Below are 72,089 nucleotides of genomic sequence, written 5' to 3' on the forward strand. Positions count from 1 at the left end.
ATTGATATCTAAAATTTTAATAATTGTATTTTTCATTTAATGTTGATTTACAAAAAATAATTATTGTTAATTTAATATAAATTAATATTTTTAATAAATTTAGTTTTATTAGTAATTTGTAATAATTTTAATAATTGCTATTATTTTTATTATTTTTAAATGAAAATTTGATAAACTTTAAATAAATAAAAATAATTACAAAATCTAACATTTTTATTAATTTCACTAATAATTAATAATTATATAGGAATGACAACGGGGTGGGTTCAGCGTGGGGCACCCCATCCCTGTCCTTGCCCCATAGTCAAGACACTCAACTCCAATCCCGACTTGTCCCTAGTGTCAGGCGGGTTCGGGGCAAGACAACCACTCATCAATGTCAGGCGAGTTTTAGGGGCAAAGCACCCCACTCCTCATCAAGGATGTGGAATCCTCGAATTTCCTTGCCCCGTCCCCAGTATTGGGTAGGTTCAAGTAGAGGTGTAAATTGGGTCGTGCTGGGTCAACACGACACAACCTCATGCGGCCCACACTTTGTGCGGGTTGTACCGTGTTGGCCCATGAGGCGTCCCGAGTTGTGTCTTCCTCCCTTAGGATAATTTGGGGAGTCGATTCGGCACAGCCCACGGCATGAGCCGACACGGGCATAGCCCATGCCGTGGGTCAGGCTAGTTCAAGGGCCAAGCCTTGGGCCAAGCTAGGTTGTGAACCGAGCCAAGCTATGAGAGGTCTACTTTTAAAAAAATTGAAAAAGATGTTTAAATTTTTATTTCATATGATTTTTGATGTATACAATTAGACCTATTCATGGATTAGGTAGCCCGACGACTCGACCCGACCTGACCCGTTATTTTTCAGGCTTGGACAAAATTTCAAGCCCGTGGGCTCGAGCTTGGGCTTTCTAAAATAATCCTGAGCCTGGCCTAATACTATTAAATATATAAAAAGTACTTATGCTACATATAGTAAATATAATAATATATATATATATATGCTTCTTAAATTATTAATAAATATCAATTTACTATTAGGAAATATAAATTAGTTTATTAATTTATTAAATTAATATAATATTAGTTTAAAAAAGTATACTAAAAATAAGACATTCTGTGTATAGATCGGCCTTCGGGATTTATATAAGGGTTGGGCCCAAGCTCAAGATTTAGGCTCGATTGTCGAGCCAACCTTGGGTTTGGGCTTGCACATTTTCTATTGATAAAGAGGCCCATGTTAATTATAAAATTATGATTTTTTTTTACAAATTAAATTTTTTATTTAATTATAGTCTAGTATAAAAAATATATAACATTTATATATATATATATATTAATATAAATTTTGTTATTTAAATATTATATAATAATATTTACCATATATGCATATAACTTCCAACTTGAGCTTATTAGGGGTAGTTTAGCTTGGGCCCTGATGGAGGGTGATTTGGCCCGACCTCGTAGCACAGGTACACGTGGGCATGACCTTGCTCAAGCGATGACTCAGCGTGACAGCACAACAAGCGCAACCGCAACTCGGTGGGAAGGGCTCACCGAGTTTACTCTGGCAACTCGGTGGGTTAGGCTACTCGCCGAGAGCCGCCTGGCTTGCACTTCCTTCCCAAGGCTGAGGCGCTCCGAGCTACCTCCGAGCTCGGGGCCCCCTGACCTTTCCTAATGCCCGAGCTCCTCTCAGTGGATTTTAGGCCACTCCCAAACAGGAACACCCTGATCCACCTCTAGATACCCTGAGGTAGAGACACCTCGAGCCAGACAGCTCGGTGTAGCTTGCCACAGGCAGCTCGCCACTTGCAAGGTAGCTCGCAGAAGAGCAGTTCGGCACATCACAGGAAGGCCTCCTGCCCGACCACTGTACCTGACAAACCTGGAGACTGCAACCACGTCTCTCGTCAGACAGTGTTGTGCCCGCCACTTTTAGAAGGTGTCTTACACCATACAGGTACGTAACCTGCAACGACGGCCCTGCGCGTGCCACCTCAGCCCTGGCTGTAACAGCTGTGGCAGGACGACAGTGGTAGTTATACCTGCCTGTCAGAGGCAGGTGGGCATGATTCGATAGAGTTCTATTATAAGTAGCCCAATCCCAAAGGACAGAGGTAATTTTTTGATACTCGCGTTATTTGCACTCTTAGCTTTCTTCCTCTCTTCGCATCTTTCACAGAACTCTAACTTAAGCGTTGGAGTGTTCCTGCTGGGCAAGCCCCCGGGGATCCCTCATCTTCTCCATCTCAAGTACCTTTCAGGAGCCATGCAAGTGCCAGCTAGGAGTGACCGGATTGCGCACCATCATTTGGCACCGTTTGTGGGAACACTTCTAAAAGCCTTCCTCTAAGCTTTCACAGTTCCTTCTTTTCTGAAAACTCGACATTCATGGCTTCTTCAAGCAATGTCGAACGTAGCATGGAGATGGACATCACCAGGGAACAACTCCAGGTCCCTGTGGTCTGCATTGGGCAGTTCACCATTCCTCTTTTGGTGGACGGAGTCCCTAGCCTGAACGTGCCACGAGTTGTGGCGCCTGTGAGCGTTCCCCTTCCCCCCTCTGTTGAAACAACCTTTGTTGAACCAACTATTGTCCCTCCGACGACAAGCCAGAGCCAACTCGATAACCTAGTGCAGTCCATGCGAGCCATGCAAGCCCAGATGCAACAGTTTTAGCAGTTCCAGCTCTACCAGCAGCAGGTGTTGCACCATGTCTCTCAATATCATTATCAGCAGTAGTTCCATCAGCTGCCTCAGCCTCAGCCTCAGCTCCCTCCTCGGCACCCAGCCTCACAGCAAGCTAGGTCTCGCCGCCAGGATGGACGCCCTTCTCGCCAAGGAGAGGCTTCCCAGAACCCCCCTAAGAGCCAAGCCTCCTCCCACAGCAGAAAGGAAAGACCAGCCACTCCGGTCTCGCCGCAGGCAGTCAGGTCGGGAGGACCCCAACTCGCCAGGTCTACATCACCCCAGCAACCAAAGTTTGAAGCCCCACTTCTAGAGAACCGGTTTGAGATCCTGGCTGCAAACTCTAAGTAGAACCCCTCTGTCTGTACCCATCACCAGCAGCCCGAGCTGCTTCCTGCGCAAACTATTCCTGACAGTACGGAGGTGAGCAGCACCAATGCGGGGCCCGCCAAGAAGCAAAGATGTCGTCGTCGATCTCACCGAACTACCACCCACAACCTGCCCGAGCTCAGAGGCAGGGAAGAGGTAAGCTCGGGTGAAGTTAAAGCTCCCCTCCTTTCTGTTCCATCCCCCTTGTCTCCCAAGCTCCTGGTTGTTCCAATGCCCAAGAACTTCAAGCTCCCCCCTCTCGATAAATATGATGGGTCATTCGACCCGAATGATCATGTAGACGCTTTCCAGTCACAGATGCACCTGGCGAGGGCCAGTGAGTCTTGCATGTGCATGGCTTTCTCCACCACTTTCAGAGGAGTGGCCCGCACCTGATATCGAAACCTTGCACCTGGATCGATAAGAAGTTGGGCGCAGTTCGCGCAAGCCTTCACATCCCACTTCGTCACCAGCAAGCGGTGCCCGCAAACTGAGGAAAGTCTTCTCAACATAGTCCAGAGAGAGGGAGAGTCCATCCAAGGCTATATCAAGCGGTTCAATGATGCTTGCATGCAGATACCTCGCCTGGACCCCGTAGTGCGCCTTGCAGCAGCCAAGAAGGGCGTGACACACAAGGAATTCAAGTGGCACATGGTTGTCAACCAGCCGGCGACCATAACTGAATTCCTCAATCTCGCAGATAGGTTCATAGCCACGGAAGAAGAGATCAATCAGAAGGGCGAGAGCGCGCCCGAGAAGAGAAAGAGAGAAGGAGAACTTTCCAGCCAACAAGACAGCCGAAAGAAGAAGGACGTAGCTCGGGGAGCAAAGTCGGGTCAGCCGTTCCGACCCCCTATAGCGGATCAAACTGACTATACCCCACTAAACGCTAAGCGGGCCGAAATCCTGATGGCAATCAAGGATGCCCCATACGTTAAGTGGCCACCCCACCTAAGGGGGAATCCAAATGAAAGGAATAAAAATTTGTATTGTAGTTTTCATAGAGACCACGGTCATAGTACCGAGAACTATAAGAATCTCCACGACGAGATAGAGGAACTCATTCGTCGCGGATATCTAAGGAATTTCGTACAAAATAATAATAATAATAATAATAATAAAGCAGGTCGGCAAGGGGGGCAAGGGGAGCACGGTAAGGATGTTCCCGAGTCCAGCAATAGGCCGACAGAGCAGTCACAGAGGCAGCCCCCGGAAGAGAGGCCAATTCGGGGCACCATCCACATGATAGTCGGAGGCTCGATCGTTGCAGGCTATACCTCGGTGGCAGCTCGGACATCAGTTCGCGAGGCTTCCAGAGCGGCCGAAGACAGAGGAACCGATCTTCTTTATGGAGGACGATGCATGCGGTGTCCACTACCCCCATGATGATGCGCTCGTCATAAAAGTAAGGATCAATGATTTCGAGGTCAGGTGTGTCCTCGTTGACTCAGGTAGCTCGACAGATATCCTCTTCAAAGCCGCGTTCGACTAGCTTCAGTTGCAGGGAAGTGACTTGAGGCTCACTAATACTCCCTTGGTGGGCTTTAGCGGAGAAGAAATCAGGCCCCTCGGGAAAATAACAGTACCTATGGAAGTCGGCACATGGCCCAGTGTAGTCAGACTCAACCATGACTTCTTGGTGGTCGCGACCCCCTCCCCGTACAACGCCATAATAGGCCGGCCAATCACCCATGTCCTACGGGCGGTGGTCTCCACTTATCATTTGGCAATGAAGTTCCCTACAGACTTCGGAGTAGGGGTAGCGCGGGGCGACCAGCTTGAGTCTCCCAAGTGCTATGTCGCCGCCCTCAAGGGAAAGACCAAGGTGGCTGACAACCTCGAACTGGAGCGACCTACGGAGCAAGGCGAAGAATGAGCTGCACCCACGGAAGAAACAGTTGCCATTCCGACTTCAGCAGAAGATCCAGCTCGGACAGTTCAGATCGGTGCTTCAGTCTAGGAACCCCTACGATCCGAACTAGTAAGTTTCCTACTTCAAAACTTAGATGTTTTTGCATGGTCTGCGGCAGAGATGCCCGGTATAGACTCTAGTCTTATAACTCACAAGCTCAATACTGATCCTGTAGTTAGGCCCGTTAGACAGAAGAAACGCAACCTAGCCCCGAAGCGATGGAAAGCAGTCAACGAGGAGGTCGCAAAGCTCATCGCAGCCGACTTCATAAGAGAAGTCCATTACCCGAACTGGGTAGCCAACCCCGTTCTGGTAAAGAAGGCTAACGGCAAGTGGTGCATGTGCGTTGAGTACACCGACTTAAACCGAGCCTGCCCGAAAGACTGTTTCCCACTTCCTAGAATCCACCGCCTGGTGGACGCGACCTTAGGGCACGAGTTGCTGAGTTTCTTAGACGCCTATTCAGGCTATAGCCAAATCAGGATGGACCCGACGGACAAAGAAAAAACTGCCTTCATCACAGAGTTCGATCTATATTATTACAAGGTTATGCCCTTCGGGTTGAAAAATGTTGGGGCAACCTTTCAAAGACTTGTAAATAAATTATTTGAGCCATTAATTGGCAGAAAAATAGAGTGTTATGTAGACGACATGGTCGTCAAAACTCAATTCTCACATGAATTAATACAAGACTTGCATTATGTCTTTCAAATTCCGCGACAATTTAACATGAAGTTGAATCCAAACAAGTGTGTCTTTGGTGTCACCTCGGGCAAATTCCTAGGATACATCGTTAACCGGCGCGGCATTGAGGCCAACCCGGGTAAGATTAAGGCCATCTTAGATATGAGACCACCCCGGAAGTTGAAGGAGGTTCAGAGGTTGAATGGCCACGTAGCCGCCCTGAGCCGCTTTATGTCCAAGTCAGCAGACCGCTGTCTGCTTTTCTTTAAGGCAATTAAAAGCAAAGGGTTCGAATGGACCCAAGACTGTCAACTCGCGTTTGACTAGCTCAAGAAGTACCTCGCTAGTGTGCCAATCTTAACCCGGCCCGAAGAGGGCAATGTTTTAGAGTTGTACCTCTCGTCAAGTGACGAAGTGGTCAGTTCGGTACTGATAAAGGAAGTAAATCGGGTCCAATGACCCATCTTTTATGTTAGTAAAGTATTGCAGGGAGTAGAAACGAGATATCCAGAGATAGAGAAGCTAGCCTACGCACTGGTCATTGCAGCTCGGAAGCTCCGTTCGTACTTCCATGCTCATACTGTTATCGTCCTCACCGATAAACCTCTGAGGCAAGTCTTACTTAAGCCCGAGGTCTTTGGTCGATTGACGAAGTGGGTCATTGAGCTCAGCGAGTACAACCTCCGATACAAGCCGCAAACTACTATTAAGGCCCAAGCCTTAGCAGATTTCATTGTTGAGTGCACTTTCAGCTCCGAAGTCCCCGGGTCGGTTGAGCACGAGGCCCCAGTCCGGGTGAGCTCAGAGCTCCCAGGCCAGTTGAGTCCGGGCCCCGTGAGGTAGCAGCCAGTGTGGCATCTCTCCTAGTTAGGCCAAGCGCGAACTGGGATGAGAAGCCCTGCATCCTTCACGTAGATGACTCCTCGAACCAGCAGGACAGCGGAGCCGGAATAGTTCTGCACGGCCCAAGTGGCACGAAATTGGAGTATGCACTACGCTTCAAGTTCGTGGCATCCAACAATGAAGCGGAATACGAAGCGTTGATAGCTGGACTAGCTTTAGCCAAGGAAGTAAAAGCCAAGCACATCGTCATCTGCAGCGATTCCCAGCTCGTAGTCAACCAAGTCACAGGAGATTACGAAGCTCGCGAACCAACCATGGTTGCTTACTTAGCCAAAGTAAGAGAGGCTCTGCTCAACTTCCAGTCACACTTTATCAGGCAAATCCCGAGGTCGGAGAACGCTGAGGCCGATGCCCTGTCCCGGTTAGCCAGCACCAGCGATATCACCATGAGAACCATGTGCATAGAGGACCTGCCTCAGCCTAGCATTCTCGGGGGGGCAGAGGAGGTCGCTCCCATCGTTCAAGCAGAGCCGAGCGGGATTGACCCGCTCGCGAGCTTCTTGCTACACAGGACCTTCCCTACAGATCACAATGCGGCCAAAAGGGTAGAGCGCCAAGCAGCTAAATACGTCATAATAGACGAACAGTTGTACCGGAGATCCTACACGCTCCCCTACCTGCGTTGCTTGCGACCTACCGAAGCCGAGCTCGTACTCCGCGACACTCATGAGGGTCTGTGCGGCAGACACTTGGGGGGCAGGGCCCTCGCCCAAAAAGCACTACAACAGGGGTATTATTGGCCAACAATGAAGGCAGATGCCATCGAGCTCGTTAGAAAATGTGACAAATGCCAGAAGCATGCCAATATTCACCATCAGCCTGCTGTCGACCTCAAGTATCTCACCAGCCCATGACCTTTCGCACAATGGGGCATCGACATACTTGGACCGTTTCCGCCAGCGGCAAGCCAGAGGAAGTTCTTAGTAGTAGCAGTGGATTACTTCACCAAGTGGGTAAAAGCTAAACCTCTTGTAACGATCACAGCTCGGAACGTCCAAAACTTCTTTTGGAAGAACATTGTGTGCCGCTTCGGGCTACCCCGGGTACTAATTTCTGACAACGGCAAGCAGTTCGAGGATATCAAATTTCAGAACTGGTGCCAAGACATGGGGATCCGGCAGAAATTCACTTCAGTTGCACACCCTCAAGCAAACGGTCAAGCAGAAGTCACAAACAGAGCCATCCTCCGCAGACTGAAGGCACGTTTGGACCGAGCTAAAAGATTGTGGGCAAACGAACTACCCAGTGTTCTTTGGGTTTACCGAAGCACGGAGAAAACCGCCACCGGAGAGACTCCCTTCAACCTCACCTACGGCACGAAGCAGTTATCACGGCAGAAATTGAAATACCTACGCTGCGACTGAAAGCATACAATGATAAGACGAATGAGGATGAGCTACGTACTAACCTCGATCTACTTGAGGAAGTAAGGGACCTCGCGTACATCAGGGCTGCAGCTTACCAGCAAAGAGTAGCTCGGTACTATAACGCCAAGGTCAAGAAGCGGAACCTCCGCGTCGGTGACCGAGTCCTTCGTAAAGTTATGGTACCTGAGCCCGGCGCTGGCAAGCTCGGGTCCAACTGGGAAGGACCTTACCGAGTGAAACGAGTGCTCGGGGAAGGAACATACGAGCTCGAAACCCTTGAAGGGAGACAAGTACCTCGAGCATGGAATATTGTCAACTTAAGATAGTATTACCTGTAACAACTGAGTAGACTATGAGCCACTCCCAGAGCCTAAGGGCCAGAATGCCGAGCTAACATAAACTCGGCACTATAAGACTCTGTCGCCTCTTCGACACGGGTGAACTCTAGGAGAGCGGACTATAAGCCACTCCCCCAGCCTAAGGGCCAAAACGCCGAGCTAATGAAAGACCTCAACACCATATAAGACCTAGTCGCTTCATCGGCATAGGCTGAGTGCTTGTAATGCCTAAGGCGCAGGCATCTCGGGTACGAACCTTGTAATGCATAGCCCTTCCCGGCATACAACTGGTTGAACCCGTTAGGGACAACCGATGTCAACTTAACCCGGGTGTAGACAGGTCGGGCATATACCCTACTATGTCGCTCACCTCGGTGTACATAAAGTTACCCCTGCTAAGTACTGGGAGACAATTCCGGGTGACGACAGTCGAGAAACTCCCACTTCGGGTACTTAGCTTGATAGCTTAACAGTTCGGGGTAAAATAATCACTTCAGCAAATAAAGTAAATTGCACAGCACTTAGCAAAGTGTATTTTCATTACAAATATTCCATTACAAAAAGTTTGTTACAAAAAAAAAGAAGAAAGATCAAGCTCACAGGTGCAGGGACTGAACTACTTCGGAGGCTCCTCGCCTTTGCTAGGGACCTCCTCAGGGGCATTAACCGGATCGGTGGCCTCTACATCGTCATCGGCGCCTTCATCCTCAGAATCCGGATCATCCGCTGACTGACGCACTATGTCATCAGTGATCTGCGAAGTGGTGATGGCGCTCGTATCAAGACCGGGGTAAACGTGCCTAATTAACCATCGGATGAGCTTGAAACCCTTGCTGTAGGCCTCGGTCATCACGTCGTCGAACCTCGAAGACTTAACATAGTCAATGACAGACTGGACCTTGGTCTCCTTGAGGGCATCTTCGAAGATCTTGGTCTTCTCTTTGAGGTCACCTCTGAGGTACTCCACCTCGTGCTCCAGCTTTCCTTTCGCTTCCTTGAGGCCCTGCACCTCAAGCTTCAAAGCATCTCGGTCTGCCTTGAGGCTGTCCATCTCGAGACTCAAAGCCTCTTGGCCAACCTTGAACCCATTCACCTCGGTCCTCAATCTGTTCTTGTCTCGGGCCAGCTCGCTCTTCTCCACCAACAGCACCTCGATGAAGTTCTTTTGAGCTGAGGCATCATTCTACAAGCGGTGGATCTGACCGCGAGCTGCCCTCAGTTTGGTATGGGCTGTGCGGGATGACTTCTCAGCTTCCAAAGCCCGTCTCAGATGCCAATCAGATTGAAGGGTCAAGGCACACACGGCTGAGTTCACCTACAAAAAGGAGACCAGTAAAAAAAAAAGAAAAGAGAAGAGGGTCCTCGCAAGGAACTCACCACCATGGTATGAGAAGCAGCTCGGGCACCGAGCTGACCAGGAGTGAGATCAGCCCATTTTGTGACCTGCTCCGGGTACACAGCCTCCTTACTCTTCTGAAGGCTGCACTGGGGGTTCAGAATGCTTTGACCCTCCTGACTCCCCGAACTGGATAACGACATCTTTGTCGCATGGGTGGACTCCTTGGAAGCTTCAGCGGCGACACCAGCAGGACAAGCCCCGGTTGTAGCCTCTATAGGGCGAGTCTCAGCAGCAGCTTCAGTGGCATCCCCGACCGTTGTCTCGGCAGGCTTAGTGGTGGGCTCTGCCGCCATCTTGAGCCCCTGAGGTGCCATGTCTCCCTCCAAGTCGATGACAGGTTGAGCACCGGGGAGCTTGGGCTCTAGAGCCGGGGCCTGTGGAGGCTGAGCCTCGACAGAGGCCTGCGGGGACTCGACGCGCGCCTTCTTGGCTACGCGCTTCTTCCTCTTCATCTGGCGGAAGAGCCTCTGACTGTCTATCTTTTCCGCCTCCATGGGACTTGCAGTGAAGCTCAGCATTAGTAACCCTGAAGTAAGTATGCGAGCAAAAAAGTCAAAGTAAAGACAACCCTACCCGGGCTCAAGCCGGCCTGGATGAGCTTCTCCTCGGCTGTGAAGTCCTTGTAATTCAACCCGAGCTGAGCCCACGCCTGAAGTGACTTCTTAGTCTTCCCATCAAGGATAACACCGGGGTCTTGAACGGCCACCCTCCAGTCAGTGGGGAAAGGCCACCTCACGCTGCTCCAAACTACGAAGTAGTCCCGCTTCCAGGTCGGGACTTTACTTGGGAGCTTGTGCATTAATTTAAAACTTGGGCGGGGAGACAGATAATAAGCCCGTTTGTGCCCGGGGAGAGCGCCCGAAGTGCTCTTCTTTATTGCCAAGATAGAACAGAGGATATCTAGGTCAATGGAGAAGGTGCGGTCGAAGCAGAGGGAAATGGTCCCAACCACATTCCGTATGAAATTCGGGTGAAGCTAGTCCAAGGTAATGTTAAAGTGCACCAGCACCTCAACAATCTCATCGAGACTGTGCTCCCATGGAAAACTACCGGTAGGAAGGCTGTAAGAGTACTCCCTAGGAAGGTGGAACCTTTGTATGAGATCCTGAAGCCTCTCCAAAGTCATGGTGGAAGGGCCAAACTGATCTGGCACCCGACCTCGATGGAAGGTGGATGCTAGAGGACCCGAAGCCACCTGTACATCGGACGGTTGTGCGGCAGGAGAGCCACCCTGAGCCGAGGTACCCACCTCGGGCTCGTTGATAAGGCTATCTACACTAGATGACATGAAAGCACGAAAGGAAAGAAAGTTTAGAAAAGAAAAGGAAGCTTAGGGACTCACCGCAGAAAATACGAACCGAACTGAGGAAATAACTGAGCTAGAAAACCCGAGCTAGGAACCTCAGACGCGAGCTCGATACTGATGCTTAATACTTTGTGGCGAAGAAACGACCAAGGGTCCCCCACTATTTATAGCCACCACATCCGGGCGTTAACGATCGAGATTGAGATGATCCAACGGCTCTCAAAGAAACCGGCTACGGGCTCCTCGAGGCGAAATTAGTTTAGCGCATCTTTTGGCGTCCATGAAGTCCAAATCGCGTGATGTCCGCGCGTAAACCGAATGTGACTCGGGTTTCTTTTGATCGAGCCTGGCACTGGATCGGTCCCGCTAGGCGAAGCGCACGACAGATTGGCATGAGTACCGAAGGCCAAATTCACCCAACGTGTCATGAACTCCCCGGACTGGATCATCGCTAGCACAGGAAGTGGGGGGCAATTGATGGAGGGTGATTTGGCCCGACCTCGTAGCACGTGTACACGTGGGCATGACGTTGCTCAAGCGATGACTCAGCGTGACAACACAGCAAGCGCAACCGCAACTCGATGGGAAGGGCTCACCGAGTTTAGTCTGGCAACTCGGCGGGTGAGGCTACTCGCCGAGAGCCACCTGGCTTGCTCCTCCTTCCCAAGGCTGAGGCGCTCCCAGCTACCTCCGAGCTCGGGGCCCCCTGACCTTTCCTAATGCCCGAGCTCCTCCCAATGGATTTTAGGCCACTCCCAAACAAGAACACCCCGATAAGCCTCTAGATACCCCGAGGTAGAGACACCTCAGGCCAAACAGCTCGGTGTAGCTTGCCACAAGCATCTCGCCACTTGCAGGGTAGCTCGGTACAGGGTAGCTCGCAGAAGAGCAGTTCGGCACATCACAGGAAGGCCTCCTGCCCGACCACCGTACCTAACAAACCTGGAGACTGCAACTACGTCTCTCGTCAAACAGTGTTGTGCCCGCCACCTTTAGAAGGTGTCTTACACCTGACAGGTACGTACCCTACAATGACGACCCCGCGCATGCCACCTCAGCCCTGCCTGTAACGGCTGTGACAGGACGACAAGGCAGGTATGGCAGGTGGGCCTGATTCGACAGAGTTCTTTTATAAGTAGCCTAATCCCAAAGGACAGAGGTAATTTTCTGATACTCGCGCTATCTGCACTCTTAACTTTCTTCCTCTCTTTGCATCTTTCACAGAACTCTAACTTAAGCATCGGAGTGTTCCCGTTGGGCAAGCCCCCGGGGATCCCTCATCTTCTCCATCTCAGGTACCTTTCAGGAGCCACGCAAGTGCCAGCTAGGAGTGACTGGATTGCGCACCATCAGGCCCTATCCGCTAAAACCATCATTTAACTCCAAAAGTTTGACACCCAATTAGACTTTGGATCTGATTATCCCTAATAATGTGTGGGCATGGTGCATATCAGATTATCCCTTAACACCCAATTGATGAAGGGTGATTTAGCATGACCTAGTAAGAAGGGGACACGTAGACACCATCTGCTCTAGGGGTGACAACTCCGCCAAACGAACCCGGCCTGCAACATTCGGAGCTCGGATGTTCAGCCACCTCGGCCCAAAAACCACCTCGGCGTAGAGACAGCTCGACACCCAATTCCGTTTGGGACTAAAGAACCAAGGTACTAGTTCAGAGCTAAAGAGAATAAATGCCACGTAATTGACTCAAAAGGCCTCCCCATTAGACCCTGAATTTCTCGGATCACGATGACACTCATCCTAGCTCCGCCTGAATCGAAGGAAGACGATAAACCTTATCAACACATTGCTTTCCTTCAAAAATGGAACAGATCGTACTGCACAATCCAGAGATCCCGAAATGCATTACTATCTATACCAGCAGTATCAGCAGTAGTTCCCACCACTACAGCCAAACCAGCAGCCGATTTCACCCCGGCACCCAGGGTTGCGTCAGGTCTAGAACCCAAATCGGCCTAGAACCAGCCAAAACATCAACCGATCCCCCCGTCGGGGTGAGGGGACCTCGCAAGTACCAATTCCTCCCAGGGGTCAGGTTTCGCTCCGTGGGAGGAGAGACGGTCAGCACACTCCTCTAATCTCACATGGAAATTTTAGAAACAGGTTCGGGGATAGTCAGCTCAACAGGGCCAATCCGCCTCGACACTCTCAACAGGAAAATGACGGCTAGTGAGGAGATAATAACCAGCCTGATGTTTGAGGTGCGAACTCGAGGCAGGACCCCTCCGTCCCTCGCGATAGCTAGTGTGAACCCCACAACCAAGAGAATCTAGCAAGAAGAAATCAGCAGATCGGTGAGGCCGAAATACCAGACCAGACCGAAATCAGCAGTACCAATGCCGAGCCGGTGAAGAAGCAGCCCGCTCCTCGGCCAGAAATAATCTACCGGCGAAGTCAAGCTAGCAAGCAGAGCAAGCCAAAGAAAAGGAAGAAGTGAGCTCAGTGGCTACGAAGATTGTGCCTTCATTACTTTTCCGGTCATCTCTTCTATCTCCCGAGCTCTTGGCAACTCCCATGCCGAAAGATTTCAAGGTGTCCTGGTTAGACCAAGTATGGCGGGTCGTTTGACCCCAACGATCATGTGGATTCCTTCCAGTCTCATATGCACCTAGCTGGGACTGACGAGTCCTACATGTGTGTAGCCTTCTCCACTACGTTTAGGGGGTAGTCCGAACTTGGTATCGAAACCTTGCACCAGGCTCCATCAAAAGTTGGTCCCAATTTGCCGACCTGTTTAATGCGCACTTCATTACCAGCAAGAAGTGTCCGAAGTCGCAAGAAAGCCTTCTGAACGTGGTTCAGAGGGAAGGAGAATCAATCAGAAACTATATAAAGCACTTCAACGACACTTGCTTGCAGATACCGGACCTCAATCCAGCGGTACGACTCGCTGCGGCAAAGAAAGGAATCACCCATAAAGAGTTCAAGTGGCACGTGGTAGCTAACAGACCAAAACATATCACCAAATTCCTCAAGTTGGCAGATCAGTTCATCAGTACCGAAGAGGAGATCAACCAAAAGATCAACAATCCACCGCCGAAAAGGAGGAAGAGAGAGAATGAAGGAACGAGCAATGGTGGGCAAAGAAGAAAGAAAAGCAAGTCCCTGAGAAGGGGAAGAAGCAAGTCAAGAAGTCGGTCCCCCTCGCGCACCCACAAGCCAGGTCGGCGCTCCAGGACCCCACTTGTGGAGAGAACGAGCTATACGCCTTTGAATGCTAAGCGAGGAGAGATCTTAATGGCTATTAAGGACTCCTCCTTCGTCAAATGGCCTCCTAGGTTAAGGGGAGACCAGGCAACAGAAACCCAAATATCGGATACCATTAACACCGAGATCATGGACACAACACGGAGAATTGTAGCAATCTTCGGACGAGATCGAGGAACTTATCTGCCGCGGGTACCTGAAGAATTACATATTGCGAGAAGAGAGGGGGCAAGCAGACCAACAGGCAGATCGATAGGGGGACCAGAGGAGGAATGGCCTTGAGGTCAGCAGGCAGAATGAGCAACTACTGCGAAGTTACTAGAAGAAAGACCAGTCCACAGAGTGATTAACATGATCACCGGCGGGTCCATCATCGCCGAATGTACATCGGCAGCTAGGAGGACCTCGGTCCGCGAGTTAGAGAATGAAGGTGAAAACCCGCCAAAGCAACCTTGACTCGAAGAACTAATCTACTTCACTGAGGATGATGCGCGCGAGATCTAGTACCCTCATGATGATGCTTTAGTGGTGAAGCTAAGGATTAATAACTTTGAGGTAAAATGCATCTTGGGGGACTCAGGCATCTCAACAAACATACTCTTCAAGGAGACCTTTGACAAATTACAGTTACAGCAGAGCGACCTAAAACTGGTAAATTCACCTTTGATAGGGTTCAGTGGCGAGGAGGTCATACCTCTTGGTCGAATCACAGTACTTGTGGAAGCCGGCACGTGGCCAAACATTGTGCAATTTGAGCACATGTTCCTGGTAGTCACAACTCCCTCCCCCTACAATGCAAAAGTAGGTTGGCCTATCATGCATGTTTTATGTGGGATAGTATCCACTTACTACTTAGCAATGAAATTCCCAACTGATTATGAAGTGGAAGTCATGCGAGGTGACCAGCTCGAATCCCGCAAGTGCTACATGGCTGCCTTAAAAGGAAAAGCAAAGCTGGTAGAGGATGTCGAGATTGAGCGACCAGTGGAGTATACCGACGAACGAGCTGCCCCAAAAGAAGAGACGGTCCACATACCAGTCTCTGTCGTCAAAGCAGCCAAAACTCTTCAGATCGGTGCCTCGATCAATGAACCACTTCGAACCCAGCTAGTAAGTTTCTTACTTGACAATTTAGATATTTTTGCTTGGTCCACGATAGAGACGCCCGGGATTGATCCAAAAATTATAACTCACAAACTTAACACCGACCCTTTAGTCAGGCCAGTAAGGCAAAAGAAACGCAACCTCGCCTCGGAACGTTGGAGGGTAGTCGATGAAGAGGTTAAGAAGCTCCTCGCGGCAGACTTCATCAGGGAAGTCCATTACCCGAGCTGGCTGGCTAACCTGGTTCTGGTGAAAAAAGCCAATGGCAAATGGCGCATGTGCATCGACTACACCGACCTAAACAGAGCCTGCCCGAAAGACTGCTTCCCGCTGCCCAAGATCGACCGCCTAGTGGGCGCGACCTCAGGAAATGAGTTGCTGAGCTTCCTGGACGCCTATTCCGGTTACAACTAGATTAGGATGGATCCTGTTGACGAAGACAAGACCGCTTTCATAACTAAGCTCGGGTTATATTGTTACAAGGTCATGCCCTTCGGATTGAAAAATGTTGGGGCAACATTCCAGCGCCTTGTAAATAAAATTTTTGAAACGTTAATTGACAATAAAGTAGAATGTTATGTTGATGACATGGTCGTGAAGACCCAGTTTTGAAATTCTTTGTTGAATGATTTAAAAGATATTTTTCAAATTTTACAAAGATATAACATGAAGTTGAATCTGAATAAATGCATCTTCGGAGTCACTTCGGGTAAATTTCTAGGCAATATAGTCAACCGACGTGGCATCGAGGCCAACCCAGACAAAATAAAAACGATTTTAGATATGAGACCACCCTGGAAAATAAAAGAGGTCCAGAGGCTGACTGACCGGATAGCCGCCCTGAGCCGCTTCATGTCTAAATCGATAGACCAGTGCCTACCCTTTTTTAAAGCTATAAAAAAGAGCAAGGACTTTGAATGGACTGAAGAATGCCAACTCACTTTTGATGAGCTGAAAAGATACTTAGGTACCGCCCCAGTTTTAACCCGACGTGTTAAAGCTATACCTCTCTGCGAGCTATGAAGTAGTTAGTTCAGTATTGATCAAAGAAGTAGATCGGGTCCAATGACCCATCAACTATGTTAGCAAAATTTTGCAGGATGCAAAAACTAGATATCCGGAGATCGAGAAACTAGCATACACACTGATCATAGTAGCCCAAAAACTTCGCCCGTACTTCCAGGCCCATACTATCGTTGTTCTCACTAACAAACCCCTGAGCCAGATTCTGCTCAAGCCCGAGGTGTCTGGAAGATTAACGAAGTGGTCCATTGAGCTGAGCGAATACGATATCCGGTATGAGCCTCGACCAACAGTCAAAGCTTAGGTCTTGGCAAATTTTGTAGCAGAGTGCACATTTGGTACAGTGACCCTCGAGTTAACCGAGCTGGCTCACACGACGGAAGCATTAGCCAGTGCGGTGCCAGTCCCAGTCAGAGTGCAACCAACCTAGGACAAGGAGCCCTGGATCCTCCATGTCAACAGCTCGTCCAACCAACAGGGAAGCGGTGCAGGATTGATACTGTACGGCCCAAGCGAGGTGAAGCTAGAGTATGCTCTCTGGTTTGAATTCGAGGCATCGAACAATGAGGCAGAATATAAAGCATTGGTCGTCAGGATAACCTTAGCAAGGGAAATGAAAGCAAAGCACCTCATCGTATGGAGCGACTCACAACTAGTGGTCAACCAAGTCGTTGGTGAGTACGAAGCCTGTGACCCCACTATGGCAGCTTACTTGGCCAAAGTCTGAGAATGTTGAGGCCGACGCCTTGTCACGTCTAACTAGCACGAGCAACAACACTATGTGAACTATGTACATAGAGGACTTACCTCGGCCCAGCATTCTTGGGGGAGCAGAAGAGGTCGCTCCCATGTCACAAGTGGAACCGAGCTGGATCGATCCACTCACGAGTTATCTGCTCCACGGGACCCTACCTGTAGAACGCAATGTGGCTCAGAGGGTAAAGCGCCAGTCAGCCAAGTACGTCCTCATAAATAGACAGTTGTACAAAAGATCTTTCACACTCCCTTACCTGTGCTGCTTGCGACCCTTAGAAGTTGAGCATGTACTTCGCGACACTCATGAAGGCTTGTGCGGTGGACACTTGGGGGGTAGAGCCCTTGCACGAAAAGTGTTAAGACAAGGCTATTATTGGCCCACAATGAAGGCAGATGCACTCGAGCTCGTCAAAAAGTGTGACAAGTGTCAAAGGCATGCCAACATCCACCACCAACCTGCTGCTGATTTAAAATACCTCACTAGCCCGTGGCCCTTTACGTAGTAGGGAATCAACATCCTTGGTCCTTTCCCGCTAGCAACAGGTCAGAGGAGGTTTTTGGTTGTAGCAGTGGATGGAAGTGGGTGGAAGTTGAACCCTTGGTAACGATCACAACCCGTAACATACATAATTTCTTCTGGAAAAGCATAGTATGCCGCTTCGGACTACCTCGGGTACTGATATCCGACAATGGGAAGCAGTTTGAAGATGTTAAGTTTCAAAACCGGTGTGCTGAGATGGGAATTCAGCAAAACTTTACCTTGGTGGCACACCCCCAAGCGAAGTAACTAACAGGGCGATACTTCGCGGACTGAAAACTCGCTTAACTCGAGCCAAGGGATTGTGGGTAGACGAACCACCCAGTGTCCTTTGGGCCTACCGAACTACTATCAAGACTGCGACGGGTAAGACCCCCTTCAACCTCACGTGTGGAACAGAGGCGGTGATCTCAGTAGAGATTGAGGTACCCACATTACGATTAGAGGCTTATGATGATGAAATAAATGATGATGAGCTCCGTACCAACCTGGACTTGGTAGAGGAGGTGCAAGACCTGACCTACATTCAGACCGCAACCTACTAGCATAGAGTAGCTCAGTACTATAACGCTCGGGTTAAAAAGTGATAGTTCCGTGTCAGCAACCTGGTTCGTCGGAAAATTATGGTACTTGAGCCCGGCGTAGGTAAACTCAGACCAAATTAAGAAGGTCCATACCGTGTAAAGCGGGTATTCGGGGAGGGTACATACGAGCTCGAGACTTTGGAAGGGAAGCAGGTACCTCGAGCATGGAATATCGATAACCTAAGAAGGTACTACTTATGAGCCTGTGACTCCAAGGCAAAATTTCTCTAAGTCTATGCGATCACCAAACTAATAAAAAAAAACGTCTAACTGGAGAGAGGACTGTGAGTCACTCCCAGAAGCCTAAGGGCTATGGCGTCGAGCTGACAACTACAATAAGTCCTAGTCGCCTCTTCGGCATAGGCAGACAAGCCCTAGTCGCTTGTTCAGCATAAGCAGACAAATCATAGTCGCCTCCTGGGCATAGGCGCAATGATTCCCAATTGCCTCTTCGGCTTAGGCAAATAAGTAGCCTGTGCATAGGCAGGTCGGGTATATACCCTACAGTGTCTATCCACCTCGGCGTACAACAAATACAAGGTTATTCCTACCTGGAGTCCAGCTCGTTGGTTTGGCACTTCGGGACAACCAATCGCCTCTAAGTAGCCCGTGCATAGACAGATCGGGTATATACCCTACAGTGTCTATCCACCTCGGCGTACAACAACACAAGTTTAATCCCATCTGGAGTCTAGCTCACTAGTCTGGCAATTCGGGATAACCAACACTTAGAAAAAATTTTTACTTAGAAATATTTTTGCACACACAAGACTTTTTGAATCATTATATTTCATTAACAAAAAGTTCTAATTACATGGTTACTGTAACCGGGCTCGGAGGCCCGGGACATACACTATATGGGGGGTCCAAGAAAAGAGGCATGTTTAAACATAAGATTTGCCAGAATCTCCTCCAACAGGTAGGTCGGTCTCCATATGGTCCTCCTCCACGTCATCTCAGCCTGCCTCCCCTGACGGTCTCGCCTCGAGAAGTTCATCATTGCTTTCTCCCTCGGAGGAGTCAGGTTCCTCGTCAACCTCCTTCGCCATCTCAGGGGTAACGGTGGACATGGAGATAAATCCAAAGTCGAGCTCGGGAAACTTCTGCCGCATCAACCAGTTGCAGAGCTTGAAGCCCGACCGGTACGTGCCAGAGCCATACTCGACCTGGAGGTCGTGAAACTCAAGGGACTCCTTGAACTCCTTGATGGTGTGATCCCTTTCTTGAATCCTCGCCTCCTAAATAGCGGTGTCGAAGATCTCAGTGCACTCCTTGATCATCGCCTCAAGGTTTTCATTCAGCCCATTCTGCGACCTCCGCAGGAAACACGGCATACTTGCTCTTAAGGAGCCCGAGCCTCGGAGTCATTATGCTCTCCTTTGCTGAAGGGAGTTGAGGCTCGGGCACCAAAGTACCTTCGGGCTCGCGAGGTGGGGTCCCCTCATCCTGATCCTCGTCCAAATCAACAATCGGGGGATGGGGACGAACCTCCTCCCATTGGAGCTCAGTAGAGGGTGGCTCTGGTGCTACAACCTCAGGATCGGCAGGAACCGAAGAGGTGGCCTCCTCTCGATGGGACCTCTTCGAAGCTTTTCTCTTCTTCCCCCTTGAACACTCCTCAAAAGGTTAGCGGCATCAACACTTGTCATAGCTTCTGCAAGAGAGAAGAAAAAGAGTTAGCCGTGAATTGAAGTAAGTGCGGGAAGGAAAAAGGAGAGGTAATGTGTGTGCCGAGGTGGAGGCCTACCAGGAGGACTCAGCTCAGCTCATACAAGCTTCTCCTCGGCTAGGAAATCTTCCATCTCAAGGCCGAGGTCCCTCCAAGAGTGGATGACCACCCTAGTCTCTACATCCAGCCTCACCCTGAGGTCCTTAATGGCCATTCGCCAGTGAGTCGGGAATGACCATCCTTTAGGGTTCCGAACAAAGAAGTACCTCCTCTTCCAGGTCGATATCTTGTTCGGGTTACTGAACAGGACCTTGAACCCGGGGCGAGGTGAGATATAGTAGCTCTGTTGGGTATCCCCATGCTGGCAAGAAGAGTTCTTTTTAATGGAACAAATCGAGCTAAAGATGTCTAAAGTAAGAGGTTAGTTATATTCGTGGAAAAGTGAGATCGTACCAACAATGATACGGATGGAGTTCGGGTGTAGCTAGTCAATGGTGATGTTAAAGAACTTAATGATTTCTACGATGAAGGGGTGGAGCGGGAAGCGCAGCCCAACTACGAGTTGCTCCTCAAAAACCGCGAGTTCGTAGTGATCGTGAACCCAAGGGTATTGACCCAAAGGAATGATGAAAACAAGAGTGTCAGGGAGACGATAACGAGCTATCAAGGACAACAACCTGTCAAAGGTCATCATGGAAGGGCCGAAGTTGTCTGGATCCCGACCTCGAGTAGAAGATGAGACCCCCTCTCTGGATGTTGGCCGCTCTACCTGAGGTTCAGGTTCCTCAAGCCGAGATGGCCCGACGTTAGGCAAAGGCATTTCTCCTAAAAGGTTTAAAGAGGAGCTCTCTAGCAAAGAGCTGGCCTCACCGGCGGGAGCCGAGGACCGCACCTCGGCACCCCCGGGCTCGCTAGAGTCACTAAGTAACCTATCTATGCTAGCACGAGACATATTGGACAGGAAAAGGAAAAGGGAATAGCTATTGAAAGAAGGCGAACTCACCAAAGAACACGACAACGACCTCGGACCCAAGGGAAAGAATGGTGAGCGGAAGACGCGATCTCAGGAGAGCTCAGTTACACGACTTATGGCGAAGGTAATGGGCCCTTCAGCCCCCTATTTATAGTCCACCACATTTGGCAATCAACGGTTGAGATCTGTACGATCTGATGGCTCCCATGAAAATCGGTTGCATGCTACCCGAGAATGAAATCGGTTCAGCGCGCCCTTTGGTGTCCGCTGAATTTATAAACAGTGTGACGTCTGCGCGTGACCGAGTCACGATCTGGGTCATTTCGTGGTTGAGCCAGATGACTGAACATGTCCGACCAGCGGCTCACCCTTCTAGCCGCCTAGACTTCGTGCCAAACCCACCTGGACTCGTCATGAACTCCCCGCACCGAGTCAGGACCCCTGGCACGAGGAGTGGGGGACAATTAATGAAGGGTGATTTGGCACAACCTAGTAAGAAGGGGACATGTAGACGTAATCTGCTCGAGGGGTGACAACTCAGCTAAACGAACCTGGCCCGCAACATTCGGAGCTCGGATGTTTAGCCACCTCGGCCCAAAAACCACCTCGACACCCAATCCAGTTTGGGACTAAAGAACTAAGGTACCAATTCAGAGCCAAAGAGTCGAAACGCCACGTAATTGACTCGAAAGGCCTCCCCAACGGACCCCGAATTTCTCGGATCACGACGAGACTCATCCTAGCTCCGCCTGAATCGGAGGAAGACGATAAACCTTATCAACACATTGCTCTCCTTCAAAAACGAAACAGATCTTATTGGCACTGTCCGGAGATCCCAAAGCTCTTTCATAAGGCCCACGACTACTCCATTATATAAGGACATAAAACCCCAATGCAAAGGTACGCATGATTGTTTTACTCACTAGCATTCAATCACTCAAATATTCAGCTCGCATCCACAGTATAGTACTGACTTAAGCATCGGAGCGACCTTGCCGGGTTAGCTACCCTGGGTTCTCTGATCTACTATTTTGTAGATTGATCCAGCTCGCCGCACAACTAGAGTTTGGATCATCTTCCAGGAAGGGGTATCTAGATCGTGCACCATCAGCTTAGCTTGGGCCCTATCTGCTAAAACCATCATATGACTCCAAAAGTTTGACACCCAATTAGACTTTGAATATGATTATCCCTGATAATGTGTGGGCATGGTGCATATCTCAGCTAGACCTAACTCAAAAAAAAAAAGAGTTGCTTGAGCCTACAAATTTATAAATCTAATCGGGTTAGGTTAAGTTATAAACGGTTTGTTACTTGTTATTATTAATTATTAAAATATTGTAATTATTAAATTACTGTATTTATTTAAAATTTAGCAATTTATGGAAACTATCATATTTTTAGAAATACTACTAATTTCTTAGCTAAAACTAATTAAATGTAATTTTTTGGTAATTAAATGTAATTTTCTACTATTTATAGCTTAAATTATAGTTACTATTAATTATAGTTTAAAACTAATTATTGTTAATTATATTACTATTAATAATTAAAATACATTATTTTTTCATTATTATTCAATATTTTTTTGAAATAAAATACAATTAATTTAAATTTTTAATTATTTTTAGTATTTTAATTTAGCTTTAGGTTTTTCAAAATTTTCAGATTTTTAATTAATTTTTGGTGTTTTTTTATTACTATTTATTAATTTTTTGCATGTGTATTTTTCAATAATTTTTAGTATTTTCAGCATTTATTTTTGCATATTAGTCACTACAAAATTCACTTGCATTTGCTTTCAATAATAATAAATTAAATAACTAAATGGATACCATAGTTAATAAAAAAATACAACTAGTTTTCAATAATTTCTAATTAGGGTATTTTTTTAAAAAAATTGTGGTATTTTTTAATAATAAAATACTATTAATTGTAATTTTTAATTATTTTTAGTATTTTAATTATGTATAGGTTTTTCAGAATTTTCTAGATTTTTAATTAATTGTTGGTATTTTTTCATTAATATTCAATCATTTTTGCATATGAGTAATTTTTGCAATAAAATACTATTAATAAAACAGGTTCTGCATTTTAAATTCTCATTATTTTTATCATTTTTAATGATTTCATTATGCACAGTAAAGGTCTAAACTCATAAAAATTATTAGTTAATTAAAAATTTATTAATATAAAGTTATTTAGTAGTATTATTAAAACTATCAATTAATTTTTTTATATTTAAATTTCTTATTTTTAATTAATTGTTGTATTTTTCATTATTATTCAGTAATTTTTGCAATAAAATACTATTAATAAAATGGGTTCTACATTTTAAATTTTCATTAATTTTTATCATTTTTAATGAGTTCATTATGCACAATAAAGGTCTCAACTAAAAAGTTATCTAATAATATTAGTAAAACTATCAATTAGTATTTTTATATTTAAATTGCTTTTTACCTTCAACTACTGATTCACAAAGCTTGTCAGCTATTTCCTCAGCCACATTCTTGGTCATGTGCCTATCCTTGAGAGTTTTCAAAGCTGGCCCTAAATCCCATTTCTCTAAATATACTTTCCTGTAATACTCTGGAACATTGATGAAACCACCCTTCTTTTGCATCGACCTTGGTGTCCTTCCTCTTCTTTTAAGTCTCACTTTGGTTGTTTATAACTTCTTCGGAGAGTCTAGCTGAACAAGTTTGAAATGATGGAGGTGATGGGAAGGATGGAGGCTTTGTGGGGCTCAGACTGGCCGTATTTCAGGCCATGGCGGTGGTTAGAAAAGGGCAATCACTAGAAAATGGAGCTTCGTCCGTGTTTCAAGCACGACCCAATATATGCTTAGGGAAGGACATGTCATTCTAGAATATGAAGTGGGTGGTGGCTGGTATTCTGCGATGGTTTCGGGTTGTGTCGGCGATGAAGAAAGGTTGTGAGTTAAATTTTTGTCATATTTAACTTTGAACATGAAAGGTGGGTTTCTGGTGAGGATAAAAAAAGAGGAGGAAGGTCTGGCAAGCACTAAGCTGTTAGTTGTTAAGAAAAACAAAAGGGAAAATTTTTTATCAGTATTCTGTACTTTGGCTCGAGTGACAATTTGGTCTTCGAACTTTAAAATGTGACAATCTAATATCTGAATTTTCAAAATGTGACAATCCAGTACCTATCGCTAACTAGTTCGTTAATTAGCCATTAAGTGACATTTGAAAAAGTAAAAAATGCTCTTCGAATGCCATCTAATTCTCTTTATCAACCATCCAAACATTGATAAAAAACTGAATAGTCCCAAATCCTAGCCTCTTCTATTCAAAAACTTTAGTGACTGTTTAGAATAATTTAGAATTTGGGACTGTTCATTTTATTGTCAATGTTTGGGTGGTTGATAAAGAGAATTACATGGCATTTTTGATTTTTCAAATGTCACTTAATGGCTGATTAATAGATTGATTAACGATAGGTACTGAATTGTCACATTTTGAAAGTTTGGGTATTGAATTGTCGCATTTTAAAGTCGGGGACCAAATTGTCACTTGAGCCGAAGTACAGGATACTGATCAGGGTTTTTCTTGAAAAAAAAGATAAAAATAAATTAGAAAAGAGTAGTTTGGGCATGTAGAAAACTTTAAATTGTCGGATGAGAGAAAGGGGTCTTTGTGTAATGAATGATGGCCAAAGTTCAGGGGAGTCTTTGTCGCAAATTAAAGTATAGGGGTCTTTGTCACTGGCCCCATAGTAGGGCTGTTCATGGGTCGGGTTGTGTTAGTTTACTGGGGTTTTCCCAACTGACCCGACCTGGTCAGGTTACCCGAGGTGGAAACCGAAACCAACCCACTGATAGGCAAAATCGACATGGTCGGTTTGGGTTGGTTTCGGTTTTGCTCCTATACAAAAAGGACAGAGAAGCCTAGAACTAGAAGAAAATTTATTTGAAAAGATGGGAGAGTTGGGAGAGCCAAGTTCAAAAATCAAATGATGTCTTGAGTTGAGGACTTGAGGGGGCGGACCAAGTTAGAGAATAGAGAGAAAACAAAAGTTATCAATGAAATAGAAAGTCAAACTGTTTTATAGAAAGAAAGCTGAAATATTTATATTTCAATAAACTTTCTAAATTCTAATCTAGGTAAAAAAGGACACCTAATTCTAATTGTAATTGCCTAATGGGTTGCCTATTTGGTGTAAAAGACTATAGAAAACTAGGATAAATACAATTTAGGTAAAAAAGGACACCTAATTCTAATAGAAGACAAAAGTTATCAATAAAATAGAAAGTCAAACTGTTTTATAGAAAGAAGGCTGAAATATTTATATTTCAAGAATCTTTTTAAATTCTAATCTAGGTATAAAAGGACACCTAATTCTAATTGTAATTGCCTAATGGGTTGCCTATTTGGTGTAAAAGACTATAGAAATTAAGATAAATACAATTTAGTTAAGTAGGAACTAGAAGACTAATTAAGTAGGAACTACCGAACTAGAAGACTAATTGGTTCGGTTTTCACATAAAAAAACCGAAACTGATCCGATATATCGGTTTATGAATTTGCCCAACCCGAAACCGACCGGTGCTGATGAAAACCCGGCTGACTCGGGTTGAGTCGGTTCGGGTTAGTCGGGTTGGGCCTTTTTATGAATAGTCCTACCCCATAGTACAAGGTCTTTACAATTTAATCTTTAATTTTAGACCTAAAACCGAATCAATTGGTAACAATTGGGTTTGATCCAGTAAACCCGATTATAATAAATTTATTGAAAATATTATATAAATATATAAAACCGACTCTAAACTGATAATAACCAGAACAATCTATTAGGAACTGGAATTGATCCATTGGTACCTGATCCTAGAATCATAATCGATTCAATCGGTCCGAGTCCGTCGGGCCGGACCCGACCCATTGACAACCCTAAGAAGGGTGAAGTTGCTTAGAAATCGAGGGTAGAAGCGGAGTTACGGTTTCATTCAGTTTGGACGAACGAAACACCGTTTTCTCTTTTTTGATAAATAAACGAAACACCGTTTTCGTGGAACAACAAAGCGAAAAGGGTGACAACGCCACCGACTCGACCTATTTCTGTTCTCTGCGAGCAAGAGAGTGAGGGTGAGAGGGAGTGACCGAGTGAGAATATGTTCCTACGAAGGTTCGCGCGGCCATTGTTGGCGAAGGTGAAGGAGACGACGGGGATCGTTGGGCTGGATGTGATCCCGAATGCTCGGGAGGTGTTGATCTCCCTCTACACAAAGACCCTCAAAGAGATCCGGGCCGTCCCCGAGGATGAGGGTTACCGGAAAGCGGTGGAGTGCTTCACACGACACCGGCTCAATGTCTGCCAGGAGGAGGAGGACTGGGAGAAGATCGAGAAGCGCATCGGTTGCGGTCAAGTCGAGGAGCTCATTGAAGAAGCCAAGGATGAACTCAAGCTCATTTCATTGATGATCGGTCTGTAGCCTTTCTCCTCCTAATTATTCTTCTAACTGTCTAATTTCAAACAAATTAAGAGATAGATACACAGGAAACAAGAACAAAAACCCGCAATACAATTTCAATAGATGATGCCCTAATTACCTAAGATGGTGCGAATTTCTTGTCAATTACTTCGTGGTTATCTTAATGACGATTTGATGATCAAGTGTATGAAATGAAGGGGTGTAAGGCAGTTTTCTACTGTTGCCTAACGAGGCTTGAGGTGTGTCGGATCTATTTTGATTTGATTGTGGCGATGCGTTCTTTTCGACATTTCTCATAGTGGATTCGTGCTTGTAGTAAGGGAGAAACTTTGAGCTTCACGTAGTAGTTACATGGTATGATTTTATTCTTACTAATAGCCTGATTCTATTCACCTCTTCTCTCTCCCCCTTTTCCTTATATATAGGAGAAGTCACATCTCCTTAGTCTGTGAAGCTTTAAGGTTGAGGCTACTAGGTGGTTGTTTTGCAGGTGAAAAATCTAAGAACTGCAATAAACATATGTGGGTTTATTTGATTACTCCAAGTGGGACTCCTGGTCCATAATATTTATTCATTGTTGAGTTGTTACATCTTTGCGAAGAAAATTGAACATAAAAAAATTCAGAGGGTTCTTAGAATGGTGCTACCCTCCTAGAAAAGAAAATCTTGGGTTTAGGGCATGAAAAAGGTTCCGTATAGTCTGAAAGATGCAACCTAAGTTATAGAGGCAATGTTGCATTCCTCAATTTGGTCTGGAACTTTCTTTTTGAAATCTTGAGTTTTTTTTTTTTTTTTTTTTTTTTAATTCCTAGGGATCATTTGTCAATTTTATAAGAATTATGTGATCCAGATATGACTCTGATTGATGTTAAGCAGGTGGTCTGAAATTAGTTTGAGTCAATAAGAGTCGGTTTGTAGCCTTCAATTCCAATTTATGGTTTGTGGAGGCATCAGGGGAAATTTGGAATTTCAAGGTCTTGGTCTGGCTGTTCTACCTAAAACATGAAATCTTTAGTTTGTGAAATCGTTCAGCCCTGTATGGATGTTTCCCTTATCGTTGTCTTTTCTTGTTGCTAATTTCTTTTGATCTTATCTTTTTAGTTTCCTTCTTTTCCATTCTTTCACTACTGGGCACTAAAACTGCAAATCTATTGATAACATGTGGACTAATCATTCCTAATCCTTCAATCCCAAGTAAGTTTCTTCTCTCTAATTGTCACTGAAATCCTCCAAACCCTTGATAAAACCCTATCCTTCAAAAACCTCTTCTCCTATAAACCAATAAATGTTCAATTAGGCCATTCTATACCCGCTACACTCTAGAGAAACCATATTTACTTTTTTAGGCTATGATGCTTGAATCTCTGTACATGTCCAGCATACCAGTATCCAACATGATATATACAAGATAGGACACTCCGACACTGGATGGTATTAAAATTTTAAAAGACAATGGTATGTTTTGACAAATAATACCATAAAACATCTGTATATGTTGGAAATTTAATTACATTTTTTTGATTAGTAGAAGTTTAATTAAATTTTGCAAGGCATAAGTCTTGAGTAGTGATACTTGGCTTCAAAACCATGACAAAAGACATGATATTAAGTATTAAATATATTTAATGGGATACCCATACATGTATCCTTGTCCAGGATTTTAGGTAATGGAGAGTTGTATCCCCATTTATCTGTTCCATGTGAGGGTCCATACCTTGGTATCATAGTATTCAGGATCTCCTTTTTGACCATTTTCCAAAATTCATCCTAAATATTTGGTTATTTATTGCAACTCTCTTATCTTTCCTTTGGGAATTCTACATATGTAGGATTTCTAGCTTGTTTTCTCTCTTTGGGCTCTTTCTTTCAACTTCTAACCTTCAACACCTACCTAGACCCTTCCTTGTGCCTAGTCCCAAGTCCCAACCCACACATACACACACGCCTAGGTGCTCAGATGAGGTGCATTTTAAGGTATGTGCCTTACCTAGGTCCTTGGTGCACCTTGTGCTTCAGCCTAGGTGTGTGCCTTTTTTTAGTTTTTGTGCTTTTTGTTTTTTTTTTTGAACCTAACGGCTGGGCTGGGGGATCCGTCCCCGAACCCTCCAGTCAAGCCCCTCAAGGCAAGCTCAAGAACCTCCCATTTGCTAATGTTGTTCATTCATTCATCATATTAAAATATCTTCTTAAAAGGCAATTAAAATTATAAAATCATTTTTTTTTTGTGTAAGGATTAAGAATTTAAGACCCTAATATGAACTTGTATGGGCTAGCTTTGAGGGGCTTGGTACAAAAGTGGCTCGTAGAATTAGGAATGCTAGATGTTTTACATCACATTAGCTGTTCCTGTTTGAAGTAATGCAATTGAGTAAGAAAAGAGATTGTGGGTTTTACATGCTTGAAAATGTTATATATGTTTGGTTTTATTTAAATTTTTTTTTTTGATCAGAAAATTAGGGTTAAAATAAAGTTTTACAGCTTCGTGTATGGGATTAATGCTCCCACACTATTACATATTTCTGTCCCTCTTTACATTGCAGCCCAGAACAATTGTTGCCTCAAAGGCCCTTGTTTAGTAAGATAATCAGCTAGCCCATTTGCACTCCTTCTAACCCATTTGAATTCAGCCTCTACCTCCCTTGCAACCTTTTCCACTTCCCTTATCACTTGTTTGAAAGTCCATGGAATACTTCTATTGTTTTTAGCCCAAGAGATGATCACCTTGGAGTCCCCTTCAACCTCAATATGCCTAATTCCTAGTTGCTTAGCTATCTTCAGTCCTTGTAGCAATGCCATTAACTCAACTTTTAGAGAGTTGCATGCCAATCGGTCCAGAGAACAAAGCTAATATTCTCCTTTCAGAATTTCTGATTACTCCCCCAATACCTGATAGTCCCGGATTTCCAAAAGAGCTTCCATCAAAATTCAGTTTAAGTCTGTTGCCATTTGGAGGTTTCCATTGGTTTTATTTTTAAATTTTCATTTGAATATGCTTTACATGCTATGCTTGTCTATTTTAATTTTAGATAATAGGTTGTTTAAAGCATTTGCTTAAAATTTAAGTTATATTTTTCATTAATATTTTTTGATTTTTTTGGCATTTTTTTTCATATTTTTGCACCTTGCTTTTAAAAGGCATGCATCACCTTGTGCCTTGCGTCTCGGGTGCAAATTGCCCCATGCGCTTTCTTTTTTGCACCTTGTGCTTTTGAAACACTAAACACACATGCACACATACACACACACAATCACAACAATCTCCTACTTTCAACACCCATCAAGTAGGTTTTTTGCACCAGAGCGTTTCACAAGCGTTCTGTTTTTTGCTGATGTGTCATTCATGCCACATCAGCAAATAAATGGAATCGGTAAGAAATCGCATTTGGCAATCTGCTTTTCAGAGAAACGTTTTTGCAATGATTAGCTCCAGGATTCGGGAAAGGAGGGGTTTCTTGAATCGTTAAATTGACGATTCTTGAATTGCCTTGGTGATCTTGAATCACTAAGGTGATGTGACACATTGAAATTTGAAAAAACTGACTTCTTTTCTGAGATGTCATACAGTTGTCAATATAAGTATATTATAATATAAGCCAAATCACTTTAAACGCCAGGTCAGCTTGCATCTCTACCAGATACGATTTGAGTTTTTCAAAAAAAAAAGGTGAAACAAAACACTTGTAAATTGGGGAACACCTGTGAAACGCTATGGTGCCAAACACCTAGCAAATGTTTGTAGTAGGAAGGTTTGGTATCCCATCCTACGTCAGGGGGACTGCCAAATCATCCCTTTGGTAAAAGGATGATCTTTCGCAGTTCTTAAGCTTCTAAGAAATGAACAAACAAGAAAGAAATATAGAATAGCTCCTATAGCTATTCCTTCACATCCTCTTGATCAGATGGTAGGGGTTATTATGTAGAAGTGATTCCATAGATACTCTTTCTCAATCTTGCAAATTGCAGTGCATTCTTGGCTTTCATGTGATTTCCTGTCCATGTATCTTATAGGCGATGGAAAGTGGAAACTAATTCTTGCCCGTTAATTTATTTGTAGAAAGTACAAAAAGCATAGAGCTTCCAAAGGAAGGCTAAAAAAAAAAAATCCTTGGGCAGACCCAACCAGCCCATCATACACCCAAATGCAAATTACTCTACAAGGGGCTTCAATATAAACATCCCTATCCATGCTGCTCTAACCAAAGATTTAGCTAGCTTATTCAGTGATCTGTAACCCAGCAGGATGAGATGTTTCCTCTGGCTTCCAAAGATCCAGCCACCTGGATAGCAGTGGTGTAAGATAATTAGTACTAGACAGTTGAACTGGTGACCCAGTGACCCAGTGACTTTTCGTTACCCAGTTAAATGATGGTTCTCACAATTTGAATGGGTTAACTGCCTACTTACCTGGACAAACCTGAGTACCTGAGCCAGTAGCATTCAGGTTTTATGTCAGTGAGTCTTACAATATTGGTCGATAGCACCAAGACCCCTTACTCCTGTTCTTCATCCATCCTACCACTACTTGTGAGTCCTCCCTTTCACCTCTTTTGTGGCATGCCCTAGGTAAAAGTTCAACTTCCTCGAAAGAAAAAGAAACTGTCAGAAGAATCACCAGCACTGACTGGCACTTGAATACACCTGAGGTATCCCTCCACTCTTTTGACACCTGAATGTTCTGGTTTCCCAACGGCAGCCATCAAAATTAAACTAAACTGTTTGGTTGGTGAGGACCACATATGAGGTGCACTGCCCTTTAATGTTGAAGAAGTAACTATATAGAACCAATCTCTCAAGATCACTTGTGTTTTATTAACTCCTCTCTAATACAAATCCAATGTGCCAGCATTGGATTTGGGATGCAAAGTAGGAAGTCTACCTTAACCTTCCAAATATTTGGGTCACATTGGATTTGGGATGCAAAGTAGGAAGTCTACCTTAACCTTCCAAATATTTGGGTTTGCTTCTTGGCACCAAGTGCACATCCAAAGCCATTTGGAATCCTATTGTAGAAAGGATGGATCAGAAGTTGGCCACTTGGAAAGCAAAGTACCTATCTAAAGGGGGTAAGATAACTCTCATTAAATGTGTTCTGGCAAGTCTCCTTGCCTACTAAATGTCCTTATTTCCAGTTCCTTCGGAAGTAGCTAAGAAATTGGAGAAGAAGATGAGAGAATTCCTCTGGCTGGGTTGGAAAGATTCTTCCAAATACCACCTGGTTAATTGGGACCAAATTTGTAAGCCTCTATCCCAAGTTGGTCTAGGTATAAGACATATTGAGAACTTCAATTTTTCTTTAGTGGGTAGGTGGTTCTGAAGGTCTTCCTCCTTTAAACTAGATAACCTTTGGAGGAAGATAAATAGCTGAGAAGTATGGTTTAAGGAGCAATGGATGGGATGCTCAAATCCCCTAAAGGAGGATTTTAATGGTATATATAAGCAAGGCAGTTTGTTATAAGCAAGGATCAAAATATTGTTATTGGGTATCGTATCGAACAATTTGGATATGAATATGGTAGGAAAATACATACAAATTATGTAAATACATCAATTACACTAACTTTAAGGTCAAAATAGCCACAAATAAGGTATAAATATATAAGAAGTGTATATTTTAATGGTATATATAAAGAAATATATTACAATTAATATAACGTGATGCATAAATGTCATATAACTTTGTTGATAATCCATGAATCAAGAGTCAAAGACTCATATTATATTAGATCTTTACAAATTAACACATGCATAAAACCATTATTATGTTATATTCTATGTCCAAGACACAAAGCATATGCAATTACTATATTTTAATTATTATATCAATTATTTTCTATTTTATTATTTTTACTTTTCAACATTAACAAAAAGTCAACTAAATATTAAATTTTGAAATGTTTGATAAACAATATATTTATTTTTGTCCCTCTACAGAAATATCTTGTGGCTCGTTAGACTCAAGGTCAGCTCCCTCGATGACGGGGAGTGAAGCTTGTAGCTTCAGGACCAACTTCTTCGCTATTTTGAGTTTTCTAGCAACCTTTATCATCTAACTCTTCATCTACAAGCAAAAGTTCTGTGTGCAGGCTTTCTGTTTTGAGCAGATTCTTCTTGCTTTTCAGATTCACACTTCCCAGACTTACAGATTCATCATCATCGGAGTTATCACTGCAAACTTCTTCTGTTGACCAGTCTTCGATCTCTAGTCTGTTCAAATCGCTTTGTTTCAAGCATCTTGGGTTTTACTTGTCGGGGGAGAGGCGCTTCACTATGTTGGAAGGGACCCATTGTAGGGAGATGCGCAGTTGAGAAGAAGTGCCTTAGGTTTGCGACTGAAAAGGGAGACTCAAGGGAGAAGAAGATAGAGGGTTATTACCGTCCATAGAAGAATCCCCCCTCCTCGTCAAGTGATTAGTTAAAGGGACCCTTGGCCCATCAGACCTGGAATGGGCTTTGGGCTTGAGGCCTTTATAAGATTCAAGGTGTTTAATTGGTTTTAAGTGGGTTGCCATTACCGGCCCACCCAAATTAGAGTCCAATTGGATTGTAAGCACACTTATAATTTCTCTGTCTATCATGCGACTTTTTAACAAGTCACGTCCATAGTTGTCAAGGCAACTAGGCGGTTTTCCATGGGTGCCTCGCCCAAACACCCCGAATTTTGTATACTAGGCGCCCGCCCAGATACTTAAGCGGGCACCTAGGCGACTAGGCAGGCGCCTACATACATCTATTAACTTTTTTTAATTTGTTATTTTGATATTTTATTCTTTTAAAATAAAACCGGTTACATACTATCGTTATTTTATTATTAAGACAACAATACAAAGTGTTTTTGTTCTTCTTCGGTTACATGCATAAGGGTTTCATCAGTTCGATTGGAGAGGGAGGAGAACCGGAGACTTCATTCCCCAGTCCAACTCCATTGCACCTCAGCTTCAACAGGTTAGTTTTTCTCTTCTTCTTCTTCCAACCCAACTTCAGTCATTTTTTGCCTTTTTTTTTTGAAAAAACAGGGGCTCTGCCCCTATACTCCTCCCTTCCTCCACAACTCCACTCATTCTTCTTCTTCTTCTTCTTCTTCTTCTTCTCCTCCTCCTCCTTCTCCTCCTCCTCCTCCTCCTTCTTCTTCTTCCGCCCCTGATTGTTCTCAATCGCTAGTCCTAGTCTCAGTCCCCTATTTTTTTTTTTTGAAAAAACAGGGGCTCCGCCCCTATACTCTCCGCCCGACTGTTCTCAGTCGATAGTCTCAGACTGTCAGTCCCCCCTTTTTTTTGAAAAAACAGGGGTCTATACTCCTCCCTGCCCCTAATCCTCTATACTTCTTCCTCTTCTTCTTCCACCCCTATACTCCTCTCCTCCCTTCCTAGTTCTTGCACTTATTTATTTATTTATTTTTTCAGTTAATAGTTAGTGTACATGCTTGCTAGTTATATGAAATTTATAGTTTTATACTCATTTGAATGATTTATAGAGTTAATAGTTAGTGTACATGCTTGCTAGTTAGCACAAAAAACCAATAAAATAGCTTACAAAAGCATAGATAAAGTAAAAACTCGAAAACTATGGTCATGTCCCCTATTTTAAAGGTCGACCTAGTCACCTTGTCTTTTGGTCCGGTCTGAGGTCGCCGGTTCATCTCCCCTACTTTAACTGTTTGAGAACATTTGTGTTTTTCCTCTGAAACCACCTGTGCATAGGATCTGCCATTTGCTAGGGAGTTTCCTTGCTCTCTACAGCTTTGACCTTCCAGCTGCCCCAATTCTTTTTGGCTTCCCAGAGATTGCTGGCCCTTTTTAGTGTAACATTCCTTCCCATTTGAACCAACCAATCTCATGGCTCCACGTAAAGCTTCTTCCTTCTCTCCTTCCATATGAGCCTCCTTCCACAAGCCTACTTCAATGGAAGAAGCTAGACACTGACACAAAACTCCCCTCTGATCATAGCTTTGTCTTCTGTGGGATATTGGTGAGTTTCCGCTCACCTCGGAAACCTCTTTGAGGGAGGCTTGACCTCCTGAAACAGAAGATGGAGAGAAAAGAGAGAAGGGAGGGAAGGAAGAAACTGGAATCAGGGAGAGGAAAATTAAGGGAGAATCATTCATTGCTTTCATTATGTGATGATGGCCTTATATAGCTGGCCTACAGGTGTAATATCATAGGGAATATTCTCTGATTTCTGAATAACTAACTCTGGCAGATAATATGGGTGGAAAATCTTCAGGTGGCAGAGTAACCAACCTGTGCTTCTCCTAACTCATCCAGCAGTTCATCAATGAGGGGTATCGGGAACTTGTCCTTCACTGTAATCTGATTCAGGGCCCGGTAATCTACACAAAACCGCCAACTACCATCCTTCTTTTTTACTAGGAGTACAGGGGATGAAAATGGGCTGGTGCTGGTTTGTATATGCCCTTTGTTCATTAGCTCTCTTACCGCCTTCTCAATTTCTAGCTTCTGGAAATAGGGGTATCTATATGGCCTCACATTGGCCGGTTTAGAATTTGGTAAGAGGGGTATCTAATGGTCATGGGCCCGGGGTGGAGGTAATTGGCTTGGTTCCTTGAACACATTAACAAACTGATCGAGTATCGATCGTAGTGCCTCGTGTTGGGCTTCCGTGGGTTGGTCACAACCTTGATTGTTTAAAGTTGGAGCTGTGGGCTGCATGCCTAAGTGCATAAATAAGGGCTGTCCAGTATCCTTGGAGGCCCGTAATATGGAAGTTACAGTATCACCTTGGGGACTTGGAGGTCGCACCCCTTGGAGATGGCAAGTTTGACCATCTTGATAAAAGTCCATTGTCATTTTGGCCCAATCACACAGTGCCGGCCCTAGGCCATGTAACCAATGAATTCCCAGAATAATATCCACCACGAAATAGTGGCCTCGTATAAGGATCCTTTCCTTCTTGCACACACCATCACATGTCAACTGACTTCCATTAGCCACATAGATTGAAAAGAGTGGAGTGGGTTGTATAGACATACCTAGTTGCCTTGCTAATCGGCAAGTGATGAAATTCAGGGTTGAGCCACTGTCAATCAAGATCATCACAGATCGGCCCACCAACCTTCCTTCTACTTGCATGGACTAAAGAGGGTTGAGGCCCATGAGGGCGTGTAAGGAGATCTCGGCTCCCCCCGGTTCTGGTTCAACTGAGATCAGTTCACAGTCTTCTACGTTTTCTTCCGGTTCTTCCTCTGTCTGAAGGAGAAACACTCGCTGGACTCGGCATTTATGGCCCGGTCCAAACTTGTCATCACAATTATAGCAGAGGCCCTTCTCGCGTCGGGCCTGCATCTCAGCCCATGAGAGGCGCTTGAAGGGCACAGTGAGCCTGGACAGAATGGGCTTCTGAGAATCCCCAATTTGTTTCATGGGTTGCTGTTCGGTCCGCTAGGGAGCCCTCACATTCGGGTAGGAAGGCTTGCTGGTTCTGCGCATGCTATCCATCTTCTCTTCTTGCAGGCAAGCCATTCCCACCGCCGCCATGACTGTCACTGGTCGAAGAGCTCTCACTTCCAGGCGGATGTCTTCTCTGAGACCTCCCACGAAACACCCTACCAAAGCCTTCTCCGGCCATCCATGTACCCTGGTTGCCATTCTTTCGAACTCGAGTTGGTAGTCTGCTACTGTCCCGGTCTGTTTTAGTCGAGTGAGGAGTTCGTCGTAATCCACGAATGCCGTCGGCCCAAAATGGATGCACAGGGCTTCTATGAACTCTGCCCAAGTTACCTGAGGATGGGTTTGTCAATACCACTGAAGCCAGAGAATAGCATCTCCTTCTAGGTGAATGGAAGCGATGGTGACGCGCTGGTGTGCAGGGGTTTCATGATACTTGAAGAATCTCTCTACTCTGAAAATCCAAGGAATGGGATCTCCACCGGAATAGTTGGGAAAATTGATTTTAGTAACCTTTCCGGCGGGGTAACCCCTAGTTCCCTGGCTACCGGAAATAGAGGCATCGGCCCCTGTTGGATGACTGGTCTCGCCGGCTTCTTGTTGGGAGGCGAGGTTAGAGATGACCACCTTGAGATCCCTGAGTTCGTTCAGTACCTGATGGAACCCAATCTCAAGTTGGTCGACTCTGTCTTCCATGGTAGAGGATCTTGTCTGCGGCATAGCTGGTCTGCAACCTTGCTCTGATACCAACTTGGTGAGTTTCCGCTCACCTCGGAAACCTCTTCGAGGGAGGCTTGACCTCCTGAAACAGAAGATGGAGAGAAAAGAGAGAAGGGAGGGAAGGAAGAAACTGGAATCAGGGAGAGGAAAATTAAGGGAGAATCATTCATTGCTTTCATTATGTGATGATGGCCTTATATAGCTGGCTTACAGGTGTAATATCATAGGGAATATTCTCTGATTTCTGAATAACTAACTCTGGCAGATAACATGGGTGGAAAATCTTCAGGTGGCAGAGTAACTAACTCTGAGTGTAACTAATTCTGGGGCTCTGCCGCCTGGCTCCTCTGTCTTCTTGTGAATGGCTGATAGGTGGCGGCCTGCTCCACTCCCCTAGTGGGTTCTGGAGGGGGTGTTTGGGTCTCAACAGATATTTTCAAGCTTCACACCACTTAGCAGAACTGCTGCAGAATGAAGATCACCCCAGAAAGCTCCTTCTAAGCGTCCTCCACACATTACAGCTATAGCCTCTGCCACCTCTTGTTTCCACAGGTGAAAACATTGAACATCCTTTTTTTCCTATTCATTTTCTACTGGGTCTAAGAGAGCTTTACAATTATTGAATGGGGTTACTATAAACATTCTCTTCAGCTTCAATCTAACTGCCAGTAAATCAGCTACTCTCCTCCAATCATTGACCTGATCCTTGCTTTTATTACAAACTTACTGTCCCAATCTTTTCTCTCTGGACCAACCACCATTCTGCATTGGCCTTTGGTTTTCACCATGACCACTGGCTCTTGTTCTACACTGCTGTTGCTCTGATAAGCCGCCTCCTCCCTTGTGAAAGCTTCCTTTTCATTGAACATCCTTAAGCCTAAAAACTTATGGAGTAATCCGTTAACTTCCCCCCATCCTTGACTCTGTTTTCTGGCAGGAAAACAAACCTACCTTCTCCCCCTGCTCTGAGGTGTTCAGCCAAAGCTATGAAGTAGCCTTTGTTGTTCCTCTTACATTCAACCACATATCGCTTTCCTTCTACTGTACCAAGTTCCTGCCAGTTTATCTGCTTGCCTTTTGAGCAGGCTTCAGCTATGAAGTCCCTTAACCACTCGTCCACTTCCAATCCTTCCAACAGTATTGTGCCCTTTCTTTCTTCCCTTACCTTCAAACTTAGCTTCCCCTTGATTCGCATCTTTTTGAACAAAAAGTTTTTTGCTTCAACCTTCAATGATGAACTCTTTGCCAGTCATCTTCTCCTAGCCTCTCATAATTTTTTATGGTGGAAGTTGAGTCTTCATCCACCTGTTCTTACATTGCAAGTTCAGCACAGCAGTGTGGAGTCATTTTTTAAAGGCCCTAAACCTGAGTTGGTGTATGCCTGCTTCAGTAAAAGCTTTGTTGGAAGAATGGAAGATTTCTGGCACTTCCAAGAAATGGAAAGTTTGTTGGTCTTCTGTTCCTCTGTCTATAATCTGGGTTGTTGTGGAGTGAAAGGAACAGTAGAATTTTTGAGCGCGTTACTTCATCTGAAGCTGAAGTCATCAATCATGCTCTAGGTGTCATATGGAACTGGTTGTGTAATTCATGCTTTCAAAGATGATACTCTGGATGGTTCTTTTCTGACAGTGGGCTTTTTTGAGGTCCTCTTGGCTGTACAGGCTCTCTTTGTACAAAGGACCTTTTACTTGGTACTTATTTTTAATACACTTATACCTTACCTTCTTAAAAAAAAAATGAAATGTGCCACCAGAAGCACCAGAAGCTACATGGAACCAAGTATCTTTCCAGAAAAGTAATTGAGACAGTTACCACTTTACAAGGGATGCTGCTAATGAATGATAGATGTGTCTTTTCAATCTTGGGATTGGAGAAGGTTAAAGGAGGGATTTTACACCATTTGAAATATGGCCATGGTGTTGCCTTGTTATGGCCATGGTGTTGCCTGGTCAAGTATTTGAAATGGAGAAAATTTTCATTTTAGGGGGTCGAATTGGGAATCTACTCTGAGCAGAATGGAATGATGAAACAGGATTCATGTAGCCAACCCCATATAATTGGGGCAAGGATTAGATGATGATAATAAATAATGAATTGGGGATCTCCTCTGGGGTGGAGAAAGAATAAGATTGTGAGTTGCAAGGTGCCAACCAGCTGGTTAGTAAGGCCTCCTGCTGGTTGTAGCGGAGACTTGGGATCAAATCCCGCCTGCACCTGGATTGGGAGGGTTATAGCTTGTGGTAGCCCTTCGAAAGATATAAAAAAAAAAGGAGTAAGATTGCGAGTTTTTTGTCTATCTGTATCAGACATCTTTAAAGACATTTCTTCTGTTTCCATCCTTGGTATCTGAAATTGGGTATTTTATAATTACATATTAAGGGATGTATATAAAATTACACTTTTGAATTAATTTGGTTATATTTGGAGTTCCTTCAATCTTCCCTTTGTATTTTTCTTCTAACAGAATTTTATTACCTGATAAAAGAAAATTGACATTTAAGTACATGGCACCTAAAACATAACATACTTATATATACATGCAAACATGACATGCTGCAGATGTTAATCTTGTTGACTTGCATGAGATTATTAGATGACATTAATTCATTTCTCACAATTGAAATGGAATCATAGTAACAAGTTTCAAGTACAATCAATAATGATCAAAGAAAAAAAATTGGTTTCAAGTACAATCAAGTAGAAGCTGTAAAAATAACAAGATCTGGTGTTGTTAATACATTGGCATTTGTTTTGTTACATGTCGCATTGCAGAGTGGGATCCATGGGGTGTCCCTGAAGGCTTTGAATGTGAGGTTATCGAGAATGATGCTCCAATTCCTAAACATATCCCTCAGCATCGGCCTGGTCCACTTCCAGAGGAGTTCTACAAGACGTTGGAGGCAGTCACTTCTCGCCCCAAGCTTGAAAAAGCAACAGCCCCCTCCGAGGAGTTAAAGCCAAAGGAGTAACCAAGCACTTGATTTTTATGATCGGGTCCATCTGGAAGAACAAAAAATTTCAAAGTTGAATCCTTGCAGCCTTTCCTTCTTTTCTTATTGTTCTCTTACATTAGGTCTGTTTGGTGATTGTGCAAGAAAGATTCTTTGATAGAACCAAGCTTGAAACCTATTAAAGAATAAGGTCAAGACAAACTAGTTCAAAAGAGGAGCGTCATGTTACTTTCTTTTTGTTAGTTCATTTCTTTTCTGCTATTTACTCCATGGAAGTTTTAGTACAATAATCTTTTAATACAATCAGAGTAAGGAGTAATATTGAACTATCCTTAGATATATTTTGGACTACATTAATGAAATCATCCTGAGATATACTTTTAGGGGGCATTCTTTTTTTGGATTTTGAGAGGGGGAAAGTTGGTCAATGGGATTTTGGTTCCCATTGACCAAGAATCTCATGTTCTTTTTTCAGATTTATGTGGGGACCAGTGAAAGTTTATTTTCCTGTGTATCACTTACCCCCATCTCCTAGGTGGATAGATAACCTTTCCACCTATGGGGAAAGTTGCTAACACTTGAATGGGACAAAAATGCCCTTTTTAATAATAGATTTTTTATGGTTAAAATGGTCATTGCTTTATTTACATGAGAAATAAAAGAATATGAGTAAATGTATTTACCTGGATAAGTGTTTTCTAGGAAAAATTTACCTAGGTAACTGCATTTACCCGGGTAAGTAACTTATTGAAAAGTGAACAGGGCCTTAAGCTTTGGATGTTAATGTCAACAGGGAAGGAAAGATATTATATTTATCATCTTGTTTATTTTGTTTTTAGATCTCATTCACATTTTGGTTTACTCGGGTAAATGCACTTACCCAGGTGATTGTTTTCTAGGAAAGATTTATCCGGGTAAGTGCATTTACCCATATCTTTTATTTTCCATGTAAATAAGGTAATGATCATTTTATCCATAAAAATCCATTATTACAAGGGGCATTTTTGTTCTCTTCAAGTGTTGGCAACTTTCCCCCAAGGTGGGAAAGTTATTTATTCACCTAGGAGATGGGAACCAGTTATTTATGTGTATCTAGGGGAGGGTTATTAATGAGTATCTCAAATATTAATAAGCAATGTACAAATCGATATTGTAGATAAAATTTAAAAGCGTGAAGCTACAACCGTCAAGGCGTCAACCACTATCCAAGCCAACATAAGGCCGAGTTGCTATGCTACGATTTAATATAGTTTTTGAATTAAATTCAATCGGAAAAGTCTTGAGACACTCTACGCTTCTTGTGTCGAACCCCAACATTAAAGCCACTTGAGAGCAGATCTTTTCCTAGCCGAATAGCAAAACTGTTTCCATTTACCACTGCAACGATTGCTCGGTGTAATGGTAAAATCTTAGATTGGCGTGAGAACATGGGTTTGTAGGGATGTAACTTGGTCTGGCTCGGATTGAACTCTTGACAAAATGCTAACTGGGGCGGTTGGGCCAATTCGAGTTGCACCCCTATGGGTTCAAGTCTGAGAGCAGTCATTTTTAAGAAAGAAAAAAAAGTCAGTTTTTTTTGGCAAAAAAAAAACAAAGAAAAAAAGTCAGTTAAGAGGACACCCAGTTTATCCCTCCAAAGACCCTAGATAGCTGGGACTAGTATTGAAGATGTGAACTTATTTTATATAAATGAAATACGAAGAGACCTTACTTTTGTTTATTAAATAACTAGTAGGGCTCTGTGCATGCACGGGAAAATCATATAATTTAAAAAATGTTAAGGATTTTTCTTTTATGGTAGAGGTTAAAATATAGGGAATGCTTAAAAATTGTTTATCCATGAGGCTACACAATCGGGGGGATCATTCCCAAACTCATAAAGCCTTACCAACTGATGATGCGCGACCTGGTCGCTCCCTGCTGGAAGGTAGCTTGAATGTTAGTCTGCTATGTGGCCGGTCGAACTGCAAGAGAAAGGTATCAGAGGTCTTGGGATACTTTATCCGGTGGGGGCACTCCGATGCTTAAGTTAGTGAAGAGTGTTATAGTGAGCTAGTTTGCTTGTAAGTATGAAAGTATGAGAGCTAAATCGTGCGTATCTTACAAGGATGATGGTGGTCCCTTTATATAGGTGAGCTTCTGTGGGCCTCACGAAACACATCTGAGATCACTAGCTCGCGTAACTAGGAGTTCATTTCGCACTCAGAGATGGACTTCGTGTGAGCTGATAAGGTTTATCGAGTCCATCCAATCTGGGCGGGACAAGGATAAGGCTTGTTGACGTGCTACGTGATCCAGAGGATATCAGAGACAGTTGGCTCCCTTCTAGAAGAACACTACCTGGCACCTCGGTAGGTCGGGACATGAGAAGCTGCTCGGACCTCGGTCTTGGTCGAGGTACCTAAGGTGCCCAAGTTGACCTGACTTGCTGAGGTGTTCGTAAATGCTGAGATGTCATCTAATCAATAGGTCGCTCCATGTGTCCGCATGCTAACAAGCCGGGCCAAATCACTCCTTATAAATTGTCCCCCACTCTCGAGCTTGAGGTAGCCAACTTGGGGCGGGAGTTCACGACGAGTCTGGGTGAATTTGGTTTGGTCATTGACTTGGTCGAGGTCCAACCCATGGGTCTGACCTGAACGATCCAACTGGCTCAACCTTAGGGCAAGATCGCATCTAGGGAATGCACGGACGTCACGCGGACTATAAACTCCGTAGATGTCAAAAACGTGCTCAACCGAATTTGATCTTGAAATGCGAACGGATGCACCCTTGGGAGCTGTTGGATCTGATCGATCTAGACCATCCGTGGTTGGTTAAGGTGACTATAAATAGGGCCCTTGGGGACTCATTTTTCTTCGTCCCACTTTGAGCTCTTGTGCAATCAGAGGTCGCAGAGTGTGCATCGTCGGTGTAGTAAAATCGGTCATTGAGGTCGGTTGTTTCTCCTTCTCTTTGGTGAGTCATCTTCCTTTGCTCAGTTTTCCATTATTTTCCCTCCTTTAAGTATGTCAGGTAGTGGGTTTAGCGAAGATAGGGTTCAATCCAATACGACTGAGGAGGCTACCTCGGTCCGAGAACGGTGAGGTTCCTACAAACCTAGATGTCTGCGGAGGAGGCTACCTCGGCCTAGAGAACCGGACCACTTCGGTCCCACCTAGATGTCTGCGGAGGAGATTCGTGCCTTGGCCACTCAGTATAGGTTTCCCGACCACTATGGCTACTCAATTCCCATAGGTGGCTTTCCTTGGGAACATGACGACAATGAAATAGCTGTCTTTGCGGAGCACCTAAAGGTCGGGCTCCGCTTTCCACTTCACCCTTTCATACCTAAAGTACTAAAGTTCTACGACGTCACCATCGATTAGTTGTACTCGAACTTCGTTCGTACCTTGGTTAGTACGATCTCTCTCTTCTTTGACCTCGACCTCCCTCTCAATATTAAAACGTTCACCTTGGTCTGCCAAATCAAACAAAACCCTGCCAGCACCTCGAACAAATTTAGCTATTACATGTCCTATCGGCTTGGATACAAATTGCTCCACGAATTCCCTTCAAAGGTTCTAGCCTAGAAAAGTAGATGCTTCTTCATTGCTTGGTATGGGGGGTGGTCTTTCTCGACGCATTGGAGGAAAGGAATCAAGGATATCGGGGAAAACTTGAGTGAGGAAATGCAAGCCAGGATGTAGGACCTGGTAGAGCACAACCTGAAGTTGGAGGATTACTTAACCTGAAGCTAGGATGTATTACATGTCCTATCGTCACCTCTGGTGTGGGTACTTCAATTTTTGTTGCTTTATCTCACAATGACTTGGTTGACTTTTTGGTCTTCTTTTGCAGGCAACATGTTGGATTTTTCTGCTATGGGGTTACTCCCAGACATGAAGAAGAAGAAGAGGAAGAGGAAGGCGTCCCGTGGAGATGCATCTTGGGCGCTAGTTGCTGAACCCAAAGTCTCCACCACGATTGAGGAGGTTCCGGTCATCAAGTTGGTTGAGGAGGACCCGAAAAAAGAGCCAGAGCCGTCGCACGAGCCCGAGGTAGTCTGGTCACCCGAAGTGCACCCTCAGCATCCCAGGGGCAGTTTTGAGGAAGAAGTCCCCAAGGAGAGGCAGTCCATTATGGATATCCAGACGTGCCTTCACAAGAGCAAGGAGGCTGTCTTCCCCGAGGAGGTCTCCAACATGACCGAAATGTATCTTGCCGAGATAGATGCCAAAGTGATGTGCTGTGCCATGGTGGCAAGTCCTCAAACTTGTTGTTGTGTTGTTGTCGAGGTGTTTTCTTATACTTAGCAAATTTCTCTTCCTCCACAGATCAACTCCATAGCACATACCTTCATGAAGCAGTCTAAGGATAACCTCGTGAGGGCCCTTGAGGCCGAGGCAGTGGCAAAAGGATACAAGTCCCGAGTGGAGCGGGCTGCTGACCTCGTTGACAAACTGAAGGAGGAGATGATGTCTAGGAGGAGGCGTGTCGAGGAATTAAGGAGGCATGTCGAGGAACTGAGGAGGCATGTCGAGGAGCTAGAGCTTGACAAAACTAAGCTCAGGAAGGACCTCGAGGAGAAAGAAGCTTCCTTCGCTGATCCTGAGGCCCTCCTGATTGACACACTCAAGAAGACGAAGACTCATGCCATCAAGGAGTATAAAGTCTCACCATTCTTTCTTCAGGAGAGGCAGGACCTTGGTACCACGGTCTTCCGTAAAGGTTTCAATCTTTGCCGAATGCTCGTGAGGTCGGTATACCCCGAGCTCAACCTTAGATCCATCAATTCCTCTGCTTGTACTAGGGCTGCAAGTCGGGCTGGGTTAGGTCGGGTTGAGGCCAACCCTAACCCAACCCTATGTTCTAAACCCCCAACCCTAACCCTAACCCAACCCAACCTTCAACCCGACCTACTCAACCCTAACCCAAACCATAACTAATTCCTTCAACCCTAACCCAACCCGATTCGACCTGATGTCAACTTCGGGTAGGGTTGGGCTCGGGTTGGGCCCAACCCAACCTTCCCATCCCTTAAAATCTAGTAGAAAAATAAGTATTTATTTATCATGAGTTATGACCTATGATAGAATTTTTCTCAAAAATATAAATTCATGAAATTAACAATAATGAAACATGAAATTATGGAAATAAAATCACTAATAACAATTCATAGGATCAAGCAAATAATTTGAATCTATTTGATAGGTCACACAAAAATTACAAGACAAAAGGAAAAGACAAATAGTCAAGTACCTGTGAATAACTTAAATAAAGAAAGGCATGATAGTATGTAGGGGGCTATACAACTATCATGCATCTAGACTAGTAGTCTAGTACTATAGGGGGTCGGGTTGCCTGAGGGGTCAACCCTAACCCAACCCGAACTAAGGTCGGGTTCAAGAATTTCAACCCTAGCCTTAACTCGATCATCAACCCGGCCCAACCCGACCCAAGTTGTAACCCTAGCCTGTACCAAGGAGATGACTGACAGGGTCGACGAGGACCCAGACTCCGAGGAGGAGGGAGACGACGAGATTGATGAGGAAGCTGTGGAGGCTGACTTGGACGCTGCTAGCAAGGATTCCATGGAGGAGGATGCCACCAAGGATCATGCTACCACTACCACTAGAAACAGGGATGGGGAGCCCCAAGATATCTGAACACTTCACCTCTTTTCTTGGACCCCCTGTAAATATATGTATTGCACCGAGCCTCCGTGCTCGGTCTAGAGAACTCTTCTCTTTTTTTTCGGAATACTGATGTAAATTTATACACCCAATAGTGAATGAAAGTGCCCTTTTTTCACACCTCGTGTTCATCTGTTCAATACACCATTAAAACCCAAAAATTCAAAAATAATTCTAAGTATAGTTTTATTCAAAGTGCTTAGCTCTAAAGTGACTAGACATAGTAGGGGATAAACCGAAGTCTCTGTTTGCCAAGGCAACTAGGCATAACATGGGATTTAACCCAACTTGCCTATGTGCCAACTAGGCATAAGAAAAGATGTCCCCAAACTACCTATATGCCGAAGCGACTAGGCTTTATTAAATTGCCGAGGTTGTTACCAGGTCGGCATAGGGGGGCTTTAGGCTTAAAGCGACTTGGCGTCCCCTTTAGAATGTAACTTGGTCGACATGTGCGGCTTGACTAGGTCACCAAGGCAGATAGTCTTCCATACTTAGTGAAAATTTTGATTATCTGGTTGAGGTCACGGATGCTGGACTCCCGAGCTCATAGCTAGTACTTTTTAAGGTTGTCAACGTTCTAGGTGTGGGGTACTTGCCTCCCTTCCAATGTCTCGAGCTCATACGTCCCTTCTCTGAACACCTGCTATATTTTGTAAGGACCTTCCCAGTTTGGTCCGAGCTTACCTATGCCGAGTTCGGGCACCATAACTTTCCGGAGTACAAGGTCACCAACTTGGAAGTGGCATCGCTTAACTCGGACATTATAATACCGAGCTACTCGTTGTTGGTAAGCCGTAGTCCGGATATAGGCTAGGTTGTGCACTTCTTTGATCAGGCCAAGGTTAGTCCCGTAGCTCATCATCATTGGCCTCATCGTCATATGCTTTTAACTGCAAGGTCAATACTTCAATCTCGGCAGGGATGACAACCTCTGTACCATACATCAAGTTGAATGGGGTCTCTCCGATTGCAGTCTTGATTGTAGTCCGGTAGGTCCAAAGGACACTAGGCAGTTCATCTACCCACAAACCCTTAGCTCGAGAAAGCTAAGCTTTGAGTCCACGAAGGATTGCCCTATTCGTCACCTTGGCTTGTCCATTCGCCTATGGATGCGGTACTGAAGTAAAGTTTTGCTAGATCCCCATCTCGGCGCACTAGTTTTGGAATTTTATGTCTTTGAACTGCTTCCCGTTGTTGGATATTAGCACCTTTGGGAGTTCGAATCTGTACACTATGTTCTTCTAGAAGAATTTTTGTACATTTCGGGTTGTGATTGTCACCAGTGGCTCGACCTCCACCCACTTCGTGAAGTAATTAACCACCACAACCAAGAGCCTTCTTTGCCCGGCTTCTGGTGGGAACAAACTGAGGATGTCTATTCCCCACTTTGCGAAAGTCCATGGACTGGTTAGATACTTGAGGTCAACGGCGGGTTGGTGAGGTATGCTGGCGTGCCTCTAGTAGTTATCACACTTTCGAATGAACATGAGTGCATCCACCTTCATCGTAGGCCAATAATATCCTTGCCTTAACACCTTTTGGGTGAGTGTCCTACCCCCCAGGTGTCCACAAAGACCCTCATGGATCTCGCGTAGCACTTGGCTTGCTTCCGAAGGTTGCAGGCAACGCAGGTAGGGGAGCATACTAGCACTCTACCCTATAAGCCGTATTGCAATCTGTTGGTAGGGTCCCATAGAGTAGATAGTTGACGAGCGGATCCATCCAGCTCGGTTCTGCTGTCAACACATGAATGACCTCTTCTACTGCTCTCTCAATACTAGGTCGTGGCAGGCTTTCTACATAGACTGTCCTCTTTGTGACGTTGGTTGCACTGGCCAGCTTTGAAAGCGCATCAACCTCTGTGTTCTCCATCCTCGGTATTTGCTGGATGAACCAGGAGTGGAAGCCGGGTAGGAGCTCTCTCACCTTGGCCAAATAGGCCAACATGGTGGGCTCCCGTGCCTCGTACTGCCCATTCACCTGGTTCACGATCAACTGAGAATCGCTACAACCATGATGTGCTTCACGCCAACCTCCCTTGCTAAAGTCAGCTTGGCTATCAATGCCTTGTACTCCACTTCATCATTCGACACCTTGAATGCAATCTGGAGAGCGTACTCTAGCTTCACCTCGCCAAGCCTATAAAGTTTTAGCCCATCTTCGCTTCCTCGCTGGTTAGACAAGTCATCATCGTGGAGGGTCTAGGGTTCCTCATCCCTAGCTGGGGCTTCCCTGGCTAGGACAGGTGCCACACTGGTTGACGCCTCTGACATGTTAACAGGCTCAGCCACCCCAGGGGCCAGCGTGTTGAACATGCACTCAATGATGAAGTCTGCCAAGGCCCATGCTTTAATTGCTAGGCGTGGCTCGAACCGGATGTCATATTTACTCAGCTCGATTGCCCACTTCGCCAACCATCCTAAGACCTCGGGCTTCTGAAGGACATGCCTTAGAGGTTGATCAGTTAAGACTATGATGATATGGGCTTGGAAGTAGGGACATAACTTCCGAGCTGCCAAGACTTAGGCGAAGGCCATCTTCTCAATGTCGGGGTACCTGGTCTCAACTGCATGCAATACCTTACTTATATAGTAGACGGGCCTCTGCACCCGGTCTACTTCTCTTATTAGTATAGAGCTCACTACCTCGTCACTCGTGAAGAGGTAGAGTTTCAGCTTGTCACCTGGCTCAGGTTGGGTTAACACCGGGGGTGAACTTAGGTACCTTTTAAGTTCGTCAAATGTGAGCTGGCACTCCTCGGTCGACTCAAAGTCTTCATTCTTTTTAATGGCCTTAAAGAAGGGTAAACACCGCCCAGCTGACCTAATCATAAATCGGTTCAGGGCGGCAATTTGCCCTGTTAATTTTTGTACCTCTTTTGTTGACCTAGGTGGTCTCATATCAAAGATAGCTTGGATTTTATCTGGGTTGGATTTGATGCCACGTTGATGCACTATATAGCCAATGAATTTTCTCGACGCGACCCTGAAGACACACTTGTTTGGGTTGAACTTCATGTTAAATTTTCTTAAGATTTGAAAAGAACAGTTTAAATCATCAATAAGAGATTTTGCAAATTGGGTTTTCATGACCATGTCATCAACATAACATTCAACTTTATTGCCTATCGAAGGTGCAAATACTTTATTTACAAGTCGCTAGAAAGTTGCTCTATTGTTTTTCAGTCCAAAGGGCATAACTTTATAACAATATAGCCCTAGATCTGCTACAAAAGTAGTTTTCTCTTGGTTAGCTAAGTCCATCCGGATCTGGTTGTAGCCGGAGTAGGCATCCATGAAGCTCAGCAACTCGTGCCTCGAGGTCGGGTCAACTAGGTGGTCTATTATGGGGAGCGAGAAATTATCCTTTGGGCAGGCTCTGTTGAGGTTGGTGTAGTTGACGCACATGTGCTCCTTGCCATTGGCATTTTTGATGAGTACAAGGTTGGCTAACCAGCTTGGATATTGGACCTCTCTAATGAAGTCTACTGCAAGGAGCTTCCCGACCTCCTCATCTACTATCCTCCACCTCACTAGGGTGAGGTTCCTTTTTCTCTGCTTGACTGGCCTGACAGTTGCGACCGAAGTAGTTCTTTTAGGTGATCTTCGATCTGGACAGTCTTTGAGGGCTCGGTATCAGAGACCGAGACTAGGACTGTATTCTCCGTCAGTTGATCTTGCTCATCTGTATGCTCGGGGGGTGGCTCTAGCTTGATGTCACCTTCTAGCTTCCCTTTGCCATTCAGCATCACGCCGTAGAACTTCCGCGACTCCAACTGGTCACCCTGTACAACCCCTACTCCAAACCTCATAAAAAAATTTCATTGAGAGGTGATAGGTCGACACCATCGCACGAAATGCATGCAAGATAGGTCGGCCCAAGATTGCGTTGTAGGGGGATGGGGTGGCAATCACCAGGAATGTGTGCTCGAACCGGACCATGTTGGGCTCTGACCCTACTATAACTGGTACCTTGATCCACCCTAACGGCCTCACCACGTCTCCATTGAAGCCGACAAGTGGTACCTCTACCGGTTACAAATCTTTTTGCTCCAACTGCATTTTCTTGAAGGCCTCCAGGAATAAGATGTTTGTCGAGCTCCCTAAGTTGACCAAAATTTGCTTTATCTCGAAGTCATTGATAATCATCTTGATGACAAGGGCATCATCATGAGGATACTAGACCTCGCGAGCGTTATCCTCAGTGAAGTAGATGACTTCCTCCACCCGAGGGCACTTCGGTGGGTTCTCATCCTCTTGCTCCAGCTTTCAAATTGCATTCTTCCCCTCTGTTGTGCTACAACTGGCTACTATAGAACCTCCGATGATCATATTGATCACCCCACGAATTGGCCTCTCTGGTGGTGGTGGATGATCCCAAGGTGGCTGGTCTTGATCTCGTCGCTTGCTTGACTCTAGTGCTTCCTTGGGCTGATCGGCAGGTTGGGTGTCACTCTCATCATGCTTGATAAACAGCCTGAGGTAGCTGTGACGGATCAGCTCCTCGATTCCTAAAGGGATGAGAGATCCATCATATGGATAGTAGAACCTTGTAGGTGGGTTGGTGAAATTTCAAAAATTTCTCTCTCTCCCATCTGGGAATCACATTCCCTACTTTAGAAAATTGTGAAGGGATGAGAGATCCATCCTATGGACGCCCAAAGATTGCGGAATAAGGGGCGAATTTCAAAAATTTTATCTCTCCCTTCAATTGGGAATCGTATTCCCTATTTAGAAAATCATATTTTCAAGGATCAATCTTGAACCATAAACTGAACCAGATCTGAACCAAAAGGAGTGGGAGAGGATTATACCTGATACGGAGAAATACTATCTCCCAATGGAGGTGTTCACGCCCAAGGAAGGATCCAAATGCTCCCACTGAAGATGGCGCAGTTCAGGGTGGAGCAGAATCAACAACGTTCTTCAAAAGAACTTGATCCTTCGTAAGGATCAACTGGACGACTTGAGTACAGCTCCAACCAATCTTTTCACAAAAGATTGAAATCAAGATCCAATCTTGATTGCTCCCAAGAACTGGAGATCGAACTGAAGGAATGGCAATGGCAGGAAGGTGGCGGCAGGAGAGAATTCGCAGTATGCAGGAAATCTCTCAATCTCTCTTTCTTTAAGAGAAGAATGCTTTTGATGATGTTGTGTGCTTAAAGGCTGCCGCCCCCTTCCCCTTTTATAATCTTAAAGGGATCAGCTCCTAATCAGATTAGGAGTTGCTAATCCAAATCATATTTGGGTTAGAAGTCCCTTAGTGATAAGGGATAATCCTTATCTTATCTGCAAATCAGATCAGCTGTCTCCTAATCTAATTAGGAGGTTTCCAGATCTAAATTTTATTTAGATCTTGGACTCTCTGAGTGGATAGGGTCTAAGCCCAATCCTTTTAGCTGACCCACTTCAGAATTCGCCCCCTTTTAAATGACTGATCAAATCAGCCCAGTTCGAAATGGGCTTAAGGCCCATTAAGGTTATGTACTCAAAAACCTTCCAAATTGCTGCCCAGTTGGGCTTCCTTGTATGGCGTGGGACCCAAGCATTGATCTACACATCAACCACATGGGTTCAGCCCAGCCTTTGTTACAAGGCCTGGCCGAATGCACTGCTGAAGACAGTGTACCCCCTGAAACCCATCAAATGAGCTCTATGGGCCCAACACTTACACTAAGTGGTCCCTGGGCCAAGCCACCTTGTAACACCCAGGGACTGTGGGCAGATGCAAGATTAGCCCATCAGGTATTAACCTCAATGGTCTTACACTTAACCTCTCAGCCCATAATGATCATACACTGCCCGACAAGAGAGGACCTCTCACTCGGCTGCAAGGAACAGTGTTGCACTCTCCACTTATATGGATCCCGGGAATTAAAACCTTCTTGCAAACAATTTAGAAACCATACATATATACTTTATATCTCATATAAAATATATTTTGCAAAACAAATCTCAACGGTTGAAATCGGCTGCCGGCAGTCTAGGTTTCCATCAGTGAGAGTGCATCCCCGATCATTACCTTTGTCCGACAAAGGGGCTGATCCTGTCACTATGATCACCCACTCAGATGAATTCTCGGACTGACCCAACATACCCAGGTTTTGACCCCCGCTAAGGATCTCACTGATTGGTACATCAAAGATAGCCCAATCCGACACCTAGTGTAGTACCATAATCGAGTCTAGGGGTCGGGTGTAACTTTCCAGTTTTGCCCATCAATCTCCAAGGTCCAGGGCAACACCGGAAATCTGGTCCAGTTCAAAGATTCAATTAATCCAACACTGTATGTGCCTAGGGTCTCACCCTGGCAGCTGAGACAGGCCACCCCAACCGACTTGGTGGCACCACAGTGTCAGCCTTGTCAGGATAGGTCTCCCCAGACCGATCCACTGGCTGTGAACATTCTAAACTAACACGAGTCTCATTAAGTGTCCAGTTTAAGGGTATTACACAAAAACATACCAAGGGAACATGAATCAAATATGTATCTTTATTCATTTACAATAAACTCATAAAGTACATCATTCTGATTGAAGCTAAGGGCATACAAAACTGTCTAACAAATTGCATTTTCAAGGATCAATTTTGAACCCTAAACCAGACCAGATCTGAAACCAAAAGGTAAGAGAGGGATATACCTGATACGAAGTAACAGTAACTCCCAATGAAGGTGTTCACGCCCAAGGAAAACGCCAAAGACTACTCCCACTAAAGATGACACAGCATAGGGTGGAGCAAAATCAGCAGGTGGTTCTTCAGCAAGAACCAAACTCTTCAGTAAGAATTCGATGGAGGGTGAGTGAGCACGACTTCAGATCAGTTTTGCACCAAAAACTGATATCAAGAACCTTTCTTGATTGCTCCTACAGATGGAGATCGAACTGGCTATGGTGGCAGCAATAGGAGAAGGCAAGAGCAGAAGATGACGTCAGTCCAACTGCAACTGTCTTCTCTCTTGTATCAGTAATCTGATTGGGTGAATTGGGGTTCGCCCTCCTCCTCTATATATAGCCTTAAAGAGAGGTTCTCCTAATCCCATTAGGAGTTTCCTAATCCAAATCTTGTATTTGGATCTGGACTCTCTTTAAGAGATAAGGATAATCCCTTATCTTATATGCAGATAAAGATCAGCCCTCCTAATCTCATTAGGAGTTTCCTAATCCAAATCTTTATTTGGATCTAGATTCTCTGAGTGGATAGGGATAATTCCCTATCCTATCTGTTGATCTAAATCCCATAACCGCCCCTCTTTAATTAATCATATTAAACCAGTTCGAATTGTGCTTTAGGCCCATTAAGTCCATGCGCTCACTTTTCCTCCAAACTGCTGCACAGTTGGGTATCCTTGTATGGCGTGGGACCCAAACATTGATCTACACATTAGCCACATGGGTTTAGCCCAACCTCTATTACAAGGCCAGGCCGAATTCACTGTAGGAGACTGTGAACCCCTGAGTCCTTCACCATGGGCTCTTAATGGGCCCAACATTTACACTAAATGGTCCTTGGGTCAAGCCACCTTATAAAAACCCAAGGACAGTGGGCAGATGCAAGATTAGCCCATCAGGTATTACCCTCAATGGTCTTACACTTAACCTCTCAGCTCATAATGATCAAACACTGCCCAACAAGAGAGGACCTCTCCCTCGGCTGCAAGGAACAGTGCTACACTCTGTACTCACATGGATCCCGGGAATTAAAACCTTTTGCAAACATTTTGAAGCCATAATATTATATATATATATATATATATATATATATAAATATATTTTGCAAAACAAATTTCAACAGTTGAAATTGGCTGCCGGCATCTTTGGTTTCCATCAGAGGGAGTGCTTCCCTGATCATTCACTTTGTCCGACAAAGGGGCTGATCCTGTCACTATGATCGCCCACTGAGATGAATTCTTGGACTGTCCCAACATACCCAGGTTTTGACCCCTTCTAAGGATCTCACTGATTGGCATATCAAAGACAGCCCAATCCGACACCTAGTTTAGTATGATAATCGAGTCTAGGGGTCAGGTGTAACATTCTAGTTTTGCCCATCAATCTCCAAGGTCCAGGGCAATACCTGAATTCTGGTTCGCTTCCGGGTTTCAAGAATACCCACACTGCATGTATCTCAGGTCTCTCCCTAGCAGCTGAGACAAGCTACCCCAACCAACTTGGCGGCACATCCGTGTCAGCCTTGGCAAGATAAATCTCCCTAGATCTATCCAACAACTGTGAAGATTCTAAACTAACACAAGTCTCATATGTGTCCTGTTTAAGGGTATTACACAGAAACACGCCATAATAACATGAATCAAATATGTACTTTATTCATTTCCATTAAATGTCATAATGTACATCATTATGATTGGAGCTAAGGGCATACACTATCTAACAGCTCCCATTTGCACTTAGGTCCAATCGGGTACAAGCCGGAGTCTCAGACTTTCCACGTGTTTCTCAAATACTTTCTGTGTTAGTGGCTTAGTCAATGGGTCTGCCACATTCTCCACTGATGCTACCTTTTAACATCAATCTCCCTTAGATCCAGTGTTGTCACACAACAGTGGATTGGGTGATGTGCGGAATTCCAAATTCCAGAGTGATTACCTTCATTCATTAGGCAGCCTCACTTACGACAATGTTTTCAACTTGGGTTGTGAACTATTACTCTTACTACTTAGGACCCCTGTTTGCTGCTCTTCCACCTAACATCACACAATTCTATCATGTAGATATAGCTAGATGTAGACTTTCTATTATCTGGATCTGACTGGAAATCGACATTAGTATACCCCTGGATCTGTAGTGAACTACCATCGAATACCAGACAAAACTCTTTTGTCATTTGAAGGTATTTGAGTATGTTTTTCATAGTAGTACAATGCTCCTGCCCTGGGTTGGCCTGGAATCTGCTTACCACACTCACTGCCTAAGCGATGTCAGGACGAGTGCACAACATGGCATACATTATGCTCCCTACGGCTGAGGCATAGGGAACGTCCTTCATGCCCTCAATCTCCTCGGGTGTCTTGGGAGACATACCCTTGGGGAGAGTGACTCCATGGCTGAAAGGAACATTTCCTTTCTTGGAGTTCTCCATGCTGTATCTTTTGACTATATTGTCAATATAAGCAGATTGGGATAATCCTATTATCCTCTTCGATCTATCTCTATAAAGTCGAAGACCTAGTATATAGGAGGATTCTCCAAGATCTTTCATGGAGAATTGCTGTGAAAGCCATACTTTCAACCGTAGTTAACATTCCTACATCATTCCCAATGAGTAGAATGTCATCTACATACAGAACCTAGAATGTAACCTTATCCCCATTGGATTTCCTGTAAACACAGGGTTCATCCGAATTTTGCTCAAAGTCAAAATCTCGTAATCATCTACATACAAAATGAAGAACCAAGAACGTAACCTTGCGGTTGCTGCATGTAGATATCTTAACTCAGAGCTCCATTCAGGAATGTAGTTTTGACATCCATTTGCCAAATCTCGTAATCATGGTATGTTGCTACAGCTAGTAGGATCCTAATGGATATAAGCATGGACACCGACGAAAAGGTTTCCTCATAATCGATCCCTCTTTCTTAGTGTACCCTTTCGCCACAGGACGAGCCTTGTAGGTCTCAACCTTACCATCGAGGCCTTTCTTCCTCTTATATATCCATTTGCAACCAATTGCTTTTACCCCAGGGGGCGGATCTACTAGAGTCCAGACTCCATTGGTCTCCATTGAGTCCATTTCAGCTCTCATGGCATCTACCCACTTCAAGGAATCTATGTCCAACATATCCTTCGTATAAGTCACGGGATCCTCCTCACTGGTCGTAGCTTCCACCAAGTAACTATCCTAGTCATAGCCGAAGTGGACTGGAGGCCTGGAAACCCGGGTAGATCTTCTAGGTTGGTCATTACCTGAACTTGTGGGACACCTCCCACTACCCCTGTACTCTCCTCATTAAGAACAACTTCCTGACGATGATTGTTCAGGATGTAATCATCCTCCAAGAAATGGGCATTTCGACTATAGAACACTTTCTGTTCTCCTGGGTCATAGAATAGGTAACCCACAGAGCCTTTGGGGTAGCCTACGAATAGGCAACGACTGGTCTTGGATTCCAATTTGTCCGCACTCGTTCTTTTAACATGTGCTGGACAACCCCAAATCTTCAAGTGTCTTACACTTTGTTTCTTTCCGGTCCAAAGTTCATAGGGAGTTTTTGGAACTGATTTGGTTGGAACCCGGTTCAGCACGTATATCGCAGTTTCTAATGCGTAACCCCAAAAGGATGTGGGCAACTGTGAGTGTACGAGAAGTGATCGGACTGTTAGACAATGGATGCCCTTAGCTCCAATCAGAATGATGTACATTATGACATTTATTGTAAATGAATAAAGTACATATTTGATTCATGTTATTATTGTGTGTTTCTGTGTAATACCCTTAAACTGGACACATATGAGACTCGTGTTAGTTTAGAATCTTCACAGCCGTTGGATGGATCTGGGGAGATTTATCCTGCCAAGGCTGACCCTGATGTGTCGCCAAGTTGGTTGGGGTGGCTTGTCTCAGCTGGCAGGGTGAGACCTGAGGTACATGCAGTGTGGGTTTTCTTGAAACCCTGAACCCGACAAGAATTCCAGTATTGCCTTGGACCTTGGAGATTGATGGGCAAAACTGGAATGTTACACCTGACCCCTAGACTTGATTATGATACTGGACTAGGTGTCGGATTGAGCCGTCTTTGATATGCCAATCAGTTAGATCCTTAGACGGGGTCAAAACCTGGGTATGTTGGGACAGTCCTAGAATTCATCTGAGTAGGTGATCATAGTGACAAGATCAACCCCTTTGTCGGACAAAGGTAATGATCGGGGATGCCATCTCTGATGGAAACCTAAACTGTCGGCAGTTGATTTCAATCGTTGAAATTTGTTTTGCAAAATATATTTGTATATATATATATATATATATATATATATTACGATTTCAAAATTGATGGGGGATGATTTGCCCCGACCTACTGAGACGATGACACGTGGATTTGACTCAACACGAGCAACAACTCAACATTATAGCTTGACCACAACTAAGTAACTAGCCTGTAGAGCAGCTCACTACAACGCGAGCTCCAGGTCCCCCGAGCTACTGAGAAGGGAATACTCCAAGACTATTTCAGCTCGCGAGCTTGGGAAACCAGTTCGCTCTAGCACTTGGGAAGATGAACTACCCCAAAGACCAACCTTGATGAGGGTCACCTCGAAGTATCCCTAAGACCTTGCTATAAAGTAGCTTGCTGCGCGATAGGGTAGCTCGCGACTAAATAATGCGATACTCTCTGGAAGCTTCTATCTGACTAGACCGTACTCGTCAAACTACGCCACGTCTCTCGAATGATGGCGCAATCCCTACCCATTTGACAGTTTGCACCCACATCTCTCGACAGATGGTGGCGTGCCTGTCCCTTCAGGACGTGTCACTCATCCAAGCGGGTCGTACGTTGTGACGATCACCTGCGCAGCCCTGGCAGGTAATGGCTGTGATAGGAGCCCAGTGGCGGTTGTGCCCAATTTGACAAGAATGCCCCTATAAAAGCCCTTTAAACGAAGGGGAGAGGATACTCTCTCAAATTGGATCTGAACTTGAATTCTTACTTGCTCACGAACTAATCTTGAGACACAGTGATCTAGCGCGACCTACACTCTTTGCCATTTATACTCTTTTCTTCCTCCCCTACGTTCTAACTTAAGTTTCGGAGTATTCCTACCGGGAAAATCCCCTAGGAATCCTTCACCTTCGTCTTCTCAGGTTTCGTCCGTTGCCAGCAAGGAGCCAGTCAACAGCTAGCTAGGAGTGCCCGGATCGTGCCGCATCAAAAATGTTTGCAAATGGTTTTAATTCCCGAGATCCATGTGAGTAGAGATTGCAACACTATTCCTTGCAGCCGAGGGAGAGGTCCTCTCTTGTCGGGCAGTGTTCGATCATTATGGGCTGAGAGGTTAAGTGTAAGACCATTGAGGGTAATACCTGATGGGATAATCTTGCATCTGCCCACAGTCCTTGGGTTTTTATAAGGTGGCTTTACCCAAGGACCACTTAGTGTAAGTGTTGGGCCCATTAAGAGTCCATGGTGATGGGCTCAGGGGTTCACTGTTTCCTATAGTGAATTCGGCCAGACCTTGTAATAGAGGCTGGGCTGAACCCATGTGGCGGATGTGTAGATCAATGTTTGGGTCCCACGCCATACAAGGATACCCAACTGGGCAGCAGTTTGGAGGCTGAATGAGCACATGGACTTAATGGGCCTAAAGACCAAATCGAACTAGTTTAATTAGATTAATTAAAGAGGGGCAGTTATGGAATTTGGATCAGCAGATAGGATAGGGAGTTATCCCTTTCCACTTAGAGAGTCCAAATCCAAATAATGATTTGGATTAGGAAACTCCTAATTAGATTACGAGGGCTGATCTTAATCTGCAGATAAGATAAGGGTTTATCCTTATCTCTTAAAGAGAGTCCAGATCCAAATACAGATTTGAATTAGGAAACTCCTAATGAGATTAGGAGCTGATCTCTTTAAGGCTATAAATAGAGGAGGAGGGCGAACCCTACTTCACCCAACAAGATCCCAGATCCAAGAGAGAAGACAGCTCCGGTGAGACTGACGCCTTCTTCTGCTCTTGCCTACCTCTATTGCTGCCGCCATTGCCAGTTCGTTCTCCACCAGTAGGAGTGATCAAGAAGTGTTCTTGATATCAGTTTTTGGTGAAAAATTGATATGAAGTCATGCTCACTCACCCTCCATCGAATTCTTGTTGAAGAGTTCGGTTCTTAGGAAGAACCACCTGTTGATTCTGCTCCACCCTACGCTGTGTCATCTTCGGCGGGAGCAGTCTTTGGCATTCTCCTTGGGTGTGAACACCTTCATTTGGAGTTACTACTACTCTATATCAGGTATATCCCTCTCCTACCTTTTGGTTTCAGATTTGGTTCAGTTTAGGGTTCAAGGCTGATCCTTGAAAATGCAGTTTTCTAAAACAGGGAATATGATGCCCACATGGGAGAGAGAAATTTTTGAAATTTCGCCCTACCTTCCTACAGGGTTCGGTTATCCATATGACGGATCTCTCATCCCTTCAGTGGTATCAGAGCTAGGTTCAAGTCTTGAACCAAAAATAGATCAAATCTAAACCTGCGCAAAGGGGCATAAGGCGTTCTACCCGATTTGCGCAGATAATTGATTTTCTAGGAAATCGATTCCCAGATTAGAGGCTGTTGATATGAAATTAAATCTTTATAAATCTGAATCTTATTTAGAATAGTTCTTTATATTTTTCTTGATTTATGGGCTGTTCGTATGGTGGAGATCGAAATCTTTATTGTTGCAGCAAATATGCGATTTTGCAATTCTTTCACTTTTGGTCTATAATTAATTATTTTTAATTTTCTAGACTGAATGTATAGGAATTCGATCTGATGTAATATTAATAGAAAATTAGGGTTTTTATATTTTATTTTATTCAAGATCGAAGCTGATTGCGTAGAGGGAGGAGATTTCGTAGATGGAGAAATCGCTATCTGGGATTTTTAGTTTGTGAAACTACAAACTGTGACCTAACATCTATTTTGCAGGTAGCAGATGTGCGAACAACCCTAGTACTGATTTTTGATTTTCTTTAATCAGTAATTTAATTTCAGATCAATTTCATGAATTAATTCTTGGATTAAAAATCAAACCCTAGACCCATTTGAACCAGATTGGACCAAACTGGTTGGACCAAATCTGTGGTTCGATGGGGGCTGTTCTCAGCCCTAATTTCCCACTCTTGGGTCAAGAGATTGATATTTAATTGCAAGACCTAATTTGGCCCACACCTGTAAAGCCCAATTTTAAGGTGTTAAAATTGCTTAAGCCCACTAACTACATAAAAGTTATATGGGTCGAACTGCTTTTTGTTATTCAGCCCATATACCTAGATAATGTTAATCAGTAATATTATGGATCATTATGGGCTTTGATGATGGGCTTTACAGATATTAATTGATTAGATCAATTCCATCCCAGCATGTGATAGAATGGCTCATGGGCCATAAGTACTTGGCCCATGCTGATACGATAGTGGCTCTTGCGCACACCATGGTTGAATGCACATCATTGCCATGGTGTCCCTTAGGGTCATTGAATGACCTCCCTCAGTGGTGGGCCCCACCTCCCCTAAAGAGGAACCGTGTGGAACCCTTGCCGTTTAAGGCCCAGCAAAATCTGGCTTTATGAAATCCAGTGGGAGCCACTTTGGTTTGACCTAAATTAAACTAGGGCGTAATAATTTTGTTCCCTCTTGAAATATGAGTGCATGTGATAGGGAGATTCATATGATGAATTCTCTAAAGGCCTTCATCATTAGCATGAAGATGGGTCTTTGAGTAATGTGGAAACACACCATAAAATTGGACTATCCATTTGCTGCTGGATCTGTTGGAATGTTTCATAAGATGATTGGGGCGTCATAGACCGATGTGGGAGGGGCCTATCCTAAAATGGAAGACTCTCTCACGGTACCTTGGCGTTCACGAATATGATGGGTGAGCACTCACTGGACAGAAAGGTTTAACCTAAAATGGCAATGAACCTTGTCTGACAGAGGCCAAAGGGAAAGCTCATACGATGAGTGGATATGATCCTTCACAGAAAGGTGGTGGGGTTATGTAGCTGGAACAGTTGGCTCCATGCACCCTATGTGATTTACCACATTTCCAAAGACATAATTCGTAGTCTCCGTCATTGAGATTGGAGGGAAATCTCGGAGATGAATAAATGGGAATTGAACATAGATTAAAAGCCATATCTATGTAGATAACATGAATCAAATTAGGTTGTGGACTAATGTTTGCTTTTTATCAGAAATGGCAAACGGACAATTCGCTAAACTGTTGGACGACAACAAACTAAAGGGCCCAAGCTATGCTGACTGATACCGTAATCTTATGCTGGTCCTTATGTCTGAAAAATTGGACAAAGTAGCTGATAGCTATAAATATATATAACCCTAACAAGTGCACTAGTTATCAAGTAGTATAATAATATCGTCCCCACGGGGATTTAACAAAATAAGTATTAGAATCACAGTTTTCCCTAATTATTTGGACAATCGAAATTTAGGATTGAGCAAGAACTACTGAAAATAAAACTGGAACAAAGAAAATAAAAACAAGGGTGATCACTAATCGAATATGCAAATGATGAAATCGCTAGGACTTTTGGTCCACCTAACCAATGTAATGAATATTGATGGGTCCGATTATCCAAGACTAATTGTCATTCCATAAGCTGAGATTTTCCCAAATTTACTTAATATTCTCTCTCGAGATATACTAAACCTACGCCCATCAGGTAACCCTTTGATCTCTCGAGTAAAGCTCTCAAGATGGAAGTGCATTAAGTCCAAGAAAACCTTTAAATTCAGATGAATCATGTATATATATCTCTATATACCATTCAATTCACACTATGAATTATTCTGTCAATTATGTTAATTCCTCTCTCAATTCATTCACATAACCCAAATCAATTAAGCACAACAATTCATAGACTATATGGAAATCACAATCTTGGATAAATCAAGAAGATAAAAATATATTCATTAACATGGTTAGGCTTTCCATAGCCCTAGCAAGAAACAAATTAGTTCATGATGGAAGAATTAAAGCAAACAAAGGGAAAGAAAGAACTCTTGAATTCGCCTATGATGCTGAGATCTCCTCTTTTTGCCGCCACCTTCTTCTTGAAGTTTCTTGAATTCTTGAACCTTTCTTGAACCCTTTTTGATTGATTGCTCCTTGCTTCTTGATTCAAATCAGAAATTGAGTGATTCAGTGATGCCTCCAGCTAGTACACCCCCCCACTTTATATAGCTTAAAGGGGAGGGGGTGGTCTCTTACTTCCTCTTGAAGTTTATCTTGCAAAAATAGAAAGTCCTAGTCTAATCCTACTCTTATCTCTTTATCTAGTGAACTCAATCCCTTTATCCATCTAAGATTACATCAAGATTTTAGATCTGGAAGGACTCTTCTCAGTTTCTTGTTCTTGGATTCGTATTAGACCTCCTCTACGAATTGGGCCGCTGCCAGGCTTTTCTGCAAGTTGGGCTTCAGCTACGGATTGGGCCTTCCTATGAATTTGCCCCAACTTCGGGCCCGGTTTTGACTTCGATGCAGGCCGAATCTGCGAAAGCCCAAAACATGAAAGTTGTGGATTTTTCTCTTATATTTCCAGTGGGTCTTTAATCAGCCCAATCGGAGTTCGGATACGCGAGTTACGCCCCACTTACTGAACGATGTTGAAACTGTGAAAAATCATCCGATTTGTCTTTCTTTGCTCCTGATGCTCTCTTTCATGCCTTGAACAGAAATATGAGTCCAATTAGGTGCTAATTTAGTATAAAAGACAGAATAATTGGGGATAAAAATATGATAAATTCTAATCTCATCAGTAGCAAAGAATCCTGCCCTGGAGCGTTCGGGTGATAAGGCTTCTGAGGCCCGAATGAGGGACTACTAGGAATGGGAAGAAAAGAATTCCCTAGCCCGTTGCTACATCATTGCCTCCTTGGATAATCCGATACAAAGACAGTTCGATCAGATCAATTGTCCAATGACACATTGGATAGTCTAAGAACGATGTATGAGAAGCATAATCGTTCTGCTCGTTAGAAGGTCCTGAAATAGTTCATGACCGCGCAGATGTCCAAGAACCAGTAGGTTCATGACCATTGTCTTCGGATGATGGGTTATATCAATGAACTTGAGGCTCTTGGATTCAGGCTTGACCATGTCACGAAGGTAGACGCCACCCTGAATTGTCTACCTCCTTCCTTCAATTAGTTCATCATGAACTATAACATGAACAAGCTGAATGTCAGCACCTAGGAACTTAGCAATATGTTGTAGAGGGCCGAAGAATTGATTAAGAAAGATGAGCCCATAGCCATGCTTGTTGAAACTGGCAAATCAAGCAAGAAGAAGAGGAAGTCTAAGAGAAATCCCTAGAAGAAGGCTGCCAAGTCTAAGAGGCAGAAGAAGGACATAGCATCAGATGCTTGTCACTTCTGCAAGCAGACCGACCACTGGAAGAGGAACTGTCATCAGTACCTAGAATCCAAGAAACAAGGTAATTTCGAATCCTGTGTCATAGAAACCAATTTGTTGGTAACTTCTACTTCCTGGTGTATTAATTCCGGGGCTTCAACTCATGCGTGTAACTCACTGTAGGGGTTCAGGATAAATAGAAGACTGAGTGACGGAGAAGTAACTCTTTACTTGGGGACTTCTGCAAGTGTTGTAGCTACGGTTATTAGAACCGTAGAGTTAAATTTCAGAGAATGAACAGTTGTACTGAAAGATTGTCTTTATGTACAAAATTTGAGAAGAAATCTGATTTCTGTTTCAAAATTATGTGCGGATGGATATTCTATTCTTTTTGGTAATACGATTATTGTTAAAAGAAATAACAAATTCATTGCATACGGAGAACTTGAGAATGGTCTCTATGTTCTCCATCCTTCTCTGGAAACTAACATAGCCGAAACTATGTCGGTTAATGACCCCAAGAAAAGAATCCGTAATACAGTTAATTCCATGTGCCTGTGGCATTACCGACTTGGCCATATCAATATAGATCGTATCACAAGGTTGGTAAAGGATGGTCCTTTGGATTTTCTAACTGTAGAAGATCTTCCCACTTGTGAACCTTGCCTTCAGGGTAAGATGACGAAACGGCCATTTAATGGTAAGACTAAAAGATGCATAAGCACGCTTGACCTTATACATACAGATGTATGCGGTCCCATGAGTGTTAGGACTCGTAACCAGCACGTGTATTTTATTTCATTCACCGATGATTATTCTCGGTATGGTTACGTGTACCTAATGAGACACAAGTCTGAATCCTTTGAAAAGTTCAAGGAGTTTAGACAAGAGGTCGAGAAATAGTTGGGGAGAGAAATCAAGACCCTTTGATCCGATCGAGGTGGCGAGTATCTCTCTGACGAATTCAAGGACTTCCTAAAGGTCAATGGGATAGTATCGCAGTTAGCTCCTCCTGCTACACCACAACTTAATGGTGTTTCAGAGAGGAGGAATAGAACCTTACTTGATATGGACCGGTCACTTCTCGTACACTCGGAGTTACCCACATTCTTTTGGGGATACGCATTAAAGACTGCGATTTACGTGCTGAATAGGGTTCCAACCAAATTGGTTCCGAGCACTCCATATGAACTTTGGAGCGGAAAGAAACCAAGTGTCAAACACTTGAAGATTTGGGGTTGTCCGGCACACATTAAAAGAACGAGCCCAGGCAAATTGGAATCCCGAACCAGCCTTTGCCTATTTGTAGGCTATCCCAAAAGCTCTATGGGCTATCTATTCTATGACTTAGGAGAACATAAGGTGTTTTGTAGTCGGAATGCCCATTTGTTGGGAGAGGATTACATCCTAAACAATCATCATCAGGAAATTGTTCTTGATGAGGAGAGCTTAGGAGTAGTGGGAGATGTCCCACATGTTCCAGGTAGTGACCAACCTAGAAGATCTACCCGAGTATCCAGGCCACCAGTTCGTTATGGTTATGACCAAGATAGTAACCTAGTGGAAGCCTTCACTAGGGAGGAGGATCCCGTGACTTACACGGAAGCTATGTTGGACATAGATTCCCTTAAGTGGGTAGATGCCATGAGAGCTGAGATGAACTTAATGGAGACCAATGGAGTCTGGACTCTGGTAGATCCACCCCTGGGGTAAAAGAAATTGGTTGCAAATGGATCTATAAGAGGAAGAAGGGCCCCGATGGCAGGGTTGAGACCTACAAAGCTCGTTTGGTGGCGAAAGGGTACACTCAAAAAGAGGGCATCGGTTATGAGGAAACCTTTTCGCCTGTGGCCATGCTTAAATCCATTAGGATCCTACTAGTTGTAGCAGCATACTATGACTATGAGATTTGGAAAATGGATGTCAAAACTGCGTTCCTGAATGGAGATCTTACTGAAGATATCTATATGCAGCAGCCGCAAGGCTTCATAGCTGCGGGTCAGGAACACATGGGATGTAAACTAAATAGATCCATATATGGACCTAAGCAAGCTTCTAGGAGTTGGAACATCTGATTTGACTCTACTGTCAAAATGTTTGACTATGAGCAGAATACGGATGAGCCCTGTGTTTACAGGAAGACCAGTGGGGATAAGGTTATGTTCTTGGTTCTGTATGTGGACGATATTCTACTCATTGGGAATGGTGTGGGAACGCTGACCTCGGTCAAAGTATGGCTTTCACCGCAATTCTCTATGAAAGATCTTGGAGAAGCGTCTTATATACTGGGTCTTCAACTCCATAGAGATAGATCGAAGCGGATAATAGGATTACCCCAATCTGCTTATATTGACAAAATCATCAAAAGGTACAGCATGAAAAACTCCAAGAAGGGAAACGTTCCTTTCAGGCACAAATTTGCTCTATCCAAGAAGATGTCTCCCAAGATATCTGAGGAGATCGAGGACATGAAGAATGTTCCCTATGCCTCTGCCGTGGGGAGCATCATGTATGCCATGCTATGCACTCGCCCCGATATTGCTCACGCGGTGAGTGTAGTAATCAGATTTCAGGCTAACCCAGGGCAGGAGCATTGGACCGCTGTGAAATGCATACTTAAGTACCTTCGAAGGACAAAAGAGTTTTCTCTAGTATTAGATGGTGCATCACTACAGATCCAGGGGTATACTGATGCCGATTTCCAGTCGGATTCAGATGATAGAATGTCTACATCTGGTTATGTATTCACGATAGGATCGTGTACTATTTGCTGGAAAAGCAGCAAAGAGGGGTCGACGACGGATTCCATAACTGAAGCCGAATACATTGCAGCAAGTGAGGCTTCCAAGGAAGCCGTGTGGGTGAAGAAGTTCATCCAAGAGTTGGGAGTAGTTCCATCCAACACATCACCCATCCTGTTGCTGTGCGACAACAATGGGGCCATTTCTCAGGCTAAGGAGCCACGAGCCCACTCAAAGTCCAAGCACATCGAGAGGAAGTACCACGTACTGCGAGAGATTGTTGGTAGAGGTGACATCCTGATTCTGAAGGTAGCTTCAGTGGAGAATGTTGCAGACCCATTGACTAAGCCACTCACATAGAAAGTGTTTGAGAAACACGTGGAAAGTATGGGACTCCGACTTATTCCAGATTGGACCTAAGTGCAAGTGGGAGCTGTTAGATAAGTCTGGGGAGATTCATCTTGTTAAGGCTGACACTGATGTGCCGCCAAGTCGGTTGAGGTTGGTTGTCTCTGCCACCAAGGTGAGATCCGAGGTACATGCAATGTAGGATTAATTGAATCTTTGAACCGGACCAGATTTCCAGCATTGCCCTGGACCTTGGAGATTGATGGGCAAAACTGGAAAGTTACACCTAACCCCTAGACTCGATTATGATACTGCACTAGGTGTCGGATTGGGCTATCTTTGATATGCCAATCAGTGAGATCCTTAGCAGGGTCAAAACCTGGGTATGTTGGGACAGTCTGAGAATTCATCTGAGTGGGTGATCATAATGACAGGATCAGCCCCTTTGTCGGACAAAGGTAATGATCGGGGATACACTCTCTCTAATGGAAACCAAGATTTCCGACAGCCGATTTCAATCGTTGAGATTTGTTTTGCAAAATATATTTTATATGAGATATAAAAGTATATATGTTACGGTTTCTAAATGTTTGCAAAAGGTTTTAATTCCCGGGATCCATGTGAGAGGAGAGTTCAACATTGTTCCTTGCAGCCGAGGGAGAGGTCCTCTCTTGTCGGGCAGTGTTTGATCATTATGGGCTGAGAGGTTAAGTATAAGACCATTGAGGGTAATACCTGATGGGCTAATCTTGCATTTGCCCACAGTCCCTGGGTCTTACAAAGTGGCTTGGCCCAGGGACCACTTAGAGTAAGTGTTGGGCCCATAGAGCCCATGTGCTAGGTTTCAGGGGGTGCACTATCCATAACAGTGTATTCAGCCAGGCCTTGTAACAAAGGCTGGGCTGAACTCATGTGGCTGATGTGTAGATCAATGTTTGGGTCCCACGCCATACAAGGAAGCCCAACTGGGCAGCAGTTTGGAAGGCTAAGTGATCACATAACCTTATTGGGCCTGAAGCCCATTTTGAACTGGGCTGATTTGATCAGCTTAATAAGGGTCGAATTCTGAGATTAGATTAGCAGATTGGATTGGTCTTAACCCTATCCACTCAGAGAGTCCAGATTTGAATGTGATTTAGATATGGAAACCTCCTAATAGGATTAGGAGATAGCTGATCTAACCTGCAGATAAGATAAGGATTTACCCTTACCACTTAAGGGGAATTTTGATCCAAATATGATTTGGATCAACAACTCTTAATGGGATTAGGAGCTGATCCCTTTAAGCTTATAAAAGGAGGAGGGGTGGCAGCCTTTAGAAGACACATATTCACATCCTCTTCAGAGCTGAAATCACCGAAGAAAGAATTCAGCACCTCTGTGCAAATTCTTTCTTGTCGCCTCCTTCCTGCTGCCGCCACATCTGCTAGTTCGATCTCCTCTTGTTAGTAGGAGTGATGAAGATTAGATCTTGATATCATTCCTTTGTGAAAGGGCTGATTAGGAGTAGTGCTCACATGCCATCTAGCTGATTCTTGCGAAGGATCTGGTTCTTGTGAAGAACGCTGCTGATTTTGCTCCATCTTGCACTGTGCCATCTTCAGTGGGAGCAGTTTTTGGTTCCTCCCTTGGGCGTGAACACCTCCATTGGGAGATACTATTTCTCCGTATCAGGTATATCCCTCTCCCACTACTTTTGTTCAGATCTGGTTCGGTTCTTGGTTCAAGATTGATTCTTGAAAAATATGATTTTTCTAATATAGGGAATACGATTCCTAGTAGGATGGAGAAAAATTTTTGAAATTTGCCCATTCTATTCCGCAAGATTCGGGCGTCCAAACGATGGATATCTCATCCTTTCAGTGGTATCAGAACCAGGTTCAAATCTTGAACCGAATTGGATCAAATCTGAACCTGCGTAAATGGGTAGAAGGCGTTCTACCCGATTTGCGACGTTATAATGTTTTTCTGGAAAATTTGTTTCCAGTTGATGGGCGATTAATCTGAAATTAAATTTTATAAATCTAATTATTGTTTAGAATTGTTCTTTATAATTTTCTTGATTTATGGGTTGTTCGTACACATGGAGATCGAAATCTTGATTGGCGCAGGGAACCTGCGATTTGCAGTTTCTTGTTTATTTTTATTACATTTGGTCTGTAAAATAATTTTTTATTTTTATTTTTAGACTAAATGTATAGGCATTCGATCTGATGTAATTATAATAGATATTAGGTTTTCTATTTATTTTATTTTGGATCGAAGATGGCGGCGCAAGGAAGAAGATTTCGCAGATGGGAAAATCGCTATCTGCGATTTGCAGTTTATGAAACTGCAAATTGTGATTTAACCTCTGTTTTGCTGAATAGATTGTGTGAACGGCCCTATTTGACTAATTCTTGATTTTCTTTTATCGGTATTTAATTTCAGATTAATTTCTTGAATTAAATCTTTAATTAAAGATCAAACCCTAGACCCATTCGAACTAGATTGGTCCAAACTTGTTGGACCGAATCTATGGTTCGATCAAGGCTGAATGTCAGCCCTATTTCTCCCACTAATGGGCTTAAGGATTGCTAATTAATTGAATCTTTAATTCGGCCCAACCTGTAAAGGCCTAGTTTTAATTTGTTAAAACTGCTAAAAGCCCACTTCGCAGATAAAGCTATATGGACTGAATTGATCAACCCTTATTTCGGCCCAGATACTTAGATAATATTAATGGTTAATATTATGGGCTTTAAAATGGGCTTTACAAATATTAATTGATTGGATCAATTCTTCCCTGCATGTGATGTATGGATGTGTGATGTGCTACGTTCATGGGCCATAAGTGCTTGGCCCATGCTGATTCGATAGTGGCTCTTACGCACACAATGTCTGAATGCATATCATCGCCATGGTGTCCCTGCTGGTCATTGGATGACCTCCCTCAGTGGTGGGCCCCACACTTCTTGAAGAGGATACGTGCGGAACCCTAGCCGATTTTGGCTTACCGAAATATGGCTTTATGAAAGTCAGTGGGAGCCACTTTGGTTTGACCTAAATCTAACCCCACCACCTCCCTCATGGGTGAGCGCTCATTGGACAGAAAGGTTTACCTGAAAACGATTTTGAACCTTGTTTGACAGAGGCCAAAGGGAAAACTCATATGATGAGTGGATATGATCCTTCACAGAAAGGTGGTGGGGTTTTGCAGCTGAAACAGTTGGCTCCATGAACCCTATGTGGTTTCCCACATTTCCAGAGACAGATCGCTGTTTCCATCACTGAGATGGGAGGGAAATCTCAGGATGAACAAATGGGAATGGAACATAGATTAAAAGCCATGTCTATGTAATGAACATGAATCAAATTAGGTTGTGGACTAATATTTGCTGTTTTACCAGAAAATGGCAAACAGACAATTTGCAAAGCTTCTTGACGACAACAAGCTTAAGGGCCCTAATTATGCTGACTGTTACCGTAACCTCATGCTGGTACTTACTTCTGAAAAACTGGATAAAGTTGCCAAAAACCCCGCCTCGGAGCGTCTAGGTGATCGGGCTTCGGAGGCCTGCAGAAGGGACTACCTGGAGTGGGAGGAGAAGAACTCCCTGGCCCGCTGCTATATCATAGCTTCTCTGGACAATCCAATAGAGAGGCAGTTCGATCAGATCGAACTGGCCAAGGACATATTGGACAGTTTGAAAACTATGTACGAAGAGCAGAATCGTTCTACTCGGTAGAAGGTCTTGAAGTAGTTCATGACTGCTCAAATGACCAAGGGACAACAAGTGCATTACCATTGTCTTCGGATGATGGGATACATAAATGAGCTGGAAGCCCTAGGGTCCGGGGTAGACCACGTCACCAAGGTAGACACCATTCTGAATTCTTTACCTCCGTCCTACAATAAGTTTTGTCATGAATTATAACATGAATAAGCTGAACGTCAGCTTACAAGAGCTTAGCAATATGTTGCAATGAGCTGAGGAACTGATTCGTAAGGATGAGCCCGTCGCCATGCTTATGGAAGCAGGGAAGCGTGGCAAGAAGAGGAGGTCTAAGAAGAGGCCCCAGAAAAAGGGCAACAAATCCAAGAAACAGAAGAAGGACAAGGCATCCGATGCCTGTCACCATTGTTACCAGATCGACCACTGGAGAAGGAACTGTCCTACCTACCTGGAATCCAAGAAAGGTAATCCCGAATCCTGTGTCATAGAAACCAATTTGTTGGTTACTTCTGCTTCCTAGTGTATTGACACCGGGGCTTCAACTCATGCATGTAACACATTGCAGGGTTTCAGAATAAGCAGAAGACTGAGTGAGGGAGAGGTGACGCTCTTCTTAGGAACTTCTGCAAGCGTTGCAGCTATGTTCATCGGTAACGTAGAACTATTTTTTATAGAAGGATCACTTGTACTTAAAGATTGTCTTTATGTACAAAATTTAAGAAGAAATTTGATTTCTGTCTCAAATTTGTGTGTTGATGGATATTCTGTTTTCTTTAGTAATACGATTACTATTAAAAGAAACAACAAATTCATCGCATGCGGGGAACTGGAGAACGGTCTTTATGTTCTGCATCCTTCTCTAGAATCCAAGATAGCCGAAACTACGTCGGTTAACGTTCCCAAGAGAACTTGTGATACCATTAGTCCCACGTGCCTGTGGCATTAGCATCTTGGCCATATCGATATTGACCGAATCACAAGGTTGGTAAAGGATGGTCTTTTGGATTTTCTAACTGTAGAAGATCTTCCCACCTGTGAGCCTTGCCTTCGTGGTAAGATGACAAAATGGCCATTCGGCGACAAGCCTAAAAGATGTATGGGCACGCTTGACCTTATACATAGTGATGTATGTGGGCCCCTGAATGTTAGGAGTCGTAACCAACACGTATACTTTATCACCTTCACCGATGATTATTCGCAGTATGGTTACGTGTACCTAATGAGACACAAGTCTGAATCCTTTGAAAAGTTCAAGGAGTTTAGACAAGAGGTCGAGAAACAGTTGGGGAGAGAAATCAAGACCCTTCGATCTGATCGAGGTGGCGAGTATCTCTCTGACGAATTCAGTGACTACCTAAAGGTCAATGGGATAGTATCGCAGTTAGCTCTTCCTGCTACACCACAAATGGCTAGGGTTCTGCACGGTTCCTCTTGGGGAGGTGTGGGGCCCACCATGAAGGGAGATCATCTAGTGATCTATAGGGACACCAAGGCAATGATGTGCGTTCAGCCATGGTGTGCGCAATAGCCACTATCCTATCAGCATGGGCCAAGTACTTATGGCCCATGAACATTGGACTTCACACATCCATACATCACATGCAGGGATAAAATTGATCCAATCAATTAATATCTGTAAAACCCATTATTAAAGCCCAAAATGATCCATAATATTACTGATTAATATTATCTATGTGTATGGTTTGAATAGCAAAGAGCAGTTCGGCCCACATAGCTTTTATGTAGTTAATGGGCTTAAGCAGTTTTAACACATTAAAACTGGGCTTTACAGGTGTGGGCCGAATTAGATCTTGCAATTAACTATCAATCCCTTCACCCAAGAGTGAAAAATTAGGGCTGAGAAAAGCCCCCATCGAACCACAAATTTGGTCCAACCAATTTGGTCCAATCTGGTTCGAATGGGTCTAAGGTACTAGGGCTGTTCGTAGACCTGCTACCCTGCAAAATAGAGGATAGTTCGCAGCTTGCAGTTTCTCAAACTGCAAATCACAGATGGGCGAACCCTAATCTGCGAAAATCCTTCCTTCTACGCAATCAGCTTCGATCTTGATTGAAATAAAATATAAAAACCCTAATTTTCTATTAATATTACATCAAATCGAATTCCTATACATTCAGTGTAGAAAATAAAAAAATAATTAATTACAGACCAGAATGTAAAAGAACTGCAAAGCGTAGATTTCTTGCGCCAATCAAGATTACGTTCTCCACCGTACAAACAACCCATAAATCAAGATAAATATAAAAAACATTTCTAAATATAAATCAAATTTTAAAGTTTCAATTTCAGATCAATCGCCCTTAATTTGGGAACCGATTTCCCAAAAAATCTCTTAACCTACGCAAATCGGGTAGAATGCCTTCTGCCCATTTGCGCAGTTTCAGATCTGGCAAATTTTGGTTCAAGATTTGAACCTAGCTCTGATACCAATAAAGGGATGAGAGATCCATCATATGGATAGCCGAACTTTGCAGGTGGGTTGGTAAAATTTAAAAAATTTCTCTCTCTCCCATGTGGGAATCACATTCCCTATTTTAGAAAACTTCATTTTCAAGGATCAATCTTGAACCCTAAACCAGACCAGATTTGAAACCAAAAGGTAGGGGAGGGATATACCTGATACGGAGTAACACTAACTCCCAACGAAGGTGTTCACACCCAAGGAAAATGCCAAAGACTGCTCCCACTGAAGATGACACAGCGTAGGGTAGAGTAGAATCAGCAGGTAGTTCTTCAACAAGAACCAAACTCTTCAGCAAGAATTCGATGGTGGGTGAGTGAGCATGACTTTAGATCAGTTTTTCACCAAAAACTGATATCAAGAACCTTTCTTGATCGCTCCTATAGGTGGAGATCGAACTGGCTATGGCGGCAGCAACAGGAGAAGGCAAGAGTAGAAGATGGTGTCAGTCCAACTGCAACTATCTTCTCTCTTGTATCAGTAATCTGATTGGGTGAATTGGGGTTTACCCTCCTCCTTTATTTATAGCCTTAAAGAGTGGTTCTCCTAATCCCATTAGGAGTTTCCTAATCCAAATCTTGTATTTGGATCTGGACTATCTTTAAGAGATAAGGATAATCCCTTACCTTATCTGCAGATAAAGATTAACCCTCCTAATCTCATTA

General features: G+C 44.2%; 1 protein-coding gene across 1 annotated transcript; it reads left to right on the top strand.

Annotated features, from left to right (window-relative positions):
* The first annotated feature begins 25,870 nt into the window (after positions 1-25,870).
* LOC104613061 (NADH-ubiquinone oxidoreductase-like protein) lies at positions 25,871-39,712 on the top strand. Its single transcript, XM_010280755.3, has 2 exons — positions 25,871-26,281; positions 39,183-39,712. The coding sequence occupies exons 1-2, from the start codon at positions 25,969-25,971 to the stop codon at positions 39,377-39,379; spliced, it is 510 nt and encodes a 169-aa protein (XP_010279057.1). The 5' UTR covers positions 25,871-25,968; the 3' UTR covers positions 39,380-39,712.
* The last annotated feature ends 32,377 nt before the right edge of the window (positions 39,713-72,089 follow it).

This window comes from Nelumbo nucifera, chromosome 6 (assembly GCF_055504915.1).
Source record: "Nelumbo nucifera cultivar China Antique chromosome 6, China Antique-T2T, whole genome shotgun sequence".
Lineage (NCBI taxonomy): Eukaryota > Viridiplantae > Streptophyta > Magnoliopsida > Proteales > Nelumbonaceae > Nelumbo > Nelumbo nucifera.

Coding starts and splice junctions, on each gene's coding strand:
- LOC104613061 (XM_010280755.3), top strand. CDS start 25,969: ATGTTCCTACGAAGGTTCGCGCGGCCATTGTTGGCGAAGGTGAAGGAG. Junction 26,282..39,182: donor GCTCATTTCATTGATGATCG/GTCTGTAGCCTT, acceptor GTCGCATTGCAG/AGTGGGATCCATGGGGTGTC.